At 50.0% G+C, this 72,089-nt stretch overlaps 2 protein-coding genes across 2 annotated transcripts in view; both read right to left on the bottom strand.

Annotated features, from left to right (window-relative positions):
- Positions 1-30,220: 30,220 nt before the first annotated feature.
- Positions 30,221-42,297, bottom strand: LOC120933848 (asialoglycoprotein receptor 1-like). The gene is made up of 10 exons (XM_040347260.1): positions 42,167-42,297; positions 42,001-42,091; positions 41,789-41,902; positions 40,084-40,179; positions 38,387-38,443; positions 38,116-38,187; positions 37,527-37,601; positions 32,293-32,444; positions 30,948-31,054; positions 30,221-30,743 (listed from the first exon to the last, which is right to left on the bottom strand). The coding sequence occupies exons 2-10, from the start codon at positions 42,086-42,088 to the stop codon at positions 30,596-30,598; spliced, it is 909 nt and encodes a 302-aa protein (XP_040203194.1). The 5' UTR covers positions 42,089-42,091; positions 42,167-42,297; the 3' UTR covers positions 30,221-30,595.
- A 28,421-nt stretch (positions 42,298-70,718) lies between these two features.
- The window catches only part of LOC120930828 (asialoglycoprotein receptor 1-like), a 2,363-nt gene continuing 992 nt past the window's right edge, over positions 70,719-72,089 (bottom strand). The window contains exon 4 of the mRNA XM_040342008.1: positions 70,719-71,018. Coding sequence (XP_040197942.1) covers positions 70,871-71,018 — 148 coding nt within the window. The 3' untranslated portion in view covers positions 70,719-70,870. The remainder of the gene's footprint in view (positions 71,019-72,089) is intronic.

Raw genomic sequence — 72,089 nt, 5'->3', positions numbered from 1 at the left:
CTGGATCTTCTCATCGCTGGAGCGGAGATCACCCATCGCTGGATCTTCTCATCGCTGGAGCGGAGATCACCCGTCGCTGGATCTTCTCATTGCTGGAGCGGAGATCACCCATCGCTGGATCTTCTCATCACTGGAGCGGAGATCACCCATCGCTGGATCTTCTCATTGCTGGAGCGGAGATCACCCATCGCTGGATCTTCTCATCGCTGGAGCGGAGATCACCCATCGCTGGATCTTCTCATTGCTGGAGCGGAGATCACCCATCGCTGGATCTTCTCATTGCTGGAGTGGAGATCACCCGTCGCTTGATCTTCTCATTGCTGGAGCGGAGATCACCCATCGCTGGATCTTCTCATTGCTGGAGCGGAGATCACCCGTCGGTGGATCTTCTCATTGCTGGAGCGGAGATCACCCATCGCTGGATCTTCTCATTGCTGGAGCGGAGATCACCCGTCGCTGGATCTTCTCATTGCTGGAGCGGAGATCACCCGTCGCTGGATCTTCTCATTGCTGGAGCGGAGATCACCCGTCGGTGGATCTTCTCATTGCTGGAGCGGAGATCACCCATCGCTGGATCTTCTCATCGCTGGAGCGGAGATCACCCATCGCTGGATCTTCTCATCGCTGGAGCGGAGATCACCCGTCGCTGGATCTTCTCATTGCTGGAGCGGAGATCACCCATCGCTGGATCTTCTCATCGCTGGAGCGGAGATCACCCATCGCTGGATCTTCTCATTGCTGGAGCGGAGATCACCCATCGCTGGATCTTCTCATCGCTGGAGCGGAGATCACCCATCGCTGGATCTTCTCATTGCTGGAGCGGAGATCACCCATCGCTGGATCTTCTCATTGCTGGAGTGGAGATCACCCGTCGCTTGATCTTCTCATTGCTGGAGCGGAGATCACCCATCGCTGGATCTTCTCATCGCTGGAGCGGAGATCACCCATCGCTGGATCTTCTCATTGCTGGAGCGGAGATCACCCATCGCTGGATCTTCTCATTGCTGGAGCGGAGATCACCCATCGCTGGATCTTCTCATCGCTGGAGCGGAGATCACTCATCGCTGGATCTTCTCATTGCTGGAGCGGAGATCACCCGTCGGTGGATCTTCTCATTGCTGGAGCGGAGATCACCCGTCGCTGGATCTTCTCATCGCTGGAGCGGAGATCACTCATCGCTGGATCTTCTCATTGCTGGAGCGGAGATCACCCGTCGGTGGATCTTCTCATCGCTGGAGCGGAGATCACCCGACGCTGGATCTTCTCATTGCTGGAGCGGAGATCACCCGTCGGTGGATCTTCTCATCGCTGGAGCGGAGATCACCCGTCGCTTGATCTTCTCATCGCTGGAGCGGAGATCACCCATCGCTGGATCTTCTCATTGCTGGAGCGGAGATCACCCGGCCGTCGCTGGATCTTCTCATCGCTGGAGCGGAGATCACCCATCGCTGGATCTTCTCATTGCTGGAGCGGAGATCACCCGTCGGTGGATCTTCTCATTGCTGGAGCGGAGATCACCCATCGCTGGATCTTCTCATTGCTGGAGCGGAGATCACCCGTCGGTGGATCTTCTCATCGCTGGAGCGGAGATCACCCATCGCTGGATCTTCTCATTGCTGGAGCGGAGATCACCCGTCGGTGGATCTTCTCATTGCTGGAGCGGAGATCACCCATCGCTGGATCTTCTCATCGCTGGAGCGGAGATCACCCATCGCTGGATCTTCTCATCGCTGGAGCGGAGATCACCCGTCGCTGGATCTTCTCATTGCTGGAGCGGAGATCACCCATCGCTGGATCTTCTCATTGCTGGAGCGGAGATCACCCATCGCTGGATCTTCTCATCGCTGGAGCGGAGATCACCCATCGCTGGATCTTCTCATCGCTGGAGCGGAGATCACCCGTCGCTGGATCTTCTCATTGCTGGAGCGGAGATCACCCATCGCTGCATCTTGTCATTGCCGGAGCGGAGATCACCCGTCGGTGGATCTTCTCATTGCTGGAGCGGAGATCACCCATCGCTGGATCTTCTCATCGCTGGAGCGGAGATCACCCGTCGCTGGATCTTCTCATCGCTGGAGCGGAGATCACCCATCGCTGGATCTTCTCATCGCTGGAGCGGAGATCACCCGTCGCTGGATCTTCTCATTGCTGGAGCGGAGATCACCCATCGGTGGATCTTCTCATTGCTGGAGCGGAGATCACCCGTCGGTGGATCTTCTCATTGCTGGAGCGGAGATCACCCATCGCTGGATCTTCTCATCGCTGGAGCGGAGATCACCCATCGCTGGATCTTCTCATTGCTGGAGCGGAGATCACCCATCGCTGGATCTTCTCATCGCTGGAGCGGAGATCACCCATCGCTGGATCTTCTCATTGCTGGAGCGGAGATCACCCATCGCTGGATCTTCTCATTGCTGGAGCGGAGATCACCCGTCGCTGGATCTTCTCATCGCTGGAGCGGAGATCACCCATCGCTGGATCTTCTCATTGCTGGAGCGGAGGTCACCCGCACCCGTCGGTGGATCTTCTCATCACTGGAGATCACCCATCGCTGGATCTTCTCATCGCTGGAGCGGAGATCACCCGTCGCTGGATCTTCTCATTGCTGGAGCGGAGATCACCCGTCGGTGGATCTTCTCATTGCTGGAGCGGAGATCACCCATCGCTGGATCTTCTCATTGCTGGAGCGGAGATCACCCATCGCTGGATCTTCTCATCGCTGGAGCGGAGATCACCCGTCGCTGGATCTTCTCATCGCTGGAGCGGAGATCACCCGTCGCTGGATCGGGACAACGTTGGATCAGGAAGCCGGGAATGAGTGGATTATCACCGCTGGAGTTTTTTCTTTTTTTTTTTTATTAATAAAGGACTTTATTCTGCGATGTGTGTGTGTGTTTTTTTTTTTACAAGAATTTACACTTCCTTCGTGAAATGGTAGAGGTACAGTGTACCCCATTACCAATTCACATAGGGGGGGCAGGATCTGGGGGTCCCCTTTGTTAAAGGGGTCTTCCAGATTCTGATAAGCCCCCCGCCCGCAGACCCCCACAACCACCGGGCAAGGGTTGTGGGGATGAGACCCTTGTCCCCATCAACATGGGGACATCCTCCCCATGTTGAGGGCATGTGGCCTGGTGCGGTTCAGGAGAGGGGGGGGCGCACTCTGTCCCCCCCTCTTTCTGCGGCCGGCCAGGTCAACGTGCTCGGATAACGGGTCTGGTTATGGATATTTAGGGGGAACCGCACGTCATTTTTTTTTAAATTGACGGCGGGGTTCCCCTTAACCACTTAAGGACCGCCTCCTGCACATATACGTCGGCAGAATGGCACGGCTGGGCACAAGCACGTATATATACGTCCTGTACTTGTACCCAGCTCCGGGACCGGGACCGCAGGTCCCGCGGACCCGATCGCCGCTCGAGTGCGGCAATCGGTCCCTGGAGCTGAAGAACGGGGAGAGCCGTGCTTCACTGTGGCGGCGTATCGATCGCGTCATCCCCTTTATAGGGGAGACACGATCGATGACGTCACACCTACAGCCACACCCCCCTACAGTTGTAAACACTCACACAGTGAACCCTAACTCCTACAGCGCCCCCTGTGGTTACTCCCAAACTGCAACTGTCATTTTCACAATAAAGAATGCAATTTAAATGCATTTTTTGCTGTAAAAATGACAATGGTCCCAAAAATGTGTCAAAATTGTCCGAAGTGTCCGCCATAATGTCGCAGTCACGAAAAAAATCGCCGCCATTAGATCTGATCTGATCTGATCGCCGCCATTAGTAGTAAAAAAAATAAAAATGCAATAAAACTATCCCCTATTTTGTAAACGCTATAAATTTTGCGCAAACCAACCGATAAACGATTATTGCGATTTTTTTTACCAAAAATAGGTAGAAAAATACGTATCGGCCTAAACTGAGGAAAAAAAAAATTACATATGTTTTTGGGGGATATTTATTACAGCAAAAAGTAAAAAATATTGCATTTTTTTCAAAATTGTCGCTCTATTTTTGTTTATAGCGCAAAAACTAAAAACCGCAGATGTGATCAAATACCATCAAAAGAAAGCTCTATTTGTGGGGAAAAAAGGACGCCAATTTTGTTTGGGAGCCACGTCGCACGACCGCGCAATTGTCTGTTAAAGCGACGCAGTGCCGAATTGTAAAAACACCTTGGGTCTTTAGCCAGCATATTGGTCCGGGGCTTAAGTGGTTAATATCCATACCAGACCTAAAGGGTCTGGTTATTGAATTTGCGGGGACCTCCGCGCATTTTTTTTCTAAAAGTCTGTGTCCCATTGACTACAATGGGGTTCAGAGTTCGGGTTCGGAGTTCCCGAACCCAAACTTTTTTTTTTAAGTTCGGGTTCGGACCCGAACCCGAACATCCAGGTGTCCGCTCAACTCTAGTCGAAACCTATGACGTCCTTGCGACGTCATTTAGTGCAATGCACGTCGGGTAATTGGACAGACGGAGCATGCGCAGTATGTTCGGCGCGGGAACGCGCCTAATTTAAATGGTGCCCGCCCCATTTGAATTAGGCGGGCTTGTGCCGAGCGGATTTACGTTACACTGCCGCAAGTTTACAGGTAAGTGCTTTGTGAATCAGGCACTTACGCTGTAAACCTGCGGCGGTGTAACGTAAATGGGATACGTTACGCCGCCGCTGCGCAACGTAATTCTTCCTGAATCTGGCCCAGAGTTGCTGCTGCTGATTTTATAGGGAAAGCGATAGCTAGGCCACTGTACTCCAGTCCTGAAAGACTCATCTGATCTCTTCTGTTAGAACAGCACCCCAAACAGCCCTTGTTAGGGCCAATCAATCAGTCTGCTTTTTATTTCTCTGTAATCTGTGCCGCGTGGTTTACAGAGAGAGAGAGAGACAGAGAGAAACAGAGAGAGAGACAGAGAGAGAGAGACAGAGAGAGAGAGAGAGAGAGAGAGAGACAGAGAGAGAGAGAGACAGAGAGAGAGAGAGAGAGAGACAGAGAGAGAGAGAGAGAGAGACAGAGAGAGAGAGACAGAGAGAGAGAGAGAGAGACAGACAGACAGAGAGAGAGAGAGACAGAGAGAGAGGGAGGGAGAGAGAGAGAGAGGGAGAGAGAGAGAGAGAGAGAGAGAGAGAGAGAGAGAGAGAGAGAAAGAGACAGAGAGAGAGAGAGAGAGAGAGAGAGAGAGAAAGAGAGAGGGAGGGAGAGAGAGAGAGAGAGGGGGAGAGAGAGAGAGAGATAGATAGATAGACAGAGAGAAAGAGACAGAGAGAGAGAGAGAGAGAAAGAGAGAGGGAGGGAGAGAGAGAGAGAGAGAGAGAGAGAGAGAGAGAGAAACAGAGAGAGAGACAGAGAGAGAAAGAGGGAGAGAGAGACAGAGAGAGAGAGAGACAGAGAGAGAGACAGAGAGAGAGAGAGAGAGTGTAATTGTTTGGAGTTAGATAGAGCAGGCAGGCTAGTCAGTTAATGTTACAGTGTGTAGAGCAGCCCTCAAAAATTCCACTCGCCTGCTCGCATTTTGCGAGTGCAATTTAGTGCAGGGCGAGTGAGGTACAGGGACGGAGCAGGCTGACCATTTCCTGGCTGAAACTGTCAGCGGGAGGAAACAGAGCGGCATGGCTAGAGACACACAGACACCGGGCATCCCCTGGTACGAGAAGAGAGGAGGGGCCGGCGGGAAGCTGTGTGCTGTGAGGTATTCAGCACATCTGGTGAGGCGCTGTGTTTGCTGGAGGTAGCATGAGGCACGGGCACACACTGCGGGGGGGCTGTCAGGTCGGCATGGGCATACACTACGGGGGGGGGGCTGTCGGGTCGGCACGGGCACACACTGCGGGGGGGCTGTCAGGTCGGCACGGGCATACACTACGGGGGGGGCTGTCGGGTTGGCACGGGCACACACTGCGGGGGGGGGGCTGTCAGGTCGGCACGGGCACACACTGCGGGGGGGCTGTCAGGTCGGCATGGGCACACACTGCGGGGGGGTGAGGTCAGGCCGGCACGGGCACACACTGCGGGGGGGGCTCTGGCCGGAATGGGCACGCACTGCGGGGGGTGTCAAGCCGGCATGGGGGCGGGGCCAGATGCAGGGGGGAGGTGACTGTGCAGCACGCAGGGGGGGAGAGGTGAATGTGTAGCATGCAGGGGGTCCAAAGCTGAGGGGTGAGGTGACTGTGCATTTAATGGTACACAGTGAAGCTGCATTTGATGGGGCGCGGTGACGCTGCATTTGATGGGCCACGGTGACGCTGCATTTGATGGGGCACGGTGACGCTGCATTTGATGGGGCACGGTGACGCTGCATTTGATGGGGCACGGTGACGCTGCATTTGATGGGGCACGGTGACGTTGCATTTGATGGGGCACAAGGAAGCTGCAATTGATGGGGCACGGTGACGCTGCATTTGAGGGGGCACGGTGAGTCCGCATTTGATGGGACACTGTGAGGCTGCATTTGATGGGGCACTGTGAGGCTGCATTTGATGGGACACTGTGAGGCTGCATTTGATGGGGCACGGTGACGCTGCATTTGATGGGGCACGGTGACGCTGCATTTGATGGGGCACGGTGACGCTGCATTTTATGGGGCACTGTGAAGCTGCATTTGATGGGGCACTGTGAAGCTGCATTTGATGGGGCACGGTGACGCTGCATTTGATGGGGCACGGTGACGCTGCATTTGATGGGGCACGGTGACGTTGCAATTGATGGGGCACAAGGACGCTGCAATTGATGGGGCACGGTGACGCTGCGTTTGATGGGGCACGGTGAGTCCGCATTTGATGGGACACTGTGAGGCTGCATTCATGGGCACCGTAAAGCTGCTTTTCATGGGCACAGTGAGGCTGCACTGATGGGTACTGTGTTTTATGTTAATATTGTTAACGTTGTTGTTAATATTTATTTTTGGAACTTAATTCTGCTTAAAACATTTAACAGTGTAATTTCATGAGGTAATTTACAAGAGTGTGTTTAGGGGCGGACCTAGGGGTGGGGCAGGGGAGGGGTTGGGTGGTGCAACTAGTGGCGAGTAACTTGAAAGGCCTTGCTAGTGGCTCAGGACATGAAATTTTGAGCCCTGGTGTAGAGGATATATATACATCCCAGGAGTTGTACATATATTTATACACTGTATAGTTTAGTTAGATTAGAGGTGCAGGGTGCTGTGTAATATAAAGGGGTCCAGTGATGCAAGGTGCTATGTAAAGGGGCCCAAAGCTGTGGGGTGCTGTGTAATGTAAGGGGCCCAGGCTCACAGGGTAAACTGTGCCCACCTGCCTGCCAGTGCCACATCTCATCTATATTGTGTTGGCACAGTTGATACGATATAAAAACAAAATTCACTGCAATACTAAATAGAAGTCTTCTGTCTGCCAGGGTGTCTTTGCCTCCCAGGGTAAACTGTGCCCACCTGCCTGCCAGTGCCACATCTCATCTATATTGTGTTGGCACAGTTGATACGATATAAAAACAAAATTCACTGCAATACTAAATAGAAGTCTTCTGTCTGCCAGGGTGTCTTTGCCTCCCAGGATAAACTGTGCCCACCTGCCTGCCAGTGCCACATCTCATATCTGGTGGCACAGTAGCTTGCACACATAGTACAACTAAGCTAATCTAAAAAAAAATGACTGGCAGAGGTAGGCCACCCCGCAGGGGCCGTCGTGGTCGTGGTGCTGTGATTCCCTTTGGCCCTAGAATAATGCCCAGTGTTCAGAGGCCACGTACCCTGAACTCGAAAAGTTCTGAGGACATAGTTGACTGGCTAACACAGGACACCCAATCTTCTACAGCTTCCGCTCGGAACCTTGACGCACCATCCTCCTCCAGCTCAGCTTCGGGCACCTCTCAAGTTACCACTCGCCCGCATGCCGCCACCACCAACACTAGCACCACAGCTGCTTCACTTGATCTGTCAGAGGAGTTATTTACACATCAGTTGGAAGAAATGAGTGATGCGCAACCATTATTGCCAGAGGTTGTAGATAAAAGGGATATGACTCAGTCAGGCAGCATTACACACATGGACGTATGATGTGATGATGATGTACCCGCTGCTGCTTCCTTTGCTGAGTTGTCAGATACAAGTGAAGCGGTTGATGATGACGATGTGTCCGGGGATGTCACGTGGGTGCCCGCTCGAAGAGAAGAAGAGGGGGAAAGTTCAGATGGGGAGACAGAGAGGAGGAGACGAGTTGGAAGCAGGGGGAGGTCGTTGCAAGGAGCTAGTGGCACAGTCAGACAGCATGTATCGGCACCCGGGGTCAGCCAGACAGCACGCCAATCAACGCATGCTGTTGCTACCACCAGAATGCCGGCATTGCAAAGCTCAGCAGTGTGGCATTTTTTTGTGTGTCTGCCTCTGATAACAGTGATGCCATTTGCAACCTGTGCCAACACAAACTAAGTGGTGGGAAATCCAACACCCACCTAGGTACAACTGCTTTGCGAAGGCACATGATCGCACATCACAAACGCCTATGGGATCAACACATGATGAAGAGTACAAGCAGCACACAAGCTCAAAGCCACCATCCTCCTCCTGGTGCAGCATCTTCAGTCACATCAACCACTGCTGTCCTCCTTGCCCCCTCTCAACCATCCGCCACTCCGTCTCTCACCTTGAGCAGTTCCTCCTCATCTGCCCACAGTTTGGTGTCTGTCAAGGAGATGTTTGAGCATAAGAAGCCAATGTCACAGAGTCACCCCCTTGCCCGGCGTCTGACAGCTGGCTTGTCGGAACTTTTAGCCTGCCAGCTTTTACCATACAAGCTGGTGGAGTCTGAGGCCTTCAAAAAAATGTTTAGCTATTGGGACACCGCAGTGGAAGGTACCCGGCCGAAATTTCTTTTCACAAAAGGCAATCCCCAACCTGTACTCTATTGTGCAAAAGGAAGTCATGGCATCCTTGCCACACAGTGTTGGGGCAAGGGTCCATCTGACCACTGATACCTGGTCTGCAAAGCACGGTCAGGGCAGGTATATCACCTACACTGCGCATTGGGTAAACCTGCTGATGGCTGACAAGCATGTAATGCGTGGCTCTACAGAGGAGTTGGTGACACCGCCACGACTTGCAGGCAGGTCTGCTGCCACCTCCTCTACTCCTCCTACTCCATCCTCTTCGATAACCTCCTCGGCTGAGTCCTCTTCTGCTGCTGCGTCTTGCTCCACATCAACTTCACCCCCCCAGCTCCCCAGGGGCTATTCCACATCACGGATACGACAGTGTCATGCCGTCTTGGGGTTGACTTGCCTGAAAGCAGAGAGTCACACCGGACCAGCACTCCTGTCCGCCCTGAACACACAGGTGGATCAGTGGCTGACTCCGCACCAACTGGAGATCGGCAAAGTGGTGTGTGAAAACGGAAGCAATTTGTTGGCGGCATTGAATTTGGGCAAGGTGACACATGTCCCGTGCATGGCACATGTGATGAATCTGATTGTACAACGCTTTGTGCATAAGTACCCAGACTTACAGGACGTCCTCAAGCAAGCCAGGAAGGTGTGTGGCCATTTCAGGCGTTCCTACTCGGCCATGGTGCACTTATCAGATATCCAGCGGCGAAACAACATGCCAGTGAGGCGCTTGATTTGCGACAGCCCGACACGTTGGAATTCAACACTCCTAATGTTCGACCGCCTGCTCCAACAAGAAAAAGCCGTCAACGAGTATTTGTATGACCGGGGTGCTAGGACAGCCTCTGCGCAGCTGGGAATTTTTTTGCCACGTTACTGGACGCTCATGCGCAATGCCTGTAGGCTCATGCGTCCTTTTGAGGAGGTGACAAACCTAGTCAGTCGCACTGAATGCAGCATCAGCGACATCATCCCATTTGTTTTCTTCCTGGAATGTGCCCTGCAAAGAGTGCTGGATCAGGCCGTAGATGAGCGAGAGGAAGAGGAAGAGTTGTGGTCACCGTCACCACCAGAAACAGCCTTATCAGCATCACTTGCTGGAAATGCTGGAAGAGGAGTGTGAGGAAGAGGAGTCAGAGGAGGAATGTGGCTTTGAGGAGGAGGAAGACCAACCACAGCAGGCATCCCAGGGTGCTCGTTGTCACCTATCTGGTACCCGTGGTGTTGTACGTGGCTGGGAGGAAGAACAGACCTTCAGTGAGATCAGTGAGGACGAGGAACGGGACATGAGTAGCTCGGCATCCAACCTTGTGCAAATGGGGTCTTTCATGCTGTCGTGCCTGTTGAGGGACCCTCGTATAAAAAGGCTGAAGGAGAACGACCTGTACTGGGTGGCTACGCTACTAGACTAGACAAGATAAGCAGAAAGTGCCTGAAATGTTACCCAATTACCGGAAGTCGGAAAGGATGCAGCAGTTCCAAAATAAATTAAAAAGTATGCTTTACACAGCATACAAGGGTGATGTCACAGCACAACGGGAATCTAACAGTGGAAGAGGTGAAAGTATGCTTTACACAGCATACAAGGGTGATGTCACAGCACAACGGGAATCTAACAGTGGAAGAGGTGAAAGTAATCCTCCTCCTACCATGACCACGCCGGCAAGGACAGGACGCTTTACAGACGTGTTGTTGATGGAGGACATGCAGAGCGTCACCACAGCCCTTCGGGGTCCACCCTCAGAGAACGACTCGACCGACAGGTAGCAGACTACCTCGCCTTTACTGCAGATATCGACACTCTGAGGAGCGATGAACCCCTTGACTACTGGGTGTGCAGGCTTGATCTGTGGCCTGAGCTATCCCAATTTGCGATAGAACTTCTGTCCTGCCCCGCTTCAAGTGTCCTTTCACAAAGGACCTTCAGTGCAGCAGGAGGTATTGTCACAGAGAAGTCGCCTAGGTCAAAAAAGTCTAGATTGCCTCACCTTTATTAAGATGAATGAGGCATGGATCCCGAAGGGACTGACAGTGGGCGATACATTTGACTAAAGGCCTGATGAGATGAGCTTCCTTGGGCTACAAATGGTCCACACGCTGCTGTATTTTATCTCTGCATGCCGGATGACTTGCGTGACTTATGCGCCACCAACTAGGGTTCAAGCCGCAATGTTTTAGTGCACTTTCTGCCTGGAAAACAAAATTTTCTGGCCGCTGCTACAGCAGCAGCTGCAACAATACCTAATTTTTCAGGCATGTGTACATGCCTAATTTTTCTGGCCTCTGGTGCTGCACTGTGGCTGCAGAAAAAAAAAAGGCACAAACATGTGTCAATTCCCCTTCGTGATCGTTACCTTGTTGTGGTGAAGGGGCTTGCGTATCACAATGAAGCGACCACCTCTATGAGTGTGTTGGCAATGGCAATGTTGGCACACCCCAGATGATAAGGTCGTTGCTTCATTGTGATCAGACCAAAAGCGATCGGCTGGATAATTTTGCATAGAAAAAACATAAATTTTCTTTGTGATCATCTAAGGTGATCATTAAAGCCTACTAGGCCAACAATGGGCCCACACTGCAGAATCATTGTTTTCTGGGTCACTTAACTGTCACTGAACTACCTCAGCACGACCATAGGCTTTGAAAAACCCCCATCGCCTGCAATCTCCAAAACGTGCGCATGAGCACAGTCATCACTACACCAAGATTGACGCATAGAGGAATAAAATTTATGTCATGAGTGTGTCAACTATTGACAACTCTTTGCGGTTGTCTAAATTCTATTCCATACACGTCTCCTGATAGGGGATGTAACAGGGATTAAACTGATAGGAATAGTACTACTTAACATACCACTCATATTGGGATTGAACAGTACATTACCCGGCGCACGCACAGATTTTTGTTAATTTAAAAAAAAAAAGAGCACAGCCTCTGCGGAGCTGGGTATTTTTTGGCCGCGTTACTGAACGCTCCTGCACAATGGCTATAAGCTCATGCGTCCTTTTGTGGAGGTGACAAACCTGGTCAGTCAAACCAAGGCAACATCATGGACCTCATCCCATATTCGATTTTTCTGGAGTGTGCCCTGCGAAGAGTGCTGGATCAGGCCGTAGATGAGCATGAAGAGGAAGAGTTGTGCTCACCATCACCACCAGAAGCAGCCTTGTCGTCGTCGATTGCTGGACCTGCGGCAACGCACAGTGAGTGAGAAACTTATATAGCGCAGCAACATGCGAACTGAATCGCCTCTGGGCACTCGTTGTCACTTTCTCCTTTGTCCTCAAAAGAGATGGGTTTTGATCTTTCTCCTAAAGGCCAAGTGATTCTCCTACAACCGAATGCTGGTTGGTAAAGCGTTCCATAGTCTAGGTCCTTGGACCACAAATCTTCTTTCTGAGAGAGAGGAGTCTGAAGAAGAGGAGTCAGAGGAGGAAGGTGGCTTTGAGAAAGTGGAAGACCAACCATAGCAGGCGTCCCAGGGGGCTTGTTGTCACCTTTCAGGGACCCTTGGTGTTGTACGTGGCTGGGTGGAGGAAAAGACATTCAATGACGTCAGTGAGGACAAGGAACGGGACATGGCTAGCTTGGTATCCAACCTTGTGTAAATGGGGATTTTGCGGTTGTGAAAATGGACAGTTTGTGGTTGTTTGCTGTGCTCTAAACGGGGAGTTTGGTCTGTCAGAGTTTGGTCTGTCACTGTGAACCCTAACCCTAACCCGGTTACAGACAGGGTTAGGGTTACAGATAGGGTTAGGGTTATAGATAGGGTTAGGGTTACAGATAGGGTTAGGGTTACAGACAGAGTTAGGGTTAGGGTTACAGACTGTAACCCTAACCCTATCTGTAACCCTAACCCTGTCTGTAACCCTAACCCTGTCTGTAACCCTAACCCTAACCCTATCTGTAACCCTAACCCTATCTGTAACCCTAACCCTAACCCTGTCTGTAACCCTAACCCTAACCCTGTCTGTAACCCTAACCCTGTCTGTAACCCTAACCCTATCTGTAACCCTAACCCTATCTGTAACCCTAACCCTGTCTGTAACCCTAACCCTAACACTACCTGATCGATACAACATCATACCTGATGTTTTAAAGCACGTTATTCCAAACAATTTAGGAATCTTAGGTGATTTATGCCCTTTATGGATTAAAAACGGACTCTGCGACAACTACGTAATTTTCCATGGGAGTTTTGCCATGGATCCCCCTCCGGCATGCCACAGTCCAGGTGTTAGTCCCCTTGAAACAACTTTTCCATCACTATTGTGGCCAGAAAGAGTCCCTGTGGGTTTTAAAAATCGCCTGCCCATTGAAGTCTATGGCGGTTCGCCCGTTCGCGAACATTTGCAAAAGTTCGCGTTCACCGCCATCACTACTCCTCAGCCTTGGAAGATTGGAATTATTTCATCAGCACTAGTAACCTGGTTCTTTATTCATCAGTCTTGGAAGATTGGAATTATTTCCTCACCGGTAGTATCCTGGTTCTTTATTCCTCAGCCTTGGAAGATTGGAATTATTTCCTCACCAGTAGTATCCTGGTTCTTTACTCCTCAGCCTTGGAAGAATGGAATTATTTCCTCACCAGTAGTATCCTGGTTCTTTATTCCTCAGCCTTGGAAGAATGGAATTATTTCCTCACCAGTAGTATCCTGGTTCTTTATTCCTCAGCCTTGAAAGATTGAAATTATTTCCTCACCGGTAGTATCCTGGTTCTTTATTCGTCAGCCTTGAAAGATTGAAATTATTTCCTCACCGGTAGTATCCTGGTTCTTTATTCCTCAGCCTTGGAAGATTGGAATTATTTCCTCACCAGTAGTATCCTGGTTCTTTATTCCTCAGCCTTGGAAGAATGGAATTATTTCATCACCAGTAGTATCCTGGTTCTTTACTCCTCAGCCTTGGAAGATTGGAATTATTTCCTCACCAGTAGTAACCTGGTTCTTTATTCCTCAGCCTTGGAAGATTGGAATTATTTCCTCACCAGTAGTAACCTGGTTCTTTATTCCTCAGCCTTGGAAGATTGGAATTATTTCCTCACCAGTAGTATCCTGGTTCTTTATTCCTCAGCCTTGGAAGATTGGAATTATTTCCTCACCAGTAGTATCCTGGTTCTTTATTCCTCAGCCTTGGAAGAATGGAATTATTTCATCACCAGTAGTATCCTGGTTCTTTATTCCTCAGCCTTGGAAGATTGGAATTATTTCCTCACCGGTAGTATCCTGGTTCTTTATTCCTCAGCATTGGAAGAATAGAATTATTTCCTCACCAGTAGTATCCTGGTTCTTTATTCCTCAGCCTTGAAAGATTGGAATTATTTTCTCACCAGTAGTATCCTGGTTCTTTATTCCTCAGCCTTGGAAGATTGGAATTATTTCCTCACCAGTAGTATCCTGGTTCTTTATTCCTCAGCCTTGGAAGATTGGAATTATTTCCTCACCAGTAGTATCCTGGTTCTTTATTCCTCAGCCTTGTGTGTATGAACTTTAATTTTGTTATCTTTAATAAAAGTGGGCTACCACGCCCTAAAACTGAAGTTTCTGTTGGCTGTGAACGCACTATAAACACACCTGAGCCAGACATTCCCCATATTATACACTTTTTTAAAATAAATAAATGAAATAAAACAAATAGAAATAGAAAACCTTTGTATACAGAATTCTATACCCACAGTTGATCCAGAGGAAAGTACAGTGAAACCTCGGATTACGAGTATAATCTGTTCCAGGAGAATGCTCGTAATCCAAAGTACTCACACATCAAAGCAAGTTTCCCCATTGAAGTCAATGGAAACGGAAATAATTTGTTCTGCATTGACTTCAATGGCATGCAATACTGCATGTGGGCAGAGGTGGGGGGAGTACTGGAGAGCCTTGGAAACAGCCGGAAAAGCCAGAGGACAGCTCGGCTGACCTCGGAAATGTTCTGGAACGGAGTATTTCGGCCTACGATCTGTGTCGTTCGGCTCCACTCAGCTCCGGCCCACCCTACCTCAGGCTAAACGCGGTACTGCGCACTGGTTTGGCCTGAATCCTATTCGTTTTGCGAGACAACACTCACAAACCGAGTTAGGATTTTTCAAAATACAGCGCTCGTATTGCGAAACGCTCGTTTACCACATTACTCGCAATCCGAGGTTCCACTGTACAAAAAATCCCTTTGAAGCATGGTCCAATTTGCTCCTGTGGGGGTGAAATAAATTCCTTCCTGATACAACATAAGGGATTGTATGTTCCCCGCATTAGAGGCGTTATTCAATATTTCTGAATAATTCAAAATCAAACTGGTTTAAACGTATATTGTGAACGGTGAATAAATCCTACACCCCGAAATCCTCATACATCCGAAAGTCCGTGCATAAATCAAGAAGTCCGAAAAGACGTGTCAGTCATAGACCAAGATGTCCGAAAAGACATGTCAGTCATAGACCAAGAAGTCCCAAAAGACGTGTCAGTCATAGACCAAGAAGTCACAAAATACATGTCAGTCATAGACCAAGAAGTCCCAAAAGACATGTCAGTCATAGACCAAGAAGTCCCAAAAGACATGTCAGTCATAGACCAAGAAGTCCCAAAAGACGTGTCAGTCATAGACCAAGAAGTCCCAAAAGACATGTGAGTCATAGACCAAGAAGTCCGAAAAGACGTGTCAGTCATAGACCAAGAAGTCCCAAATGACCTGTCAGTCATAGACCAAGAAGTCCCAAAAGACGTGTCAGTCATAGACCAAGAAGTCCCAAAAGGGAGCTGTGGTGGCTCAACGCGATTGGCACTGCGCTGACAAGACATTCACCTCTGCAGCTAGGGGTTCGGATCCCGGTCTCGGCTACATGTGAATTGAGTTTGGTGGTCTCAGCCCGGCTCCCGGTGGGTGTGCTATGCGAGGTAAGCCTGCGCTTAGTACGCCCACCCCCCTCCCACAAAAACCACCACACTTACACGCACTGGAAATTGGGTTAACATGTACGCACTTTGACCATGCGGCGCCGGTCTCTAAAAAAGAGAGGCGAAGGACTAACGGGGCTGGTTGAGCGGGCAAATCCTCTCACTCCCTATTAGGGAGTCCCTCTGCCCCGTTGGGCTTCAAAGCGGAGCAGGTAGGGCGGGCTGTGTGGGAGGACCCCCTCACACACCCGCCATTGCCACCCGGGGCATGGAGAAAGGTGGCAGATTGCCTCTGGGGGAGGCCTGCCTACTCCCAACTCCTGCAGTCCGGCTCCTCTCTCCAGTACACGCACAAAATACACTTAGAAAAAAAACAGTCCCAAAATACGTGTCAGTCATAGACCAAGAAGTCTCAAAAGACGTGTCAGTCATAGACCAAGAAGTCCCAAAAGAAGTGACGGTGTCAGTCATAGACCAAGAAGTCCCAAAAGACGTGTCAGTCATAGACCAAGAAGTCCCAAAAGACGTGTCAGTCATAGACCAAGAAGTCCCAAAAGACGTGTCAGTCATAGACCAAGAAATCCCAAAAGACGTGTCAGTCCTAGACCAAGAAGTCCCAAAAGACGTGTCAGTCATAGACCAAGAAGTCCGAAAAGACGTGTCAGTCCTAGACCAAGAAGTCCCAAAAGACGTGTCAGTCATAGACCAAGAAGTCCCAAAAGACGTGTCAGTCATAGACCAAGAAGTCCATGTAGTAATCCAAAGGTTCCAAAAACACGTCACTGTAACAATCAGAATCCAGTGATGGACCTCCTTTCCAATCCGCCTCACCACAGAGATTGAATTGGAGGCTTACCAGAGAGCCATGACCCATCCACTGCTCACATCCAGATTACTGATAACCGATCTCACCCAGACAAGTATCTATGAAAAGGACGAAGGGAAGAACCACAAGCCCCAATAGTGCCCTGAAGTTTTTATTGTAAAATGTTAAAAACACTCTTGTGTAAAAACTTGGGGCTGTACAATAACACTTCACTTCGGGCTTGCCTGGTGACATCACGATGTGCTGTTCCACCCTACGCATTTCATCGCAACTGACGTCATCAGGGGGCCGGGTTCCCAGTTCCCAGTGACAAAATGCGGTAGCGGTATGTTGTGACTGCGCAGTCTTGAGGTTTTATAGGTGTTATTACCTATACATGCCAAAATCCAGTTATTTTTTGTGCATTTAGTAATGCATCCACACCCTTTTTTAACTGGTTAGCGACCGGCTCCTGTACATATACGTTGGCAGAATGGCACGGCTGGGCAGAGTAACGTTTATATACGTCACTTTAAGAGTCCCGCCGTGCGCCCCTGCCGTGAGCTCCGTGAGTGTGCTTGCTGGATCCACGGACTCGAAGTCCGCCGGTGTCCCCCGATCAGGTCACTGAGCTGCAGAACGGGGAGAGGCCAGTGTAAACAAGCATCTCCCCGTTCTGCCTAGTGACCCTGACACTGATCGCATGCTCCCTCTCATCGGGAACAGCGATCAGTGACATGTCACGTGTAGCCACGCCCCCTAACAGTTAGAATCACTCCCTAGGGCACACTCAACCCCTTCAGCGCCCCCTACAGGTTAACCCCTTCACTGCCAGTGTAATTTTTACAGTAATCAGTGCATTTTATAGCTCTGATCGCTGTTAAAATGACAATGGTCCCAAAATGATGTCAAAAGTGTCCGATGTGTCCACCATAATGTCGCAGTTACGATAAAAATCGCTGATCGCTACTATTTCTAGTAAAAGATTTCTAAAAATTCTATAAAACTATCCCCTATTTTGTAGCCGCTATAATTTTTGCGCAAACCGATCAATAAACGATTATTGCAATTTTTTTTACCAATACTATGTAGAAGAATACGTATCGGCCTAAACTGAGGAAAAAACACGTTTTTTTATATATTTTCTGGGGATATTTATTTTGGCAAAAAGTTAAAAATATTGATTTTTTTTCAAAATTTACTCTCTAGTTTTGTGATCAAATACCATCAAAAGAAAGCTCTATTTGTGGAAAAAAAAGGATGCCAATTTTGTTTCGGAGCCACGTCGCACGACCGCGCAATTATCAGTTAAAGCGACGCAGCGCCGAACCGCAAAAAGTCTGGCCAGCCAAATGGTCCGGGGCTGAAGTGGTTAAAAACAATCTACTGAGTTGGCCAGAAGATCGCCAAACTGTCAGGCCGGGTTCACACCTATGAGAATTGAATGCGCGTTTCCCCGAATTCAATTCGCATAGCAGGAGAATGTGACTGGCTCTCTATGGAGCCGGTTCACATATCTCCGCAGCGGGTCCGGTGCGGTGTACCAGAAAAACGCGTGCCTTTTTTGGTGCGTTTCAGGTTCGATTTCAGCCCAAAATTCGGGCTGAAATCGGACCTGAACTGGTGAACCAGCACGCACCGGACCCCTGCTGTGAGCCGCATGCGGGGACGGGGTGAACCCGGCCTCAGGCACGAATCAGGACATCAGTAGACACTCTCAGGCCTCGTACACACGACCGGACATGTCTGCTGAAACTGAAACAGTGTCAGCGGACAGATCCGATCGTGTGTACAGGCTAGCGGACAGATTTCCAGCGGACAAATGTTTCTTAGCATGCTAAGAAACATGTCCGCTGGAAAGCTGTCCGGCGGACATGTCCGCTGGTTAGTACACCTAACCAGCGGACAGATATCTCCCGTATGCGTCGAATGTATTCGACGCATGCGTGGAAGTATTTTACTTCCAGGTTTGGTAACGTCAACGTCACCGCCACGTCACCGCGCTGTCTGTCCGCGGGGATTTCGGTTTGATGGTGTGTACAGCCATCAGACCGAAATCTCCGAGCGGACATGTCCGATGAAAACGGTCCGCGGACCGTTTTCATCGGACATGTCCGATGGTGTGTAGGAGGCCTTAGAATCAGTAAATAGCACAGTCAGTGAGTGCAGAGGGTTAATAAGAGTTTCCTAATATTAAAGATTCAAGAATGTAATATGCTAAGTATAGGAGATATAATGAGGTGAAGATAAAATAACGAGAATTACCACATGTCAATAGGCATGCAAGTTGGGCCCCCGGATCCTTTCATCCTTTCATTTATTAACCTCTTGGATCCTATTTTCTACCTTACAAGGGCAATCAGAGCCAGCTTCTCCGAGTGGCTAGCCCTTCACTTAGAAAGAAAAGCCCGGAGCAAAAATAAATAGAATGACATAGGCGGAGGGCGGGCATGACGGGGGTTAAACTGGGAAGGAAAGAGAGATGGCAGGGGATTGGCTGTGTAACAGAGGAGGGGTAGGGCAGGGCGATATAAAAAAGAAGAGCCCGCCCATAGCTGTAACACTGCCCCTAGTGATTTTCAGCATGTCCCGCATCCAAGAGCTGTTAGAAGAGCTCAGGGCCGAAGCCTCTTCCAGGGGGCGAGACTGGGTTCAGGAGAACCTGGGGCCTATCATGGATCCGCCTGCGGTGGGTCCGCAGACAAGGGGGAGAGAGTCAGCGCGAGCTAGGCGGTCCAAGCCGCCTGAGCGCTTTTCCCCTGACCTCTCCCCAAGAGCCACGCGCCCAGGGAATCCCGCTACTCGGGCCCCGTCGGGCCCCCCCGCCAAGCGCCGCAACGCTCCCGCTGGGGGGGTTACCGGACGGAATCCCCAGCAACCGCGCAGCTCTACGGGCGGCCGCTCCAGGAGCTCTGGGTCGGCCGATTCGCCCGTTCGCCGTCTGGAACCGGAGCGCGCGGGCCCCTCACACCATGCGGCCTGTCGTGGGGAGGGGCCTCGGCAGGATGAATCCAGGGCCGCGGACCGCGGGCCTAGCACCTCGGCGGCCGTGTCTCCTAGCCGGATGGAAGGGACATCGAGACGGTCGGCGTCCAGGAGTGAGGCCTGCAGGGCTGGAGGAAGCCCCCCCCGAGCGGGAAAGTCGGCGGCGAAATCGTTTGGCGGGTCTGCCGTGAGGAGGAGGGGGTCAGGATGCGGCAGGACCTTGCCCCTCCAGGGATCCTTCCCCTGGAGGGTTTTCATCTGTTGAGGTCGATCCGGGAGCTGACAGGTCGGAAGGGGAACTTTCCGGATCTGACGAGGAAGGGTTCAACGCGGCGAAAGCAACGGCGGTGGAGTCTGGACGTTCGGCTGGGGCGCCACCCCCCAGGCAACCCGGTAAGTCTTCTTTCATTACCAATGCTACTGCTGGGGACAGAGATGGGGGGGTCAGTGGTAGCCAGACAGTGACCAGGCAGGGGGGTCTTAGGGGGGAGGAGGCTGGTTTTAAAGGATTCTTAGAGGGGATCAAGGAGCTGGTGTCCCGTTTTGAGCAGGGGGGGGGGTGAAGTTAACCCCGCGGGTGCGTGGGGGGCCCCGCAGACTAGTGGTGGTTTAGCTGGCGCGGCTGCAGGGATGGCGGACACTGGGGGGGTTCAGCCCGCGGCGCCCGTAGTGTCACCCCCCGCCCCCGCTACGGCGGCGGTGGAAGGGGAAAAGAAGAAGGGGGAAGAGGCCGACAAGGCACCGGTTGAAAGGCAGGACGTGGTCAGGCTAGACGACGCGGCCAAGTGCGAAATGTACATATGTTTTGAGGGGCCGTTGGGGACACACTTGAAGGCTGAGGTACGCGAGAAAATAGGTAAGGGTGAGTATGTGGAGATTTTTTCACTATTGCCCCTGGAGAAGTTTAACCTGGACAGGGTGAAACCGGACGACTACAAGAAAGGGGACGAGGAAAAACGTAGGTATCGTCTCATTCCGCGTACTTTCTCAAATTGGCTGCAGGCTTTCGGCATTCTAGCTAGTGTGATTAGCACTAAGAAGCCGGAATGCGGGGCGGCGCTTTTTACCAGGACTCTATTGGGGAGGCCTACAGGGTTTATGGGGGCACAGCATGGCTGCGCTACGATGAACAATTTAGGCAGCGGATGGCGATGCGTCCGGATTTAAGGTGGGACCACAAGGACATAAACCTGTGGGTCCGCCTCATGACGGCTGCACGGGCGCCGAATCAGTTTTTTCGAGACGGGGCCGGCGGGTCGTCTTCCTCTGGACAGTCGGCCAGTAAAACGAAAGGGGTTTGTTGGCAATACAACGCCGGCAACTGCAAGTTTGGATCTTCATGCAGGTTCAAACACGAATGTTCGGGCTGCGGGGGATCCCACACCCAGGCGAGATGTTTTAAACAAGGAAAAGGGCGATCAGGTGAGTTTGGCAACAAGAGGGACGACGCCGGTGAGGGTGGAAAAGATGCGGCCGTTTCTAAGTAGGTATCCGGACAGACAGGCCGCCCGCTTGCTGGAGGAGGGTTTTGGGGAGGGATTTAGGATTCCATGCTCGTTGCGGGACATTCCGCCGGTTCCTCGGAACTTGAGGTCGGCTTTGCGCCATCCCGACGTGGTTTCGGAGAAACTACGGAAGGAAGTGGCGCTGGGGCGCATGGCGGGCCCGTTCGTGGAGGCTCCCTTGCCCGAGTTGGTGGTGTCGCCGTTGGGGGTAGTTCCAAAAAAGGAGCCTAACAAATTTCGGTTGATCCACCACCTCTCTTTTCCTAAAGGGGGGTCGGTGAATGACGCCATAGACCCTGATACCTGTGCGGTTAAGTACACTTCCTTTGATGCGGCGGTGGCTTGGGTGCGGCATTACGGTCAGGGGGCACTGTTGGCTAAGGCCGACGTGGAGGCCGCCTTTCGGCTTCTACCAGTGCACCCAGACAGCTTCCGCCTGTTGGGGTGCACTTGGAAAGATGAGTTCTTCATCGATCGTTGCCTGCCCATGGGATGTTCGATATCCTGCGCTTTGTTCGAGCAGTTTAGTTCATTTCTGGAATGGGTGGTCAGGGAAGTTTCAGGGGTGTGTTCCATCATCCACTACCTAGATGACTTCCTGTGCGTGGGACCGACCGGAACCAGGACGTGTGCGGTACTGTTGGGGACATTGGAGCACATGGCGGACTGCTTTGGGGTCCCGTTGGCCCCGGACAAGACAGAGGGGCCGAGGACGGTGATTACCTTTCTGGGGATCACGATAGACTCGGTTGCCATGGAGTGCCGGCTGCCGGATGGCAAAGTGGAAGCGCTGCAGGACGAAGTCAGGGGTATGTTGGCGTCTCAGAAAGTGACATTGCGAGCTCTCCAATCCTTGCTGGGCAAGCTCAATTTTGCCTGTCGCATTATACCCATGGGTAGGGCCTTTTGTCGACGGCTGTCGGCCAGCACGGCAGGGGTGCGTTCACCGCACCATTTTATCCGTTTGGGCAGAACGCACAGGCAGGATTTACGGGTGTGGCTCAGCTTTCTGGAGTCCTTTAACGGTAGGGCCATGTGGATGGCGGGGCCGGTTAGCAATTATGACATGGAGTTATTTACTGATGCAGCGGGTTCTACGGGATTTGGAGCCTTTTTCCAAGGACAATGGTGTGCGGGCGCTTGGCCGCCGAGTTGGGTACAGGCGGGTTTCACGAAAAACCTGGTGCTACTGGAATTGTTTCCAGTGGTGCTGGCGGTGGAACTGTGGGGTGAGTCCTTTCGGGATCGAAAGGTTCGTTTCCACGTAGACAACATGGGAGTTGTTCAGGTGCTTAACAAAATGTCTGCGTCATCCCCGCCGGTGGTGAGTATGCTCCAGAGGCTAACTTTACGTTGCATGCAATTGAATATATTTATTTATGCAGTGCACATCCCCGGGGTTGAAAACGTCATCGCTGACGCGTTGTCTCGTTTTCAGTGGGACAGGTTTCGGGAGTTGGTGCCGGAGGCGGAGAAAGAAGGACTCACCTGTCCCGACGGTCTGTGGAAAATTGCCTTGGAGTGGCGCAGGGGTGGATTCGCAGGTCGGTGAGTGAGACGACGTGGGCTGCCTACAGCAAGGTTTGGCAGGAGTGGGAGGATGTTGTCCGCGACACTGGGGTCGAAGTCAAGGGTCCGGATGGAAGGTTACTGGTGTTGTACTTTGTGGCAAGGTTAATGGAGGGAGGGGTCTCAGTTTCGGGCCTGAATAAGAAAGTGGCGGCATTGGCATTTCTATTAAAATGGCAAGGCCTACCGGATTTCACAAAAGAATTTTGGGTGAGACAGGCATTGAAAGGCTATAGACGGGGAAAACCCAACAGGGATGCCAGACGGCCAGTGTCGTTTGGGGTGCTGAAGGGTTTATTCGAGTGTTTGCCGGAGGTCTGCGCCTCGGCTTATGAAGTCGCATTATTTCGTGCGGCATTTGCGTTAGCCTTCTTTGGGGCTTTTGGATAGGGGAATTGGTTAGCCCTTCCAAGAAGATACAGGGAGGGATCTGGAGGACCGAGGTAAGTTGCGAGAAGGATAGGGTGACACTTTGGCTGAGAAAATCCAAGACGGATCAAATGGGGAAAGGGAAGAGGGTCGTGGTCTTTGGGGTGCCTGGGTCGCCGGTTTGTCCGGTGGGGGCGATACGTAGTTTTCTGGAAAATCGCCCAGAGGTTGGGCAGTCCTTCCTGATACACTCAGATGGGTCCCCTTTATCCAAGTTTCAATTCATGGCTGTATTTCGCTCTGGTTTGAGGGTCTTGGGCCTGGCGGACAAAGAATATTCAGCCCACTCGTTTAGGATCGGAGCAGCTACAGAGGCAGCTAGGAATGGTTTAGATGACGAGTCAGTGAAAAAAATAGGGAGATGGGAGTCTAATAGGTTTCGTATCTATGTTCGCCCTCATTTGTTAGTCTAGTCGTGAGAGGAAGGTTAACTTTGGGGGAGGGGGGGATTGATAACTGTGTGGTTGCGAAGCCTATTAGTGGGGCGGCTAGGTTACGCTGGAGAATTTCTTTTGTTTTACAGGTTCGGAGCCGGCATTGATATGGATCATGGGTCACTCATACGTATATTGGGGGGCGAAGAGGGCTGAGGCCAGGCCTGGAGGTAGACAGCTGGGGTTTCCTAGGGAGGAGGCTAGGATTCGCTGGATAGGGGTTCGTGGGATGCTTTGGAGCAGGCTCGTGCCCGAGGTGCATAAATATGCGCGGTTAGACAGACCGCCCGACGTCTTGGTTTTGCACGTGGGCGGGAACGACCTCGGCCTGAAGTCCATGTTAGACCTGACTAAGGACATAAAGTTTGATGTCCTCAGGCTGCGCATGGCTTTTCCGGAGATGGTAGTTGTATGGTCTGACATGGTGTCTCGCACGTCGTGGCGCCTTGCCAGATCATGGGGGGGCATCAACAGGGCCAGGAGAAAGGTGAACAGGGACATTGGGAGGTTCATGGAGAGGAATGGGGGGTTGGTCGTTCGGCACATGGAGCTAGAGGAGGGGACGTGGCGGTATCTGCGCAGGGATGGGGTGCATTTGACAGACGTAGGAATAGACATGTGGGTGCTAGGGCTGCAGGACGGGATTCAGAGGGCCCTTAGGGTGTGGAGGGTCACCCAACTGTAAAGGTGTTTACAGTGGTGCGCTGTGGCGGGTGTGGGTCGTGTTGAGGAGGAGGAAATACCAGGAAAACATGGTCAGGACTTGTCGTTGGTATGGGTCCTGAGGTTTGGGATTACAGCAAGCGGAGGCTTAGCTGAAAGTAATGGAAATGGGGCACTGCGGTCAAGTTTGTCTTTGAGTCAGGAAGTCTGTTATCGGAAGAAGAAGGCCGCAGTGCAGGAATGGTACAAAAGTTCTAATAAAGTTTTCCTCCATTATTGATCACACCCTGGGTTAGGAAATCTGTTTTTTTAAGTTATGTTAAACGTTTATATTTTAAATAAAGGAGGCTGCTACGGCCATGTTTACTCCACACCCTCGGTCTGGTCTAAGTTACTTGTTAAGGTATAGCAATGCGGGTAAGGGGTACAAATCTGAGATGACATAGATTATACAACAGTCATGTGGCCAAGATGGCCTTGGCCACATTCTAAGTGAAGGATTGACCTTCAGAAGGATTGACATTCCAGAAGGATTGACCTTCAGATCCCCCTCCTCCCCAGGTCTTTCCTACCTTTCCTCCGATGTCTCTTCCCCTCCTACCACCTCATTCCTCCCTCTCCACTTCCCCACTTTCTCCCCTCGTTTCCACCAGTGCCCCCCGCCCCCTCTTTTCAGATCTTTCCCCCCACTCCTCCCAGCTGTCGTCTCCCCCTTCTCCCAGTTCCCGCTTCTCCTCTTCCCCCTCCCATCCCTGTTTACCCCTACCTTTCAGCTCTTCCCAGCTCTTTCCTACCTTTCATCTGTTTCCAGAATGTTTTACCCACTCCTACCAGCTTTCTCCTCTCAGCTCCCGCCTCTCCTCTTCCCCCTTTAAGCTCCCTCTTTTACCCTTCCTTTCAGCCCCCCCCCCCCGCCCAGCTCGTTCCTACCTTTCCTCCGAGGTCTCTCCCCCTCCTACCGCCACGTTACTGCCTCTCCTTTTCCCAGCTTTCTCCCCTCCTTCCCCCCTGTGTCCTTCACCCCCTGTTTCCAGATCTTTCCACCCACTCCTCCGAGTTCCCGCTTCTCCTCTTCCCCTCCCAGCTCCCTCTTCCCTCCTTCCTTTGAGTGATCCTCCCCCCAGCTCTTTCCTACATTTCCTCCGAGGTCTCTCCCCCTCCTATCGCCACGTTACTGCCTCTCCTTTTCCCAGCTTTATCCCCTCCTTCCCCCTGTGTCCTTCACCCCCTGTTTCCAGATCTTTCCACCCACTCCTCCGAGCTCCCGCTTCTCCTCTTCCCCCTCCCATCCCTGTTTACCCCTACCTTTCAGCTCTTCCCAACCTTTCATCTGTTTCCAGAATGTTTTACCCACTCCTACCAGCTTTCTCCTCTCAGCTCCCGCCTCTCCTCTTCCCCCTTTAAGCTCCCTCTTTTACCCTTCCTTTCAGACCCCCCCTGCCCAGCTCATTCCTACCTTTCCTCCGAGGTCTCTCCCCCTCCTACTGCCACGTTACTGCCTCTCCTTTTCCCAGCTGTCTACCCTCCTTCCCCCCTGTGTCCTTCACCCCCTGTTTCCAGATCTTTCCACCCACTCCTCCGAGCTCCCGCTTCTCCTCTTCCCCCTCCCAGCTCCCTCTTCACTGCTTCCTTTGAGTGATCCTCCCCCCAGCTCTTTCCTACATTTCCTCTGAGGTCTCGGCCCCTCTGACCACCTCCTTTTCCCAGCTTTCTCCCCTTCTTCCTTCCAGTGCCCTCCACCCCCTCTGACCACCTCCTTTTCCCAGCTTTCTCCCCCTCCTTCCTCCCAGTGTCCTTCATCCCCTTGTTTCCAGATCTTTCCACCCACTCCTCCCAGCTCTCGTCTCCCGCTTCTCCTCCCCCCATCCCTCTTTTCCCCTTCCTTTCAGCTCTCCCCCCAGCTCTTTTAAACCTTTACTCTGAGGTCTCTCCCCATCCTGCCACCTCATTCTTACCAATCCATTTTCCAGCTTTCTCCCTTTTTTCCTCCCAGTGCCCCCCGCCCCGTTTCCAGATCTTTTTACCCACTCTTCCCACTTTCTCCTCTCAGCTCCCGCCTCTCCTCTTCCCCCTCTAAGCTCCCTCTTTTCCCCTTGCTTTCAGCCCCCCCTCCCTAGCTCTTTCCTATCTTTCCTTCCTCTCCTTTCCCCAGCTTTCTCCCCTCCTTCCCCCCAGTGTCCTTCACCCCCCTGTTTCCAGATCTTTCCACCCACTCCTCCGAGCTCCCGCTTCTCCTTTTCCCCCTACCAGCTCCCTCTTCACTCCTTCCTTTGAGTGATCCTCCCCCCAGCTCTTTCCTACATTTCCTCTGAGGTCTCAGCCCCTCCTACCACCTCCTTTTCCCAGCTTTCTTCCCTCCTTCCTTCCAGTGCCCTCCACCCCCTCTTTTCAGATCTTTTCACCCACTCCTTCCAGCTTTCTACTCCCCCTTCTCTCAGCTCCCACTTCTCCTCTTCTCCCTCTAAGCTCCCTCTTTTCCCCTTCCTTTCAGCTCCCCTCTCCCCATCTCTTTCCTACCTTTCCTTCGAGGTATCTCCCCCTCCTACCGCCTCGTTCCTCCCTCTTCTTTTCCCAGCTTTCTTCCCTCCTTCCTCCCAGTGCCCTCCACCCCCTCTTTTCAGATCTTTTCACCCACTCCTTCCAGCTTTCTACTCCACCTTCTCTCAGCTCCCACCTCTCCTCTTCTTCCTTTAAGCTCCCTCTTTTCCCCTTCCTTTCAGCTCCCCCCTCCCCAGCCCTTTCCTACCTTTCCTCTGAGGTCTCTCCCCCTCCTACCGCCTCGTTCCTTCCTCTTCTTTTCCCAGCTTTCTCTCTCCTTCTTCCCAGTGCCCTCCACCCCCTCTTTTCAGATCTTTTCACCCACTCCTTCCAGCTTTCTACTCCCCCTCCTTTCAGCTCCCGCCTCTCCTCTTCTTCCTTTAAGCTCCCTCTTTTCCCCTTCCTTTCAGCTCCCCCCCTCCCCAGCTCTTTCCTACCTTTCCTCTGAGGTCTCTCCCCCTCCTACCGCCTCGTTCCTCCCTCTTCTTTTCCCAGCTTTCTACCCTCCTTCCTCCCAGTGTCCTTCATCCCCTGTTTCCAGATCTTTCCACCCACTCCTCCGAGCTCCCGCTTCTCCTCTTCCCCCTCCCAGCTCCCTCTTCACTCCTTTTTTTCAGTTATCCTCCCCCTGCTCTTTCCTACCTTTCCTCTGAGGTCTCTGCCCCTCCTATCACCTTCTTTTCCCAGCTTTCTCCCCTCCTTCCTTCCAGTGCCCTCTACCCCCTCTTTTCAGATCTTTTCACCCACTCCGTTCAGCTTTCTACTTCCCCTCCTCTCAGCTCCCGCCTGTCCTCTTCTCCCTCTAAGCTCCCCCTTTTCCCCTTCCTTTCAGCTCCCCCCTCCCAGGTCTTTCCAACGTTTCCTCTGAGGTCTCTCCCCCTCCTACCACCTTGTTCCTCCCTCTCCCTTTCCCAGCTTTCTCCCTCCTTCCTCCCAGTGCCCTCCACCCCCTCTTTTCAGATCTTTTCACCCACTCCTTCCATCTTTCTACTCCCCCTCCTCTCAGCTCCCGCCTCTCCACTTCTTCCTCTAAGCTCCCTATTTTCCCCTTCATTTCAGCTCCCCCTGCACTGCTTTTTTCTACCTTTCCTCCGAGGTCTCTCCCCCTCCTACCGCCACGTTCCTCCCTCTGCTTTTTCCAGCTTTCTTCCCTCCTTCCCCCCAGTGTCCTTCACCCCCCTGTTTCCAGATCTTTCCACCCACTCCTCCCAGCTCCCGCTTCTCCTCTTCCCCCTCCCAGCTCCCTCTTCACTCCTTCCTTTCAGTTATCCTCCCCCCAGCTCTTTCCTACCTTTCCTCTGAGGTCTCTGCCCCTCCTACCACCTTCTTTTCCCAGCTTTCTCCCCTTCTTCCTTCCAGTGCCCTCCACCCCTGCTTTTCAGATCTTTTCACCCACTCCTTCCAGCTTTCTACTCCCCCTCCTCTCAGCTCCCCCTCCTCTCAGCTCCCGCTTTTCCCTCTAAGCTCCCTCTTTTCCCCTTCCTTTCAGCTCCCCCCTCTCAGCTCTTTCCTACGTTTCCTCTAAAATCTCTCCCCCTCCTACCACCTTGTTCCTCCCTCTCCCAGCTTTCTCCCCTCCTTCCTCCCAGTGCCCTCCACCCCCTCTTTTCAGATCATTTCACCCACTCCTTCCAGCTTTCTCCTCCCCCTCCTCTCAGCTCCCGCCTCTCCTCTTCTCCCTCTTTTCCCCTTCCTTTCAGCTCCCCCCTCCCCAGCTCTTTCCTACCTCTCCTCCGAGGTCTCTTCCCCTCCTACCGCCTCGTTCCTCCCTCTCCTTTTCCCAGCTTTCTACCCTCCTTCCTCCCAGTGCTCTCCACCCCCCTGTTTCCAGATTTTTCCACCCACACCTCTGAACTCCCGCTTCTCCTCTTCCCCCTCCCAGCTCCCCTTTCACTCCTTCATTTCAGTTATTCTCCCCCAGCTATTTCATATCTTTCCTCTGAGGTCTCTGCCCCTCCTACCACCTCACCCCCCAATTTTCCCAGCTTTCTCCCCTCCTTCCTCCTGCAAGTCTGAAAAGAAGGGTCACACACTGTAATGGCTACCCAAGTAGTGAGAGGGTATCAGCCGTTGGAGACGTCCTTTTCCCTGGCAAGTTGCGATATGCAAGTACAGCTGGTATAACCCCATCCACGAGATCCAGAGAGAGAGAGTCAGGTTCAGCTGTAAAATGAGCAGAATAATAATCCCATCGAATGCCCTTTCAAGAACGAGACGGGGCTATGTTTTGAAGGGTCAAGTAGACTGTTTTTAATGCTACATTCTCCTGGTTTATATCTAGTTACAAGCTGTTACAGGAACAATGAAACTCCTCGCCCCCTCCTCACACAGAGGGGGGCTTCAATACAGATACTTTGAGATACTGACATCCCCTTGAGCTAATCAGTATCCAGACATTTCGGCTCCGAGCTATATTTAACATGACCTGACCAGACACATTCCTTTATCAATAGAATTCAATTAACCTTTAGAATAATACACACTCACAGATAATCTTGTCAGTACAATACACAAAAGAGAGTCAATTAGCTGGAGAAGAGGGTGTGAAGGACTTTTATGCAATTGCCTATATGCTTCGGTTTAATTCTCTCCCTTCTATTCTAATGTCTGTGTGTTATGTGTAGAAGGTGATTTCATGTGGACCCGAATGAGTCATTCCTCTGCATAACAGACTGTTGAAATGTTAATGTCCCATCACCAGCCAGCTCTCTATTCTAAAGGGTAATTGATCTATTGTGTGTGTGAAGAAGACCTGTGTTTACCCTTAAGAGATGTGTATTGTATCGTCAGGCTAAATGATTAGATAATTGGCTCATGTTAATTATTCTGATTGCTTCGTTGTAGTAATTAACTTCACTGATGTCATTATCCAAAGAAATGTGCCTTGTCAGGGTCGGCTCCAAAGTGTCTACCTGTAATCTGTATGGGAGCCCCAGTGTGTGAAAAGGGGGTGGAGATTTCATTGTTCTTTGATTGATGATTAGCTTGTAAACTGTATATAACTAGCAGCATGCTGCCATTAAAGTGTGTCTTGTTCCAGCATTAAGCTTTGGCTCATGTGTGGGTTATTCGGCGATCCCAGGAATATTCCTCCTCATGGAATATTGGGTGATTTTATTTTATGGGAATGCTTGACGTGGATGTTTTCTACTACCGTCACAGAGGGCATTAGAATTTAGCAGTGAAAGAGTCACTCTACAATTAACACTTTGAGCTCAGAATATAATGTGGTAAATCCAATTGGAACAAGTCATTCGGTCCTTTGTATGTCCCACTGCATGATTATTTTAGATGTACAGGCAGAATACATAGTTCTGTTACACACACCACTGGTATCACCCACAAGAAAGTTTACTGAAGAAGTCAGGAGTCCCACACTCTCCTTCACATCACAGTGCACCATCTTACCTTGTGCTTCTGCAAGGAAGAGGAGAATTGTGAGGGCTACTTGAAATGGCCTGGTGGGCCTCGGCCCTTGTGTTTTATGATATACAGGATGTGCAGATCTTCACAGACATCACCAGATAAATACATTTATGTACACAGAGAATCATTGTGTGCATGATTTTATTAATACTGATCATCCACATAGAACACAATCCCCGCCCCTGAGGAGTTCATCCCCTGATCATCCACATAAAACACAATCCCCGCCCCTGAGGAGTTCATCCCCACTTGTTTATTCTCTGATATGTACAAAGTACAGCTAAGAAACTTCTGCTGAACATCGCGCATGGCAAGAACCCCTCTACTCATTACTGTATTGTGATTGGACACCCCAGAGATGCTCTTCAGGAACTATAGAGCCCAGCATGCCCTGCTGGTGCATTTTAGTATTTCATTAGTAGACTCATCACTGTGGTGTAGCAGAGGAGGAGGAGGAGTCATTGGGAGTGAAGATGTCAGGTGCTTTCCTGTTTGCTGGTCAAGAACTTTTCTTCTCACAGATATACGGATAGCTCCTGGAACAATGACCATCATTCCAACCACCTGAGCTTTTCAACTCAGCACAATCTTCTCCTCCTTCGAGACCGTGACCGAACCATTCATCAGGCTGACCAGGCTCCCAGAACCTGCAGGAGGAACCAAGGAAAATAGTGACTGGGCCAAACCTTTCACTGAGCAGAACTGATGGCAGGACCTATATAGAAAAGATGACCCAAAGAGAACCACCAAGAATACATCCAAAAAGGTAGACAAATCACATCTGACAAACAAGGAGAGCATTCAGATTATGGAACAAAGTCAGAGGGATGGGGGGGGGGTCAGTGTCTTACTTTGGAGTAGCATCAAAAGAAGTTCCGTCCACCCATTTCCAGGATCCATCCACATCTGTGAGACCGATCCACGCGGTCTCAGATTGAGAAAGTTCTTGTAGAAAAGTCTTTAAAAAGATAAAAAATAGATAACGTTACAGTGTTTATGTCAATGTCTATAGTATAGCTCTGACCAGGGGCATTGCTATGTGGCAAAAAGACCAGGGGCTTTAGCCTGAAGTCCAAGGCCGGGGGAGGGGGGTGGTGTGGTGTATGTGGCATGGGCTTTTTTTAGGCTGAGGGTGCGGCTTACCAATGCCCATCATCATAGAGATGCAGCCAGAGGAAGAGCCGAGGAGAGCTGCGGAACCGAGCGCCGAGCGAGGATGTGGCGTGGCATGGCGCGGCAGTGGCATTGTAACTCCTGCCTTCTGGAGCTTGCAGCGCCTATGATGGACGTTACACGTCCCGCGGTCCCGGCAATTGGACCAGTGGGATGTCCAACATAGGTGTTGCAGGCTTCAGAAGGCGGGGCCTGCTATGTCACTTGGCCACACTCGGCGGCGCTCGGCAGCTCTCGGGATCAGAATAGTCCCTGATCAACACTGAAGAAATGGCAGCACTTCAAGATCAATCAAAATTCTTATTTAATAGACGAACATCCCAAGTGTTACAGACAGTTCAAATGGTAGACGCGTTTCACACACTAACAGGTGCGCTTACTCATTATCATTATTCATCTACCATCTGAACTGTCTGTAACACTTGGGATGTTCGCCTATTAAATAAGAATTTCGATGGATCTTGAAGTGCTGCCGTTTCTCCAGTGTTGATCGTATGCGGAGGCGAAACGAGGCAGGCACCTGTGATATCATTAGGCTTCTTGTCTCAACTGGAGCAGCGAGTTCTTTGTTTGAATGGTCCCTACTCAGCGGCGCTCGGGGCTAACAACTAAATACTGCATGCCTGAGACTCTGGGCTTTTCGGGGACCCATTCGGGGCTCCAGCCCCCCCTAACGACGCCCCTGGCTCTGACATATACTGCAGTGCTGTAGAGAGAACACTGGGCCAGCCACACCAGTGTCTGTACCAGAGGAGCTTACAATCTAATGTCCCCTCCCCCACAGTCACACACTATTATTATATATTTATATACTCTAGATACAACATTCTGTAGACACACACGCAGAGAACATCTAAGTATATCCATTCTGCCCCCCTTGTAGTGGCCGTGGTACATGTGTTTGGGGATCAGCCCCCATTCCTTTCTCCAGATCTGTAGGAAGCCTTCCCATCACGGCACACCCAATGACCAGTCATAGGAAGGAAATACAGGCAGATCATATGACGCTCCCAGAATTCTCACATTTTCTTCCTCGCCATTAATGACCACCAAATGAGCCTTCTTCCTCTCGCAGTCTTTTTTCGCACTCTCCCAAGATCGCACACGCTGGGAAAAGTAGTAGCAGTTGAGGCCATAGTGCTTCCAGCCCACCTCACACAATGGATCAGTAGAGCCTGAGGGAAGGAGATCGACAAATATCAAATTATTCAACAGCAACACATACATCAACAAAGACGTTTATCATCCCAGAGACTCTGAAAGACGAGACAAACTTCACAAGACTTGTGTGCCATCAGGAGACAGCTCTGCTACCTCACATCTTCTAATCCCGGACAGTGTCACCACCATAATACTCATTTATAGTAATAAATTAAAGGGGCCCTGTCACCTATAATACCTAGACTGATCAAAAATGAACCGCAACCCAACAATCCATCAACACTGTCCATCCAATACTCCCAAAAACGATCATCTTCCTTTTCACCTAACATTCCAAGCAACCAATCAGCACCCCTTCCACACATTCCCAGCAACCAATCAGCACCCCTTCCACACATTCCCAGCAACCAATCAGCACCCCTTCCACACATTCCCAGCAACCAATCAGCACCCCTTCCACACATTCCCAGCATCCAATCAGCATCCCTTCCACACATTCCCAGCATCCAATCAGCATCCCTTCCACACATTCCCAGCATCCAATCAGCACCCCTTCCACACATTCCCAGCATCCAATCAGCATCCCTTCCACACATTCCCAGCATCCAATCAGCACCCCTTCCACACATTCCCAGCAACCAATCAGCACCCCTTCCAAACATTCCCAGCAACCAATTAGCACCCCATCCTTCTAATATTACCAACATCCTATCTATCTAAAACTCTGGACAATTCATTAGCACCTATCACATTAAAAACCCCATCAACCCCCTATCCACCCAGCACTCCCAACAACCGGCTAATGCCCTATCCATTCAATTCTCCGAACAACTCAACAACACCCCACCCATCCAACAGTTCCAACAGCCCATCGGCCCACCACCAATTCAACATTCCCAACAACCCATCAGCACCTCATTCACCCAACACCCCCAACAATCCATCAACACCCCATCCATCCAACACTCCAAACAACCCAAAAGAACCCCATCCATCCAACTCTCCAAAGAAAACATCAGCACCCCATCTATCCAGTTCTCCCAACAACCCATCAACTCCCCATCCTTGCAACAGTTCCACCATCCCATCCATCCAATATTCCCAACAACACATTAGCATAACACTGTCCACTCAACACAATAAACAACCAATCAACACCTCAACAACCCATCAACACCCATCCATCCAAAACTCCCAACTCCCCAAGGATCCCCCCTGTCACCGGTGCTTTTCAACATCTATCTTCGCCCTCTCTTTGATATTATCAGTAGCCAAGAACTACTCTATCACTCTTATGCAGACGATACGCAACTGTATTTTCGCATCTGCAACAAAAAGGATCATCATCCCAGTTTAGAGAAATGTCTCTCTTTGATAGAAAACTGGATGACAAAGAGTTATCTTAAACTCAACAGTTCCAAAACAGAACTTCTTATGTTTCACGCCACCTTAAAGAGTCAACCAGCAACAACCTGGACACCCCCGCCCATTCTGGGCCAAATCATCACCCCTAGCTCCAAAGTGAAAAGTCTCGGGGTCATCTTCGACACCTTCATGACAATCAGTCAGCGGAGCGCACCATCTGTTGCGCCTACTACGCAGACTTATTCCATTTATCCCCAAAGAAGACGTAGCAGTCGTGGTGGGAACAATCGTGAATTCCAGACTGGACTATGCTAACGCCCTTTACCTCGGACTCCCAAAGTACCAAATCTCCCGTCTGCAAGTCGTTCAGAATACGGCCGCCAGACTGGTGACTGGGAAAAAAAAATGGGAATCAATCTCACCTTCACTGAGAACCCTTCACTGGCTGCCAGTAAAAGACAGAATTGTATTTAAAGCACTCTGCCTGACACATAAGTGCATCCATGGGAAGGCTCCGCAATATCTTTGCGACAAGATAGAACCTCACAATTCCAATCGCGTTCTGCGATCCACCGACCAAAATCTGGTCAGGGTACCAAAAACCAAATACAAGTCCAAAGGAGAAAGAAGGTTTGCTTTTCAAGGTCCGAGACTATGGAACGCTTTACCAACCAGCATTCGGTTGGAGGAAAACCACCTGACTTTCAGAAGACAGATTAAAACTCTGCTCTTTTGATGTCATGAGACACGAACAACTAGCGCCCAGAAGCGATTCAGTTCGCATGCGCCGCGCTTTATAAGTTTTTCATTCATTCAACCTATCAACATCCCATCCATCCAACACTCTCAACAAACCATCAACACCCCATCCATCCAACACTCCTAACAACCCTTCATCACCCCATCCATCCATCACTTCCAACATCCCATCATCACCCCATCCATCCATCACTTCCAACACCCCATCAACACCCCATACATCCATCACTTCCAACATCCCATCAACACCCCATCCATCCAACACTCCCAACATCCCATCATCACCTTATCCATCCATCACTCCCAACAACCCATCATCACCCCATCCATCCATCACTTCCAACATCCCATCATCACCCCATCCACCCAACACTCCCAAAATCCCATCATCACCTCATCCATCCATCACTTCCAACATCCCATCATCACCCCATCCATCCAACACTCCCAACATCCAATCAACACCCCATCCATCCAACACTCCCAACATCCCATCATCACCCCATCCATCCATCACTCCCAACAACCCATCATCACCCCATCCATCCATCATCACCCCATCCATCCATCACTCCCAACAACCCATCATCACCCCATCCATCCATCACTTCCAACATCCCATCAACACCCCCATCCATCCATCACTTCCAACATCCCATCAACACCCCATCCATCCAAAAAAACCCAACAACTCATCAACACCCCATCCATCCATCACTCCCAACATCCCATCAACACCCCCATCCATCCAATAACCCCAACTCATCATCACCCCATCCACACAACACTCCCAACATCCCATCAACACCCCATCCATCCAACACTCCAAACAACTCATTAACACCACATCTATCCCACACTCCCAAAAACCCATAAGCACCCTATCCATCCAATACTCTCAACAGCTCATTAACATAACTCTCATCCAACACTCCCAACAACCCATAAATACCACATCCACCCAATCCCAACAACCCATCAGCACTACATCCTCCCAACAAACCATCAACTATCCATCCAACTGTCCCAAAAACCCATCATCATCCCATCCATCACTTCCAACATTCCATCAACAGCACATACATCCAAAATTCCCAACAACTCATCAACACCCCAAACATTCAACAATTCAAACATCCCATCAACACTCCATCCATCCAAAACTTCCAACATCCCAACACCCCATCCATCCAACACTCCACACAACCCATTAACACCCCCATCCATCCAACACTCCCAACAAACCAAAACCATCAACACCCCATCCATCCAACACTCTTAACAACCCATCAGCACCCTATCTATCCATTGCTCTCAACAACCTCTCATCACCCTGTCCATCCAACACTCCCAACAACCTATCAGCACCCTGTTCATCCAACACTCCCAACAATATATCAGCACTCTGTCCATCTAAAACCCCCAACAACCTAACAGCACTCTGTCTACCCTACACTTTCAACAACCTCTAAGTACTTTGTCTCACCCAGCACTCCCAACAACCTATCAGCACTCTGTCCATCCAAAACTTCCAACAATCTACCAGCACCCTGTCCATCCAACACTCCCAACAACCCGTCAACACCCCGTCCATCCAACACTCCCAACAACCCATCAACACCCCATCCATCCAACACTCCCAACAACCCATCAACACCTCATCCATCCAACACTCCTAACAACCCATCAGCACCCCATCCATCCAACCCTTCCAACAACTCATCAACATCCCATCCATCCATCACTCCCAACAACCCATCAACACCCCATCCATCCAACACTCCCAACAACCCATCAACACCCCATCCATCCAACACTCCCAACATCCCATCAGAACCCCATCCATCCAACACTCCCAACAACCCATCAGCACCCTATCTATCCATTGCTCTCAACAACCTATCAGCACCCTGTCCATCCAACACTCCCAACAATCTACCAACATGATGTCCATCCAACACTCCCAGGAATATATCAGCACTCTGTCCATCCAAAACCCTCAACAACCTATCAGCACTCTGTCCACCCAACACTTCCAACAACCTCTAAGTACTTTATCTCATCCAGCACTCCCAACAACCGATCAGCACTCTGTCCATCCAAAACTTCCAAAAATCTACCAGCACTCTGTCCATCCAACACTCCCAAAAACCTATGAGCACTCTGTCCACTCAACACTTTCAGCAATCTATTAGCACCCTGTCAACCCAACACTCCCAACTACCCATCAGCACTCTATCCACCAACACTCCCAACAGCATATCAGCACTTTACCCACCCAAAAATTTCCAAAAACCTATCAGCACCCTGTCCAAAAAACATTCCTAACAATGTATCAGCACCCTGTCAACCCAACACTCCCAACAACCTATCAGCACCCTGTCCACCCAACACTCCCATCAACCCATCAGCACCCTGTCCACCCAACATTCCCAACAATCTATCAGCACCCTGTCCACCCAACACTCCCAACAACCCATCAGCACCCTGTCCACCCAACACTCCCAACAACCCATCAGCACCATGTCCACCCAACATTCCTAACAATCTATCAGCACCCTGTCCACCCAACACTCCCAACAACCCATCAGCACCCTGTTCACCCAACACTCCCAACAACCCATCAGCACCCTGTCCACCCAACATTCCTAACAATCTATCAGCACCCTGTCCACCCAACACTTCCAACAACCCATCAGCACTGCACTTTGCGCAAATGTTTTTTATAAGGCTGCCAAGCTCATTTTTTTGCCCTTTTTCCGACAAACTGATCGGGATCTGGGAATGGAGATGCACTTAGGGTTTTGTTTAAAGTTCATAGGTCAAAGGTCAGTTAGGGTTAGGGTTGGAACTTAGGGTTAGGGTTAGAGGGTTAGGGTCAGAGTTTGGGTTTTCCCTTGAACAATAAGGTGTTCTGGGAAATGACAGTTTGGTGACTACATTTTCTGGTTCCTGGAATTAAATAAACTTACTGTTCCCTTTCCGGATCTCGTCTCTCAGTCCTGCGATGGCTTCCAGAATCCTCTGGATGTCATTTCCAAGAGAACCTGTAATATAAAGAACACCTCAGTGTGCTGTGTACATGTCCTTCAGACCTCTCTATAGTATACACATACAAATACATAGAGAAGTTCATTTTCCGATAGCCCTAAGTGAGGCAGTTATACCACCACAAAATTTCAACTCAGGTCTGCTTAAAGCCCAAGGAGAAAGAATACCAGATGGAGTTTTTTCTTTCAGTACAATCGTAAATCATCAACATTGGTTGAGGCACGTTTGGTCTACAATATGGAGCCAGAAGCCCAAAAAGGAGTAAGCCAAGGTTTGGCCAAATATCAAGTATTGCTATCTCCAGTATGAAAAGTTTAACCCTCTGAGAATTCCAAGCACAGCCTCAAAAGTGTCCAAAAACACCCATATTCAGGAAAGCCACCCCATTTCCATATAATCCCTGCCTCTTTACAGTCCATGGTTAGATCAATGCTTTGAAGATTTTCATAATAATGATCTCCTGACCCCCAAAATACATATTTCATGTCTAATATTGGAGCGAACGATTACCTGTTACATCATCAGATAAAATTCGGTTCACAGATGCCTCCATCCTATTTATTTTAGTAATTACACTGGAAGCTATGAAGAGAGGAAACCAATTATAAACGTATTCTGTACATCTATATGATGATAGACCCCCGTACTACACATATATGCCTTTTACCCCGATCACCTTGATAGATCACGTTCTACAGTTTATCAGTGAATTATGTTTTTAAAATGTTTGTTCACCTTTTGTAATTTGTACCCTCCACACTTCCAACCTGACCCAGCTCACCTCTCATGTCCTTTATGTAGGTTTCGATGTTGGTCAGTTTCTCCATCATCCTGGAATCTAGAGGAGAAGAACATTCATAAGATGAGGAGCCCAGACCCCCGTCACATAGTGTCTCCCCTCAGAGGTCCATCTTACCATCCTAGACCAGACCCCCGTCACATAGTGTCTCCCCTCAGAGGTCCATCTTACCATCCTAGACCAGACCCCCGTCACATAGTGTCTCCCCTCAGAGGTCCATCTTACCATCCTAGACCAGACCCCCCTCACATAGTGTCTCCCCTCAGAGGTCCATCTTACCATCCTAGACCAGACCCCCGTCACATAGTGTCTCCCCTCAGAGGTCCATCTTACCATCCTAGACCAGACCCCCATCACATAGTGTCACTCCTCAGAGGTCCATCTTACCATCCTAGACCAGACCCCCATCACATAGTGTCACCCCTCAGAGGTCCATCTTACCATCCTAGACCAGACCCCCATCACATAGTGTCACCCCTCAGAGGTCCATCTTACCATCCTAGACCAGACCCCCGTCACATAGTGTCACCCCTCAGAGGTCCATCTTACCATCCTAGACCAGACCCCCATCACATAGTGTCACCCCTCATAGGGGCATCTTACCATCCTAGACCAGACCCCATAACATAGTGTCTACCCTCATAGGGGCATCTTACCATCCTAGACCAGACCCCCATCACATAGTGTCTACCCTCAGAGGTCCATCTTACCATCCTAGACCAGACCCCCATCACATAGTGTCTACCCTCAGAAGTCCATCTTACCATCCTAGACCAGACCCCCATCACATAGGTTCACCCCTCAGAGGTCCATCTTACCATCCTAGACCAGACCCCGTCACATAGTGTCTCCCCTCAGAGGTCCATCTTACCATCCTAGACCAGACCCCCGTCACATAGTGTCTCCCCTCAGAGGTCCATCTTACCATCCTAGACCAGACCCCCGTCACATAGTGTCACCCCTCAGAGGTCCATCTTACCATCCTAGACCAGACCCCATCACATAGTGTCTCCCCTCAGAGGTCCATCTTACCATCCTAGACCAGACCCCCGTCACATAGTGTCACCCCTCAGAGGTCCATCTTACCATCCTAGACCAGACCCCTGCCACACAGTGTCTCCCCTCAGAGGTCCATCTTACCATCCTAGACTAGACCCCCGTCACATAGTGTCTCCCCTCAGAGGTCCATCTTACCATCCTAGACCAGACCCCGATCACATAGTGTCTCCCTCAGAGGTCCATATTACCATCCTAGACCAGACCCCCGTCACACAGTGTCTCCCCTCAGAGGTCCATCTAACCATCCTAGACCAGACCCCCGTCACATAATGTCACCCCTCAGAGGTCCATCTTACAATCCTAGACCAGACCCCCATCACATAGTGTCACCCCTCATAGGTCCATCTTACCATCCTAGACCAGACCCCCGTCACATAGTGTCTCCCCTCAGAGGTCCATCTTACCATCCTAGACCAGACCCCCGTCACATAGTGTCTCCCCTCAGAGGTCCATCTTACCATCCTACCCCAGACCCCCGTCACATAGTGTCACCCCTCAGAGGTCCATCTTACCATCCTAGACCAGACCCCCGTCACATAGTGTCACCCCTGAGAGGTCCATCTTACCATCCTAGACCAGACCCCCATCACATAGTGTCACCCCTCAGAGGTCCATCTTACCATCCTGGGACAGTTTCTCCACTCTGGAGTCCACTCCTAGACTCAGGTTCCTCAGCTTCACATCCAGGATCTGCTCTGTGTGATCCACCCCCTGACCTGCCGGAGACAAATAACCAGAATTTATCCCAGAAGATAAGGAATACAGAGGAGGACCCTGAAACTGCCTCCACCCTGGATCCTCAATTATTACTCATGGGAGATCTTCCAGAGAATGTGGTGTGGACAGTGGGGGGGGGGGGCGATCTTCCAGAGAATGTAGTGTGGATGGTGAGGGGAGATCTTCCAGAGAATGTAGTGTGGACAGTGGGGGGAGATCTTCCAGAGAATGTAGTGTGGACAGTGGGGGGAGATCTTCCAGAGAATGTAGTGTGGATGGTTTGGGGGAGATCTTACAGAGAATGTAGTATGGACAGTGGGGGGAGATCTTCCAGAGAATGTAGAGTGGACAGTGGGGAGAGATCTTCCAGAGAATGTAGTGTGGACAGTGGGGGGAGATATTCCAGAGAATGTAGTGTGGACAGTGGGGGGAGATCTTCCAGAGAATGTAGTGTGGACAGTGGGGGGAGATCGTCCAGAGAATGTAGTGTGGACAGTGGGGGGAGATCTTCCAGAGAATGTAGTGTGGACACTGGGGGGGGGGGGGATCTCCAGAGAATGTAGTGTGGACAGTGGGGGGGGATCTCCAGAGAATGTAGTGTGGACAGCAGGGGAGATCTTCCAGAGAATGTAGTGTGGACAGTGGGGGGAGATCTTCCAGAGAATGTAGTGTGGACAGTGGGGGGAGATCTTCCAGAGAATGTAGTGTGGACAGTGGGGGGAGATCATCCAGAGAATGTAGTGTGGACAGTGGGGGGAGATCTTCCAGAGAATGTAGTGTGGACAGTGGGGGGAGATCGTCCAGAGAATGTAGTGTGGACAGTGTGGGGAGATCTTTCAGAGAATGTAGTGTGGACAGTGGGGGGGATCTTCCAGAGAATGTAGTGTGGACAGTGGGGGGATCTTCCAGAGAATGTAGTGTGGACAGTGGGGGGGATCTTCCAGAGAATGTAGTGTGGACAGTGGGGGAGATCTTCCAGAGAATGTAGTGTGGACAGTGGGGGAGATCTTCCAGAGAATGTAGTGTGGACAGTGGGGGGAGATCTTCCAGAGAATGTAGTGTGGATAGTGGGGGGGAGCTCTTCCAGAGAATGTAGTGTGGACAGTGGGGGAGATCTTCCAGAGAATGTAGTGTGGACAGTGGGGGGAGATCTTCCAGAGAATGTAGTGTGGACAGTGGGGGAGATCTTCCAGAGAATGTAGTGTGGACAGTGGGGGGGATCTTCCAGAGAATGTAGTGTGGACAGTGGGGGAGATCTTCCAGAGAATGTAGTGTGGATGGTGGGGGGAGATCTTCCAGAGAATGTAGTGTGGATGGTGGGGGGAGATCTTCCAGAGAATGTAGTGTGGACAGTGGGGGGGGGGATCTTCCAGAGAATGTAGTGTGGACAGTGGGGGGGATCTTCCAGAGAATGTAGTGTGGACAGTGGGGGAGATCTTCCAGAGAATGTAGTGTGGATGGTGGGGGGAGATCTTCCAGAGAATGTAGTGTGGACAGTGGGGGGAGATCTTCCAGAGAATGTAGTGTGGACAGTCAGGTAAGTTACCTGTGATAAGTGTGGATGGAATGTGAGGTATTTGTTCAGAGACACAGTGAGAGTGAACTCACGTGTGATGGTGACGATGAGGATGATGATGATGAAGAGGAGTCCAGTACAAAGTGCTGACATAAAGCACATCAGGCCGGAGGAGAGTTGGGGGATCCACCTGTTCATGATAATTCCTGAAAGAGAGAATTGCATTGAATCAGTACCACTTCTCTTGTCCTGTATATCGGGTGTAATTCTCGGTATCTGTGGTGTTATGTACGGTGATTCATACCTTGGTAAGTTGAATGATTTTCTATGGGACTCTGGTTGAATGTTGGGTCTTCCTCAAGACGTTCTATGTCCTTATACCGCACTGACATGTCCTGTAGAAGACACCATTATAGACAGACAGATCCATATGTAACAGGATATATATAATTCCTCTCTCTTGGTCTCACCTAGTAGTATCACTGGTCTCGGTCTTGTGGTCTCACTGTTGTGGTCTCGATCTTGTGGTCTCGGTCTTGTGGTCTCGGTCTTGTGGTCTCAGTGTTGTGGTCTCGGTGTTGTAGTCTCACTGTTGTGGTCTCGATCTTGTGGTCTTGGTGTTGTAGTCTCGGTGTTGTAGTCTCGGTGTTGTAGTCTCAGTGTTGTGGTCTCGGTCTTGTGGTCTCGGTGTTGTAGTCTCACTGTTGTGGTCTCGATCTTGTGGTCTTGGTGTTGTAGTCTCGGTGTTGTAGTCTCGGTGTTGTAGTCTCAGTGTTGTGGTCTCAGTCTTGTAGTCTTGGTGTTGTAGTCTCGGAGTTGTAGTCTCAGTGTTGTAGGCTCGGTGTTGTCCTCTCAGTCTCTCTCTGTGGTTTGGAGCTCTCGATTCAAAAGTTCCTTCTTTTATACAATTTGACTCCCTGACTTCACTACATCCCTACCAGCTCATCACTTCGTAGGAAATAGGGGAAGTTCTACAATAATTCCTCAGAACTTTCCACAAGTCTAAACATACATCACAACAGTCATACTAAAATGAAAAAATGTGCGCTCAGTGTACACAATGATCAATTTTTGTGAATAGTTTAAAAATTTAAATTACTTAAAGCGGGGGTTCAACCAAAAAAAATGTTTTTAACATTACATCTAGCAGAGCCAGCATACTAAGGACATTTACTTTCGGCAGGTCATTTTTTTTTTTCCGTACATACCTTTATATTCTGATTTTGTCCAGGGCTTCCGCGTTCCTATCCCAGCCTGATTCTGTGGATCAGTTCCAAAGATAGGCACAGGGATACGCAGGCTGAACAGCAGTTCCGCCTGCGTATCCCTTTTGAGGATTTGGCCCATAGATATAAATAAAAACTAAAATATCCAGAAACACCAAAAAGTCCATAAAGTGATGAAAACATTTCGTAATGTCCTCCAATTCTTATCCAGTGCGACACCCAACCCAGTGCTCAGGAGAATAAAGGTAAGATATCTGCTGACCAGATCAATGGACCTTTCCAGGTCAATATTCACGTCTGTGAGGTTTATTACGCCTCGCACTTGGTGCAGATTACACCAGCCAATCCAGACATCCAATGGAACCCAATAATGGAAACCGCCAGAGATATGAGCCTTCAAGGTATCCACAGGAACCACTCATGCAGAGTAATAATGAGAGAAGGAAAACTCATTGCGCAGCGCCCAGTAAAATTTGAAGAGTTTAATATAAAATCTACTTACAGCAGCAAAAATTACAAAGGCATTGGAAACAAAACATCCGTCCTGCACATTCCATGGGCATCTCAACATCACCGTTATTTCCGGCCCTACCTGACGTACGTTTTGTCCGATTGGACGTCTTCTGTAAAGCAGTAGGGGCCTCACAGAAGACGTCCAATCGGACGAATTGTACATCAGGCAAGGCAGGAAATAGCGATGATTTTGAGTCGCTGCGGGAATGTGTGTGACGGATGTTTTGATTCCAATGCCTTTGTACTTTTTGCTGCTGTAAGTAGATTTTATATTACACTCTTCAAATTTTACGGGGTGCTGCGCAATGAGTTTTCAGAGCGACAATTGAATAAAATATTGAGAGCTGTATACAGTTACTCGGTAGACTCAAACAGCATAGAAATTACCTATAAATGTCTGGTCAGATGGTATATGTGACAAACCCTCATCCTCAACAGGACTATGTCTGCCGTCAATGCTTCCTCTGTCCAGAACCAGCACCGTCCAAGACTCTTTAGCCCCCCAGTCACCAGACAGACTTCAGTGTAGGGGGTGAACAACATCAAAACTGCCTTTATTCCAGCACATGTTACAGCATAAAAATGACTCAGAGACACTCCCCCCACCCTTGGATTCAGGGCGGGTTTATTCCATAGTACCAATAAAACAGTATTGCTGCGTACACACACTCGGAATTTCCGACAACAAATGTTCGATGGGAGCTTGTTGTCGGAAATTCCGACCGTGTGTAGGCCCCATCGGACATTTGCTGTCGGAATTTCCGGAAAACAAAAATTTGAGAGCTGGTTCTCAAATTTTCCGACAACAAAATCCATTCTCTTGAATTCCGAGCGTGTGTAGACGATTCCCGATGCACGAAATTCCATGCATGCTCTGAATCAAGGAGGAGATGGAAGCGCTTGGTCTGATAAAACTAGCGCTGGTAATGGAGATAGCACATTCGTCACGCTGCAAATCTTTTAATGCCGCGCATTCTCTTCTAACGGAGCTGTAACGGACTGAAAAGCACGAGGCTGAAAAGCACCAAACTTCTACTAACACGAGATTAGCAGAAGGAGCCCAAAGGGTGGCAAACTTGGTATTGAACTTCCCTTTTATAGTGCCGTTGTAGTGTTGAACGTGACCGCGTTCCCGGCGATCGGAATTTCCGACAACATTTGTGCGACCGTGTGTGTGCAAGACAAGTTTGAGCCAACATCCGTCGGATAAAAAATCTGTGGTTTTGTTGTCCGAATGTCCGATCGTGTGTACGCGGCATATAAGAACCCAAAAGTAAAATTTTTATTAAATGCAGCCAATGGGGTACTATCAAAAAATGGCTTGACCCAAAAAGACCAATGGTAATGCCTCTGTTGTAGGAATGTTATGAAGATGTATTTCATATGTATTGTCATAGTGTCACCCAGGGTTAGTACTTCCGCAACCCGCTCTAAAGAGCTGACTGGGGCAGTCTGAGACTGGTTGAATCCCGGCTGGTAGTAGAAAATGTCTTGAGGTTGTAGTGTAAAGTTTGCGTCGTGGGCATATGTCCGCCAGCGAGGGGCCCTCTGTGCATTTTCGCGGACAATTGTTGAGGAGGGGATATGCTCACTCCGCAAGGACATTAGTGGTTATAGGCAGGTGTGCGCTCTTGTCTCTGCTGTGTCTGAACAGCATGGTCGGGATTCATAGCGCACGCCTGCAGATAGCCTCCCTTCCACAAGATAATCTGAATATGCGTTATCCTATGGAATGGCGCAAAATAAGGATTCCTATCAGCGGTAATATGAGAGCTTGTGAGCGTTTTCAGAGTCAGGGAAGGCATCCATGTTTTAAAGCAATACGGCTTTGTTTGCTACAAGGCATACATGCGTTCCCTGCCTGGACACGCCCTTAAGACTTTAGCCATCATTGTATTCATGTTGTATTATGCTGCTGTTTTGTATTGGTATTTGTAACGGACCTATGAACTATTCTGCCTACAAAGGATTGCATGACTTGTTACAATTGGATTTACCACATTATATTCTGAGCTCAAAGGGTTAATTGTAGAAGGAACTCTTTCACTGCTAAATGCTAATTGACGCTCTGTTGTGTATTACCAGTTAACAGCCTCCTGCCAGGTGTATGCTAACGTGATCATCTGTGAGTGTATATTGTTCTAAAGGTTAATTGAATTCTATTGAGAAAGGAATGTGCCTGGCCAGGTCATGTTAAGTGGATCTCGGTGCCGGAACGTCTAGAGACTGATTGATTCAAGGAGATGTCATTATTTCAAAGTATCTGTATTGAAGCCCCCCCACTGTGTGAAGGGGGGCGGAGATTGTCATTGTTCCTGTAACAGTTTGTAAGCACATATAAGCTAGGTGTCTGTACCATTAAAAGTTCAGTCTTGTTTGACCCTTCAACGTAGCCTTGTCTCGTTCTTGAAGGGGGACTCTCTCTCTCTCTCTGGATCTCGTGGATGGGGATACCGGCGGTACTTGCATATCGCAGCTTGCCAGGGAAAAGGACTTCTCCAACGCCTGATACCCTCACACTACCAGTGGGTAGCCGTTACAATATTGTATTGTATGTATTTAAATATCCCTGTTGGAAGGGTTATCATGTATTATCACATCCTGTGTTGTCAAATCCATATATGGTCATTTGCTGTGTGTGACGAGATCCTTTCTCGCCCAGGTCCTGCTCTCCCGACACTCCTCTGCTACCAGTGAGTCAGCTTGCAGATTGCAACGTCTGATGGTCCAGTCATCCAAGGTTCCGGGATCCGAATTACAGCTATGTGCCATTCGGACCCATTGAGAACAAACACCAGGCAGGCTGTATGTAAGTTCCAACAGGACTCTTTATTTTCAATTACACAGCACACTTTTATACAGAATTTGGAACATCCCACTCCCAACAACCGCTTTCCTATTGGTCAATTGTAAAGTATATGCAGTCTTCACTCAGGTCCCCCTTGACCATGCAAATGAGGACTTGAAATTGTCAACAGGGATTGGTCCAATAGCTTGGATAGAAAGACTTGTGTATTGAGACAGAAGCCCCAGGGGGTAATCAATATACACAATAACCCGGTCTACTTAATTACTACCTCTGAGAGGTTACATTGCTTTAGACAATAGAATGCTAATTCAATACAGCTGACAGGAGGCTTCTGACCTTTAGAACAATAAACACATACATCTAGATTCAATTAACCTTCAATCCATGTTTTTAGCCAGACGGAGCGTCTCCGACACCCGCTCTTAACCTGCAGAACACAATAAAAGGTATTTCTCTAGCTGGTTCCACTTAGCATTTCAATAACCGATGTCCTTGCATTGAATGTCCCTCTCCTGTGTAACAGATGTCAAGTAGAAACATTTTAATATCTCAAGGTCCATGACAGAAGGGTTATCATGTATTATCACATCCTGTGTTGTCAAATCCATATATGGTCATTTGCTGTGTGGAGCACCCACCCTGTGACCTCACTTCCCATGGAGGAGGTCACATGCTGTGTCCTGACTTCCCATGGAGGAGGTCACATGCTGTGTTCTGACTTCCCATGGAGGAGGTCACATGCTGTGTTCTGACTTCCCATGGAGGAGGTCACATGCGGTGTCCTGACTTCCCATGGAGGAGGTCACATGCTGTGTCCTGACTTCCCATGGAGGAGGTCACATGCTGTGTCCTGACTTCCCATGGAGGAGGTCACATATGCTGTGTCCTGACTTCCCATGGAGGAGGTCACATATGCTGTGTCCTGACTTCCCATGGAGGAGGTCACATATGCTGTGTCCTGACTTCCCATGGAGGAGGTCACATTCTGTGTCCTGACTTCCCATGGAGGAGGTCACATATGCTGTGTCCTCACTTCCCATGGAGGAGGTCACATATGCTGTGTCCTGACTTCCCATGGAGGAGGTCACATATGCTGTGTCCTGACTTCCCATGAAGGAGGTCACATATGCTGTGTCCTGACTTCCCATGGAGGAGGTCACATATGCTGTGTCCTGACTTCCCATGGAGGAGGTCACATTCTGTGTTCTGACTTCCCATGGAGGAGGTCACATTCTGTGTTCTGACTTCCAATGGAGGAGGTCACATTCTGTGTTCTGACTTCCCATGGAGGAGGTGACATTCTGTGTTCTGACTTCCAATGGAGGAGGTCACATGCTGTGTTCTGACTTCCCATGGAGGAGGTCACATGCTGTGTTCTGACTTCCAATGGAGGAGGTCACATGCTGTGTCTTGACTTCCCATGGAGGAGGTCACATGCTGTGTCTTGACTTCCCATGGAGGAGGTCACATGCTGTGTCCTGACTTCCCATGGAGGAGGTCACATGCTGTGTCCTGACTTCCCATGGAGGAGGTCACATTCTGTGTTCTGACTTCCCATGGAGGAGGTCACATGCTGTGTTCTGACTTCCCATGGAGGAGGTCACATGCTGTGTCCTGATGTCCCATGGAGGAGGTCACATGCTGTGTCCTGACTTCCCATTAAGGAGGTCACATGCTGTGTCCTGACTTCCCATGGAGGAGGTCACATGCTGTGTCCTGACGTCCCATGGAGGAGGTCACATGCTGTGTTCTGACTTCCCATGGAGGAGGTCACATGCTGTGTCCTGACTTCAAATGGAGGAGGTCACATTCTGTGTTCTGACTTCCCATGGAGGAGGTCACATTCTGTGTTCTGACTTCCCATGGAGGAGGTCACATTCTGTGTTCTGACTTCACATGGAGGAGGTCACATGCTGTGTTCTGACTTCCCATGGAGGAGGTCACATGCTGTGTTCTGACTTCCCATGGAGGAGGTCACATGCTGTGTCCTGACTTCCCATGGAGGAGGTCACATTCTGTGTTCTGACTTCCCATGGAGGAGGTCACATTCTGTGTCCTGACTTCCCATGGAGGAGGTCACATGCTGTGTCCTGACTTCCCATGGAGGAGGTCACATGCTGTGTCCTGACTTTACATGGAGGAGGTCACATGCGGTGTCCTGACTTCCCATGGAGGAGGTCACATGCTGTGACATCACTTCCTGCTGGTAATTAAATAAAAAGATCGAAGCCGACTGGGCCCTGGTCAGTCTTGCTGTGATGCTGAGATGAGAACAGTGTGGTGATTAGGGTTGAGCCGAACACATCCCACGGTTCGGTTCGCATCAGAACCTTCAAACGGACCGAACGTTTGCGCGAACATTTAGAACCCCATTGAAGTCTATGGGACTCGAACGTTCGAAATCAAAAGTGATAATTTTAAAGGCTAATATGCAAGTTATTGTCCTAAAAAAGGGGTTGGGGACCCGGGTCTTGCCCCAGGGAACATGTATTAATGCAAAAAAGTTTTAAAAACCAAATTTTTTTCTGGAGCAGTGAATTTAATGATGCTTAAAGTTAAAAATAAAAATGAAAAATTCCTTTAAATATGGTACCTGCTGGGTGTCTATAGTAGTGGAACGTGTTTAGAACTGTCCCTGCACAACATGAGATTACTATAAGAAAAAAGTAATTTAATACTGCTTGCGGCTTTAATGTAATGTTTGGTCCCTGCAATATGGATGAAAATCACTGAGAAACATAGCATGGGTTCCCCCCCTCCCCCCAGGTCATTACAAGCCCCTTCGGCCCTATATACTTTGAACAGCAGTATACAGGCGGTGCAAACAAGACAGGGACTGTAGGTTTGTTGTTAAGTAGAATCTGTTTGTAATTGTGAACTGGTACATTTTTAACCACTTCAATACCGGCCCATTGTCATTTGACGTCCACAGATGGGATCTCCCATACTGGATGGACATCAAATAACGTCCTGGGCTTTGTGGGGGGATATCTGAATGATGCCTGCAGCCAGAGACATCATCCAGATATTCTCTTGTTCAGCCGGCGATTCTGCACGACATAAGAATGATCATAGCGGCGGTTCTGCCGCTTGATCGTTCTTACAGGCGGCGGGAGGGGACATCCCCCCCTCCCGCCGCCATCCGGTGCTTCTCCGGGCTCTCCCGTGCCTTCGGGGGCCCGGAGAACGAATCGTCCGGCGCTCGCAGGAAGCATAGAGATGACTGGTGACCAGATGATCACCAGTCATCTCTATGACCGTCGGAGGACCCGGGGCGCGATGTGATGACGTCACGCCCGGGTCCCCGTAAGTAAACAAAGCTGCGATTGCGGCTGTAAGCAACTATTCATGAGATTGGTGAATTTTTTTTCACCGATCTCATGGTTTCCAGCCTGGAGGAGAGATGTGGGGGGAGGGGGAGGTCTTATTGACACACACACATTTCCTATTACAAGGGATGTTTACATTCCTTGTAATAGGAATAAAAGTGAAAAAAAAAATTGAAAAAAAGTGTAAAAAATAAATAAAAAATAAGTCAAAAAATAAATAAAAGATTAAAAAATAAAATTAAAATGCCCCTGTCCCCGGTAGCTCGCGTGCAGATGCGAACGCACACGTAAGTCCCGCCGACATATGTAAACGCCGTTTAAACTACATATGTGAGGTATCGCCGCGTGCGTTAGAGTGCCAGCAACAAATCTAGCACTAGATCTCCCCTGTAAATCTAAACTGGTAACCTGTAAAAATAAATTAAAGCGTTGCCTTTGGAGATTTTTATGTACCAAAGTTTGGCGCCATTCCATGAGTGTGCGCATAATTAAAGCGTGACATGTTGGGTATCCATTTACTCGGTGTAACATAATCTTTCACAAAATACAAAAAAATTGGGCTAACTTTACTGTTTTGTTATTTTTTTAATTCATGAAACAATTTTTTTTCCAAAAAAAAGGGTGTTTGAAAAATTATTGCGCAAATACCGTGCAAGATAAAACGTTGCAATGACCGCCGTTTTATTCCCTAGGGTGTCTGCTAAATAAAAAGTGTAGCTCCAGCCATAAAATAAATTTTTAAGCTTTTCTGAAAACATAGAGAAGGGTTATCACCCCTGTAACATTTGTTTTGCTGTCTGTACGCCTCTGTTCAGAAGATTGCAATTCACTTTCTGTCCCAATGACAAATGATTTTTTGAAAATGTGGGTTTTGTTTGTGAAACAAGGATTGGTGATAAAGCATCAGTGGACAGGAGACACCTCTTAGGCCCCGTACACACGACCGAGTTTCTTGGCAGAATTCAGCCAGAAACTCGATCGGAGCCGAGAAACCCGGCCGTGTGTACACTTTCGGCCGAGGAAGCCGACGAGGAACTCGTCGGGCCAAATAGAGAACATGTTCTCTATTTCCTCGTTGTTCCAAGGAGAAAAGTTGGCTCGCCGAGAACCTCGGCGGCTTCACAAGAAACTCGGCGAGCAAAACTATGAGTTTTGCCCCGTCGAGTTCCTCGGACGTGTGTACGGGGCCTGACAGAAGAGAATTTCCCTTCCTAGGGGGAGATTCCCTCTCACTTCCTGTTGTCTCCTTCCGTTTGCAAGTAGGAGTCGTTAGTAAGTTGGATGTATGAAAGTAGGGGCCTGCCGTATATACTCTGCAGAAATTTGGGCCCTAGGTGTTGGTGTTGCCACAACACTGTAAGTCCTCACAGGTAGTCTTGATGGGTGCTGCAACGCCCTGCTGTCAAATATTAGATCAAGAACTCTAATTACATGCCATTGTTGAACAGGGGCAGAAAAATTGGGCTTTAGGCACTGGTGCCACAATACTGCAACCCCTCACAGATACTGTAGTTGGAGCGCACTAATGAGCCCTGCTGCAAAGTATTGCATCAAAAATTGTAATTACACGCCCCTGTTTAAACAGGGGCAGAAAAATTGGGTCTTAGGCCCTGGTGGCGGTGCCACAACACTGCAACCCCTGACAGATACTCTAGTTGAAGCGCAGGAATGAGCCCCGCTGCAAAGTATTGCATCAAAAATTGTAATTACACGCCCCTGTTAACCAGTTCCCGACCCCCGCATGTATATGTACGTCCACAATATGGCACGTACAGGCACATGGGCGTACACGTACGTCCTCGCCTATTAGCGGGTGGGGGGTCCGATCGGGACCCCCCCCGCTACATGCGGAGGTCGGGTCCGCTCGGGGAGCGATCCGGGACCACGGCGCGGCTATTTGTTTATAGCCGCTCCGTTGCGATCGCTCCCCGGAGCTGAAGAACGGGGAGAGCCGTGTGTAAACACGGCTTCCCCGTCCTTCACTATGGCGGCACATCGATCGCGTCATTCCCTTTATAGGGAAGACACGATCGATGACGCCATTCCTACAGCCACACCCCCAAACAGTTGTAAACACACACTAGGTGCACCCTAACTCCTACAGCGCCACCTGTGGTTAACTCCCAAACTGCAACTGTCATTTTCACAATAAAGAATGCAATTTAAATGCATTTTTTGCTGTGAAAATGACAATGGTCCCAAAAATGTGTCAAAATTGTCCGAAGTGTCCGCCATAATGTCGCAGTCACGAAAAAAATTGCTGATCGCCGCCATTAGTAGTAAAAAAAAAAAAATTTATAAAAATGCAATAAAACTATCCCCTATTTTGTAAACACTATAAATTTTGCGCAAACCAATCGATAAACGCTTATTGCGATTTTTTTTACTAAAAATAGGTAGAAGAATACGTATCGGCCTAAACTGAGGAAAAAAAATGTTTTTATATATGTTTTTGGGGGATATTTATTACAGCAAAAAGTAAAAAATATTGCATTTTTTTCAAAATTGTCGCTCTATTTTTGTTTATAGCGCAAAAACTAAAAACCGCAGAGGTGATCAAATACCACCAAAAGAAAGCTCTATTTGTGGGGGAAAAAGGACGCCAATTTTGTTTGGGAGCCACGTCGCACGACCGCGCAATTGTCTGTTAAAGCGACGCAGTCCCGAACTGTAAAAACACCTTGGGTCTTTAGGCTGCATATTGGTCCGGGGCTTAAGTGGTTAAACAGGGGCAGAAAAATTGGATCTTAGGCACTGGTGGCGGTGCCACAACACTCCAACCCCTCACAGATACTGTAATTGGAGCGCAGGAATGAGCCCGCTGCAAAGTATTGCATCAAAAATTGTAATTACACGCCCCTGTTAAACAGGCCCATAACGCTCGTAATTCGACGAACGGTTCGAACATACGGTGTTCGACTTGAACACGAAGCTCATCCCTAGTAGAGATGTCTCTTGCCTCGAATGAATGACAAATCGAATTAATGGTGAGTGAACTTTTAGCTTAACCACTTGCTTACTGGGCACATAATCCCCCTTCGCGCCCAGGCGAAAATTTCAGCTTCCGGCACTGCGTCGCTTTAACTGACATTTACGCGGTCGTGCGACGTGGTTTTCCAAACAAAACCGACGTTCTTTTTTCCCCACAAATAGAGCTTTCTTTTGGTGGTATTTGATCACCTCTGCGGTTTTTATTTTTTTGCGCTATAAACAAAAAAAGAGCGACAATTTAAAAAATATATATATATTTTTTTTACTTGTTGCTATAATAAATATCCCAATTTTTTTTTAAAAAAAAAATATTTTTTTTCTCAGTTAAGGCCGATACGTATTTTTCGACGTATTTTTGTAAAAAAAAAAAAAAAATCGCAATAAGCGACTGGTTTGCGCAAAAGTTATAGCGCCTACAAAATGGGGATTAGAATTATGATTTTTTTTTTTACTAGTAATGGCGGCGATCTGCGATTTTTATTGGGACTGCGATATTGCGGGGCGGACGTATCGGACACTTTTGACACAAATTTGGGACCATTCACATTTATACAGCGATCAGTGCTATAAAAATGCACTAATTACTGTATAAATGTGACTGGCAGGGAAGGGGTTAACACTAGGGGGTGAGGAAGGGGTTAAATGTGTAGCCTGGGTGTGTTCTAACTGTGTGGGGGGAGGGGACTGACTGGGGGAGGTGACCGATGCTGTGTCTCTATGTACAAGGGACACAGATCGGTCTCCTCTCCTCTGACAGGACGTGGAGCTCTGTGTTTACACCCCATCATTACACACAGAGCTCCACGGTCTTGCTGTGTTACCGACGATCGCGTGTACCCCGGCGGACATCGCGCCCGCCAGGCACACGCATCGGCTCCCGCCGGGACAGTGTTTACCCGCTGCGCGCCCTCCAGTGGCGCGCGCGGGTAATGCACATAAAAGGACGTCTAAAGACGTCCACTTGGCACTTGAGAGCCGCGCTGTGGACGTCTTTTGTCTATAGCGCGGGTCTCAAGTGGTTAAGAAGCATCGTTGCATTAAGATGAAGTGTGCGCTTATTTAGCAAAATGTGCTCTGCATACAACCTATTTTGCCACGTCACCCCGTACACACAAGCGGTTTTCCCATCGGGAAATAAAAACGGATGGTTTTTCCAAGGGAATTCCGCTCAAGCCTGCCTTGCATACACACGGTCACACAAAGGTTCGGAAAGAAATTTTGACGGCCAAGAAGGCGGTGACGTAAAAGACTACGACAAGCCGAGAAAATGAAGCTCTATGCTTCTGAGCATGCGTCGGAATTTTACACGTTGGGATTTGTACACACGATCAGTTTTTTTTCCTGACGGGAAAAAAGAGAACCTGCTCTCTATCTTTTTTTCGACAGTTTTTCTGTCGGACAAAGTCTGATGGAGCATACACGCATGGTCGGGATTCACGACCAAAGGCTCTCATCAGACTTTTTCCAACAGGAAAACCGATCGCGTGTACGGGGCATAAGGGGACGGTCCGAAAGAATCGACTTTGTGGGATAACGGGAATCATAAAATGATTTTCTTTTTCTGATGAAGCAACTTTGATGTTTTAACAATGTTGTATGTTGAAATTAAATAAATTGAAATAATAATATAAAAAAAATGATGATGAATTTGAGTTCAGTATGAAGCCTCGTACGCACGACCGAGGAACTCGACGGGCGAAACACATCGTTTTCCTCGTCGAGTTCCTTGTTAGTCTGTCGAGGAACTCGACAAGGCAAGTTTCTCTATTCCCGTCGAGGAAAAAGAAGACATGCTCTCTTTTTGGTAGATATGTGCATTCCCGTTCGTACGAATGTTATTTTCGTACGAAAATGTTCATTTTCGTACCCGCAGAATAATGTGTACATACGAAAAAATTAAAGCACCAAAATACATAAACTACGGGATTACGAATGAGCCGCATAACGAACAACCGCAAATACGAACGAACGATCTGACGAAAATACGACAAAACGAAAACGACAAAAGAACGAAAATTATATCTATAACAAAAGATTTGCATTCTGTATCCTGTTTGAATCCCCTCTCTGCTCGTATCCTCAGCCGCATGTCCACATGACACCTACAACAAAAGATTTGCACTCTGTATCTTGTTTGAATCCCTTCTCTGTTCGTATCCTCAGCCGCATGTCCACATGACACCTACAACAAAAGATTTGCACTCTGTATCTTGTTTGAATCCCCTCTCTGTTCGTATCCTCAGCCGCATGTCCACATGACACCTACAACAAAAGATTTGCACTCTGTATCTTGTTTGAATCCCCTCTCTGCTCGTATCCTCAGCCGCATGTCCACATGACACCTACAACAAAAGATTTGCACTCTGTATCTTGTTTGAATCCCCTCTCTGCTCGTATCCTCAGCCGCATGTCCACATGACACCTACAACAAAAGATTTGCACTCTGTATCTTGTTTGAATCCCTTCTCTGTTCGTATCCTCAGCCGCATGTCCACATGACACCTACAACAAAAGATTTGCACTCTGTATCTTGTTTGAATCCCCTCTCTGCTCGTATCCTCAGCCGCATGTCCACACGACACCTACAACAAAAGATTTGCACTCTGTATCTTGTTTGAATCCCCTCTCTGTTCGCACCCTCAGTCGTATGCTCACACGACATCCACAACAAATTGTCATAGATGTCACACGAACACACAACCAAAAACACGAACAGAAAAAGGAATCCAAAACACAGAATGCAAATCATTGAGGAAAATTCACGAAAATTATTGTCTAACAAGTAACGAACATGAATTAAACAGAATAACGAACCATCCCGCATGTACGAAAATAAAACGGTAACGAAAATACGAAACGATCGAAATACGAAAAAATCTCGTCGTACGAAAAACGAACGGGAACGAACAGGAAAACGGGCGTCTTACGAAAAACAAACGGAAACGAACCTACGGAACGATACGAAACAGAACAAAAAAAAACGAACATTTTTTCTGTGCACATGTCTACTTTTTGGCTCGACGAGATCTTCGACAGTTTCCTCATGGAAAAATGTACACACAACCAGTTTCCTTGGCAAAAAAAAATCCGAGCAAGTTTCTTGCTGGTTTTTGACGAGAAACTCGGTCGTGTGTACGAGGCCTAAGAGGAAGTCACAGGTAATGAGATACATCCCAAAGGGGACAGAGATCTACTGTATGAAGGGGGACTGAGATCTACTGTATGAAGGGGGACGGAGATCTACTGTATGAAGGGGGACGGAGATCTACTGTATGAAGGGGGATGGAGATCTACTGTATGAAGGGGGACGGAGATCTACTGTATGAAGGGGGACGGAGATCTACTGTATGAAGGGGGACGGAGATCTACTGTATGAAGGGGGACGGAGATCTACTGTATGAAGGGGGACGGAGATCTACTGTATGAAGGGGGACGGAGATCTACTGTATGAAGGGGGGCGGAGATCTACTGTATGAAGGGGGACGGAGATCTACTGTATGAAGGGGGACGGAGATCTACTGTATGAAGGGGGATGGAGATCTACTGTATGAAGGGGGACGGAGATCTACTGTATGAAGGGATCAACAGGAGATTTATTTTCAGTCCGGAAGCGAAACGAAAGAATTTCGGCACGAGTTGACTCAATTTTGTGGCTTTCGCTAATTTCCAAAGAATGAGGAAGGGCAGAGAGTACAGAAAGTCCGAGGAGGAAGGTTTCACTTCTGACTACCTATGTCTCTGGATAGATATTAGAAGACATTTGGGGTATGTACTGTCAGATTTGGGGGTTCAGATCACTATCCAAACATTTTTAAAGCAAAAGTTTTTTATTTTCTCCAAAAGGCAAAGCCTATTTTCAGCATAAACAGAAACAGTTGATGAACTCGGGTTACAAAACAAAGCCTTGGCTCACCGCCGGCATTGCCTTGCCCCACAAAAGGACCGGACAGCTTAGCAATGTCTCAGCAAGCAAGTCGCCCCCCCGGCACACTGCGTTCACCCCCTCATTGGCCTACTACCTGCCCTTTATAGCGCTCTCCCAAAGTGTTCCTATTTTTTGTTTGTTTTTTAGGTATTTTTTCGTTCCCCTTTTGTGAAAATAGCAATATTCTTGACGTCTTTACTTAACCACTTAAGCCCCTGACCAATATGCTGCCTAAAGACCCAAGGTGTTTTTACAGTTCGGGACTGCGTCGCTTTAACAGACAATTGCGCGGTCGTGCGACGTGGCTCCCAAACAAAATTGGCGTCCTTTTTCTCCCACAAATAGAGCTTTCTTTTGGTGGTATTTGATCACCTCTGCGGTTTTTATTTTTTGCGCTATAAACAAAAATAGAGCGACAATTTTGAAAAAAATGCAATATTTTTTACTTTTTGCTATAATAAATATTCCCCAAAAACATATATAAAAAATGTATTTTTTCCTCAGTTTAGGCCGATACGTATTCTTCTACCTATTTTTGGTAAAAAAAAATCGCAATAAGCGTTTATCGATTGGTTTGCGCAAAATTTATAGCGTTTACAAAATAGGGGATAGTTTTATTGCATTTTTATTATTTATTTATTTTTTACTACTAATGGCGGCGATCAGCCATTTTTTTTGTGACTGCGACATTATGGCGGACACTTCGGACAATTTTGACACATTTTTGGGACCATTGTCATTTTCACAGCAAAAAATGCATTTAAATTGCATTGTTTATTGTGAAAATGACAGCTGCAGTTTGGGAGTTAACCACAGGGGGCGCTGTAGGAGTTAGGGTTCACCTAGTGTGTGTTTACAACTGTAGGGGGGTGTGGCTGTAGGACTGACGTCATCGATCGAGTCTCCCTATAAAGGGGATCACTCGATCGATGCGCCGCCACAGTGAAGCACGGGGAAGCCGTGTTTACATACGGCTCTCCCCGTTCTTCAGCTCCGGGGAGCGATCGCGACGGAGCGGCTATAAACAAATAGCCGCGCCGTTGTCCCGGATCTCTCCCCGAGGGAACCCGACCGCCGCGTGTAGCGGGGGGGGTCCCAATCGGACACCCGACCCACGTCTAGGCAGGCACGTACAGGTACGTTGATGTGCCTGTCCGTGCCATTCTGCCGACGTACATATACATGAGGCGGTCGGGAAGTGGTTAAAGTGGAGTTCCTCCCAAAAATGGAACTTCCGCTTTTCGGGAAACCCTCCCCCCCTCCTCCTGTGTCACATTTGGCACCTTTCAGGGGGGTGCAGATACCTGTCTAAGACAGGTATTCGCACCCACTTCCGGGCATAGACTCCCGTGTAGACATGTGCAATTTGTTTAGTTATTAATTCGTTTTTTTAACAAATTTTGTCAAATTTGTTAATTCTGCAATTTCCGAATTTTCTGATTTTCAGATTTCAGATTTCAGATTTCAGATTTTCAGATTTCCAAATTTGCTAAAACGAAAATGGAAAAAAAAAGAATTTTGGAAATTCGGAAATTCAAAAAATTTGGAATTTGGAAATTCGGAAATTCAGAAATTCAACTTTCCAATTTGGAAAGTTGAATTTCTGAATTTCTTTTTTTTTCCATTTTCGTTTCATTTGTTTTTTTTACTTTTTTCAGAAGTTTGCAAATTTGGAAATCTGAAAATCAGAAAATTCGGAAATTGCAGAATTAACAAATTTGACAAAATTTGTTAAAAAACGAATAACTAAACAAATTGCACATGTCTACACGGGGAGTCTATGCCCGGAAGTGGGTGCAAATGCCTGTCTTAGAATTTCCATTTTCGAATTTTAGATTTTGTAATTTAAGGTTTTGTCATTTTAGATTTTCGAATTTCTGAATTTTTGAAATTGGAAAATCGGAAATTTTTAAAAATTCGAGATTCGAAATCTTAAATTAGAAAATCTAAAATTCCAAAATGGGAAATTTGGAAAGTTGAATTGAAATTGAAACCGAATTTTTAGAATTTCTGAAATACGTTTTTTTAATTTTCGTTTCATTCGTTTTTTGCTTTTTTCAGAAATTCGGAATTCGGAAATTCCGAATTTTCGAATTTCCCGAATTTTCAAATTTCCAGAATTTCCAGAAAACGAAAAAAACTAATTTTTCAGCAGTGCACATGTTTACTCCCGTGGGAGTCTATGTCACTTCCCGTGCCCCCCGCTTTCTCCTGGGAAACACACAGGTCCCAGGCGAGAGCGGGGACCAGTGACGGTGCGCCGCGCTACTCGCGCATGTGCAGTAGGGAACCAGGCAGTGAAGCCGCAAGGCTTCACTTCCTGATTCCCTCACCGAGCATGGCGGTGGCAGCATCCGAGGACCGTTCAAACCTCTTAACGACCGTCGCACGACGATATACGTCTGCAGAATGGCACGACTGGGCACAAGGGCGTACAGGTATGTCCCCTTTTAGATCCCAGCTGTGGGTCGCGCGTGCGCCTCCGGCAGCACGCTCGTGACCCGGTCCTGAACTCCGTGACCCGCGATCGGGTCACAGGAGCTGAAGAACGGGGAGAGGTGAGTGTAAACAAACCTCTCCCCGTGCTTCCTAGTGTGTCTGTCACTGATCGTCTGTTCCCTGTCATAGGGAACGACTATCAGTGATGTCACAAGCATCCCCACAGTAAGAAACACACATGAGGTCACACTTAACCCCTTCAGCGCCCCCTACAGGTTAACCCCTTCACTGCCAGTGTCATTTTTATAGCACTGATCGCTGTATAAATGACAACGGTCCCAAAAATGTGTCAAAAGTGTCCGATGTGTCCGCCGCAATGTCGCAGTCACGATAAAAATCGCTCATCGCCGTCATTACTAAAAAATATTAATAAAAATGCCATAAAACTACCCCCTGTTTTGTAGACGCTATAACTTTTGCGCAAACCGATCGATAAACGCTTATTGCGATTTTTTTACCAAAAATAAGTAGAAGAATACGTATCGGCCTAAACTGAGGAAAAAAATAGTTTTTATATATTTTTGGGGGATATTTATTATAGAAAAAAAGTTAAAATATCGAATTTTTTCAAAATTGTCGCTCTATTTTTGTTTATAGCACAAAAAATAAAAACCGCAGAGGTGATCAAATACCACCAAAAGAAAGCTCTATTTGTGGGGGAAAAAAAGACGCCGGTTTTGTTTGGGAGCCACGTCGCACGACCGCGCAATTGTCAGTTAAAGCGACGCAGCGCCGAATCGCAAAAAGTGCTCTGGTCTTTGGCCAACCAAATGGTCCGTGGCTGAAACGGTTAAAGCGCCGCCGCTGGAGATTTTTTAGCACCGTAGTTTGGTATGTGCGCAATTTTAAAGCATGATATGCTAGGTATCGATTTACTTGGCGTAACATCATCTTTCATAATATACAAAATAATTGGGGTATATATATTATGTTTTTGTTTTGTTTTTTTATTCATTAAAGTGTATTTTCCCCCAAAAATGCAAAAAAACATTTGACATAAAAAATTGCAATGATCGCCATTTTATTCTCTAGATCAGTGATGGAGAACCTCGGCACCCCAGATGTTATGGAACTACATTTCCCATGATGCTCAACTACACTGCAGAGTGCATAAGCATCATGGGAAATGTAGTTCCAAAACATCTGGGGTGCCGAGGTTCTCCATCACTGCTCTAGGGTCTCTGCTAAAAAATATACCGTGTATACTCGAGTATAAGCCGAGTTTTTCAGCAATTTTTTTTTGTGCTGAGAATGGCTTATACGCGAGTCACCTTTTTGCGCCTGATGTCCCGGATTTTGGGGACCCGGTACCGGCCGGTCGTAGGTCCCCTGGACCCGGACTTTGGCACACATGTGGCCCCGTTTCTCCTCTACAAGTGTACAAAGTTTGTTGTCTGGGGGACCTACGAACGGGGAGCAGCGATTTTTCAAAGCCGGGCACCCCTTCCATGGACTCCCATGTTAAACGTCAGTCTAGTCATGGACACAGTGAGGCATGGACACAGTGAGGCATGGACACAGTGAGACATGGACACAGTGAGGCATGGACACAGTGAGGCATGGACACAGTGAGGCATGGGCACAGTGAGACATGGACACAGTGAGACATGGACACAGTGAGGCATGGACACAGTGAGGCATGGACACAGTGAGGCATGGACACAGTGAGGCATGGACACAGTGAGACATGGACACAGTGAGGCATGGACACAGTGAGGCATGGACACAGTGAGGCATGGACACAGTGAGGCATGGACACAGTGAGGCATGGACACAGTGAGGCATGGACACAGTGACGCATGGACACAGTGAGGCATGGACACAGTGAGGCATGGACACAGTGAGGCATGGACACAGTGAGACATGGGCACAGTGAGGCATGGGCACAGTGAGGCATGGGCACAGTGAGGCATGGGCACAGTGAGACATGGACACAGTGAGGCATGGGCACAGTGAGGCATGGGCACAGTGAGGCATGGGCACAGTGAGGCATGGGCACAGTGAGACATGGACACAGTGAGGCATGGGCACAGTGAGACATGGACACAGTGAGACAGGGACACAGTGAGGCATGGACACAGTGAGGCATGGACACAGTGAGGCATGGACACAGTGAGACATGGACACAGTGAGGCATGGACACAGTGAGGCATGGGCACAGTGAGGCATGGACACAGTGAGGCATGGACACAGTGAGACATGGACACAGTGAGGCATGGACACAGTGAGGCATGAACACAGTGAGGCATGGACACAGTGAGACATGGACACAGTGAGGCATGGACACAGTGAGGCATGGACACAGTGAGACATGGATACAGTGAGGCATGGACACAGTGAGACATGGATACAGTGAGGCATGGGCACAGTGAGGCATGGACACAGTGAGACATGGATACAGTGAGGCATGGGCACAGTGAGGCATGGACACAGTGAGGCATGGACACAGTGAGACATGGACACAGTGAGACATGGACACAGTGAGGCATGGGCACAGTGAGACATGGACACAGTGAGGCATGGACACAGTGAGGCATGGACACAGTGAGACATGGATACAGTGAGGCATGGGCACAGTGAGACATGGACACAGTGAGGCATGGACACAGTGAGGCATGGACACAGTGAGGCATGGACACAGTGAGGCATGGGCACAGTGAGGCATGGACACAGTGAGGCGTGGACACAGTGAGACATGGACACAGTGAGGCATGGACACAGTGAGGCATGGACACAGTGAGGCATGGACACAGTGAGACATGGACACAGTGAGGCATGGACACAGTGAGGCATTGACACAGTGAGGCATGGACACAGTGAGACATGGACACAGTGAGGCATGGACACAGTGAGGCATTGGCACAGTGAGGCATGGACACAGTGAGGCATGGACACAGTGAGACATGGACACAGTGAGGCATGGACACAGTGAGGCATGGACACAGTGAGGCATGGACACAGTGAGGCATGGGCACAGTGAGGCATGGACACAGTGAGACATGGACACAGTGAGGCATGGGCACAGTGAGACATGGACACAGTGAGACAGGGACACAGTGAGGCATGGACACAGTGAGGCATGGACACAGTGAGACATGGACACAGTGAGGCATGGACACAGTGAGGCATGGGCACAGTGAGGCATGGGCACAGTGAGGCATGGGCACAGTGAGGCATGGACACAGTGAGACATGGACACAGTGAGGCATGGGCACAGTGAGGCATGGACACAGTGAGACAGGGACACAGTGAGGCATGGACACAGTGAGGCATGGACACAGTGAGGCATGGACACAGTGAGACATGGATACAGTGAGGCATGGGCACAGTGAGGCATGGACACAGTGAGACAGGGACACAGTGAGGCATGGACACAGTGAGGCATGGACACAGTGAGACATGGACACAGTGAGGCATGGGCACAGTGAGGCATGGACACAGTGAGGCATGGGCACAGTGAGGCATGGACACAGTGAGACATGGACACAGTGAGGCATGGACACAGTGAGACATGGACACAGTGAGGCATGGACACAGTGAGGCATGGGCACAGTGAGGCATGGACACAGTGAGGCATGGACACAGTGAGGCATGGACACAGTGAGACATGGATACAGTGAGGCATGGGCACAGTGAGACATGGACACAGTGAGGCATGGGCACAGTGAGGCATGGACACAGTGAGGCATGGGCACAGTGAGGCATGGACACAGTGAGGCATGGACACAGTGAGGCATGGACACAGTGAGACATGGACACAGTGAGGCATGGACACAGTGAGACATGGACACAGTGAGGCATGGACACAGTGAGGCATGGGCACAGTGAGGCATGGACACAGTGAGGCATGGACACAGTGAGACATGGACACAGTGAGGCATGGACACAGTGAGGCATGGACACAGTGAGGCATGGACACAGTGAGACATGGACACAGTGAGGCATGGACACAGTGAGGCATGGGCACAGTGAGGCATGGGCACAGTGAGACATGGACACAGTGAGGCATGGGCACAGTGAGACATGGACACAGTGAGACAGGGACACAGTGAGGCATGGACACAGTGAGACATGGACACAGTGAGGCATGGACACAGTGAGGCATTGGCACAGTGAGGCATGGACACAGTGAGGCATGGACACAGTGAGGCATGGACACAGTGAGGCATGGACACAGTGAGGCATTGGCACAGTGAGGCATGGACACAGTGAGGCATGGACACAGTGAGGCATGGACATAGTGAGGCATGGACATAGTGAGGCATGGACACAGTGAGGCATGGGCACAGTGAGGCATGGGCACAGTGAGACATGGGCACAGTGAGGCATGGACACAGTGAGGCATTGGCACAGTGAGGCATGGACACAGTGAGGCATGGACACAGTGAGGCATGGACATAGTGAGGCATGGACATAGTGAGGCATGGACACAGTGAGGCATGGGCACAGTGAGACATGGGCACAGTGAGGCATTGACACAGTGAGACATGGACACAGTGAGGCATGGGTACAGTGAGGCATGGGCACAGTGAGACATGGGCACAGTGAGGCATGGGCACAGTGAGGCATGGGCATAGTGAGGCATGGACACAGTGAGGCATGAACACAGTGAGGCATGGACACAGTGAGACATGGACACAGTGAGGCATGGACACAGTGAGGCATGGGCACAGTGAGGCATGGACACAGTGAGGCATGGACACAGTGAGGCATGGACACAGTGAGGCATGGGCATAGTGAGGCATGGACACAGTGAGGCATGGGCACAGTGAGGCATGGGCACAGTGAGGCATGGACACAGTGAGGCATGGGCACAGTGAGACATGGGCACAGTGAGGCATGGACACAGTGAGGCATGGACACAGTGAGGCATGGACACAGTGAGACATGAACACAGTGAGGCATGGACACAGTGAGGCATGGGCACAGTGAGGTGTGGGCACAGTGAGGCATGGACACAGTGAGGCATGGACACAGTGAGACATGGACACAGTGAGGCATGGGCACAGTGAGGTGTGGGCACAGTGAGGCATGGACACAGTGAGGTGTGGACACAGTGAGGCATGGGCACAGTGAGGCATGGGCACAGTGAGACATGGACACAGTGAGGCATGGACACAGTGAGGTGTGGACACAGTGAGGCATGGGCACAGTGAGGCATGGGCACAGTGAGACATGGACACAGTGAGGCGTGGACACAGTGAGGTGTGGGCACAGTGAGGCATGGACACAGTGAGGCATGGACACAGTGAGGCATGGACACAGTGAGGCATGGACACAGTGAGGCGTGGGCACAGTGAGGTGTGGGCACAGTGAGGCATGGACACAGTGAGGCATGGACACAGTGAGGCATGGACACAGTGAGGCATGGGCACAGTGAGGCATGGGCACAGTGAGGCATGGACACAGTGAGGCATGGACACAGTGAGACATGGACACAGTGAGGCATGGACACAGTGAGGCATGGACACAGTGAGGCATGGACACAGTGAGACATGGACACAGTGAGGCATGGACACAGTGAGGCATGGGCACAGTGAGGCATGGGCACAGTGAGACATGGACACAGTGAGGCATGGGCACAGTGAGGCATGGGCACAGTGAGGCATGGACACAGTGAGGCATGGACACAGTGAGGCATGGACACAGTGAGACATGGACACAGTGAGACATGGACACAGTGAGACATGGACACAGTGAGGCATGGGCACAGTGAGGCATGGACACAGTGAGACATGGACACAGTGAGACATGGACACAGTGAGGCATTGGCACAGTGAGGCATGGACACAGTGAGGCATGGACACAGTGAGGCATGGACATAGTGAGGCATGGACATAGTGAGGCATGGACACAGTGAGGCATGGGCACAGTGAGACATGGGCACAGTGAGGCATGGACACAGTGAGGCATTGGCACAGTGAGGCATGGACACAGTGAGGCATGGACACAGTGAGGCATGGACATAGTGAGGCATGGACATAGTGAGGCATGGACACAGTGAGGCATGGGCACAGTGAGACATGGGCACAGTGAGGCATTGACACAGTGAGACATGGACACAGTGAGGCATGGGCACAGTGAGGCATGGGCACAGTGAGACATGGGCACAGTGAGGCATGGGCACAGTGAGGCATGGGCATAGTGAGGCATGGACACAGTGAGGCATGAACACAGTGAGGCATGGACACAGTGAGACATGGACACAGTGAGGCATGGACACAGTGAGGCATGGGCACAGTGAGGCATGGACACAGTGAGGCATGGACACAGTGAGGCATGGACACAGTGAGGCATGGGCATAGTGAGGCATGGACACAGTGAGGCATGGGCACAGTGAGGCATGGGCACAGTGAGGCATGGACACAGTGAGGCATGGGCACAGTGAGACATGGGCACAGTGAGGCATGGACACAGTGAGGCATGGACACAGTGAGGCATGGACACAGTGAGACATGAACACAGTGAGGCATGGACACAGTGAGGCATGGGCACAGTGAGGTGTGGGCACAGTGAGGCATGGACACAGTGAGGCATGGACACAGTGAGACATGGACACAGTGAGGCATGGACACAGTGAGGTGTGGACACAGTGAGGCATGGGCACAGTGAGGCATGGGCACAGTGAGACATGGACACAGTGAGGCGTGGACACAGTGAGGTGTGGGCACAGTGAGGCATGGACACAGTGAGGCATGGACACAGTGAGGCATGGACACAGTGAGGCATGGACACAGTGAGGCGTGGGCACAGTGAGGTGTGGGCACAGTGAGGCATGGACACAGTGAGGCATGGACACAGTGAGGCATGGACACAGTGAGGCATGGGCACAGTGAGGCATGGGCACAGTGAGGCATGGACACAGTGAGGCATGGACACAGTGAGACATGGACACAGTGAGGCATGGACACAGTGAGGCATGGACACAGTGAGGCATGGACACAGTGAGACATGGACACAGTGAGGCATGGACACAGTGAGGCATGGGCACAGTGAGGCATGGGCACAGTGAGACATGGACACAGTGAGGCATGGACACAGTGAGACATGGACACAGTGAGACATGGGCACAGTGAGGCATGGGCACAGTGAGGCATGGGCACAGTGAGACATGGACACAGTGAGGCATGGACACAGTGAGGCATGGGCACAGTGAGGCATGGGCACAGTGAGACATGGACACAGTGAGGCATGGACACAGTGAGACATGGACACAGTGAGACATGGACACAGTGAGGCATGGACACAGTGAGGCATGGACACAGTGAGACAGGGACACAGTGAGGCATGGACACAGTGAGGCATGGACACAGTGAGACATGGACACAGTGAGACAGGGACACAGTGAGGCATGGACACAGTGAGGCATGGACACAGTGAGACATGGACACAGTGAGGCATGGACACAGTGAGGCATTGGCACAGTGAGGCATGGACACAGTGAGGCATGGACACAGTGAGGCATGGACATAGTGAGGCATGGACATAGTGAGGCATGGACACAGTGAGGCATGGGCACAGTGAGACATGGGCACAGTGAGGCATGGACACAGTGAGGCATTGGCACAGTGAGGCATGGACACAGTGAGGCATGGACACAGTGAGGCATGGACATAGTGAGGCATGGACATAGTGAGGCATGGGCACAGTGAGACATGGGCACAGTGAGGCATTGACACAGTGAGACATGGACACAGTGAGGCATGGGTACAGTGAGGCATGGGCACAGTGAGACATGGGCACAGTGAGGCATGGGCACAGTGAGGCATGGGCATAGTGAGGCATGGACACAGTGAGGCATGAACACAGTGAGGCATGGACACAGTGAGACATGGACACAGTGAGGCATGGACACAGTGAGGCATGGGCACAGTGAGGCATGGACACAGTGAGGCATGGACACAGTGAGGCATGGACACAGTGAGGCATGGGCATAGTGAGGCATGGACACAGTGAGGCATGGGCACAGTGAGGCATGGGCACAGTGAGGCATGGACACAGTGAGGCATGGGCACAGTGAGACATGGGCACAGTGAGGCATGGACACAGTGAGGCATGGACACAGTGAGGCATGGACACAGTGAGACATGAACACAGTGAGGCATGGACACAGTGAGGCATGGGCACAGTGAGGTGTGGGCACAGTGAGGCATGGACACAGTGAGGCATGGACACAGTGAGACATGGACACAGTGAGGCATGGGCACAGTGAGGTGTGGGCACAGTGAGGCATGGACACAGTGAGGTGTGGACACAGTGAGGCATGGGCACAGTGAGGCATGGGCACAGTGAGACATGGACACAGTGAGGCATGGACACAGTGAGGTGTGGACACAGTGAGGCATGGGCACAGTGAGGCATGGGCACAGTGAGACATGGACACAGTGAGGCGTGGACACAGTGAGGTGTGGGCACAGTGAGGCATGGACACAGTGAGGCATGGACACAGTGAGGCATGGACACAGTGAGGCATGGACACAGTGAGGCGTGGGCACAGTGAGGTGTGGGCACAGTGAGGCATGGACACAGTGAGGCATGGACACAGTGAGGCATGGACACAGTGAGGCATGGGCACAGTGAGGCATGGGCACAGTGAGGCATGGACACAGTGAGGCATGGACACAGTGAGACATGGGCACAGTGAGGCATGGACACAGTGAGACATGGACACAGTGAGACATGGGCACAGTGAGGCATGGACACAGTGAGGCATGGACACAGTGAGGCATGGGCACAGTGAGGTGTGGGCACAGTGAGGCATGGACACAGTGAGGCATGGACACAGTGAGGTGTGGACACAGTGAGGCATGGGCACAGTGAGACATGGACACAGTGAGGCATGGACACAGTGAGGTATGGGCACAGTGAGGCATGGGCACAGTGAGACATGGACACAGTGAGGCATGGGCACAGTGAGGCATGGACACAGTGAGGCATGGACACAGTGAGGTGTGGACACAGTGAGGCATGGACACAGTGAGACATGGACACAGTGAGGCATGGACACAGTGAGGCATGGGCACAGTGAGGCATGGACACAGTGAGGCATGGACACAGTGAGGCATGGGCACAGTGAGGCATGGGCACAGTGAGGCATGGACACAGTGAGGTATGGGCACAGTGAGGCATGGGCACAGTGAGGCATGGACACAGTGAGACATGGACACAGTGAGACATGGGCACAGTGAGGCATGGGCACAGTGAGGCATGGACACAGTGAGACATGGACACAGTGAGACATGGACACAGTGAGGCATGGGCACAGTGAGGCATGGACACAGTGAGACATGGACACAGTGAGGCATGGACACAGTGAGGCGTGGACACAGTGAGGTGTGGGCACAGTGAGGCATGGACACAGTGAGGCATGGACACAGTGAGGCATGGACACAGTGAGGCATGGACACAGTGAGGCGTGGGCACAGTGAGGTGTGGGCACAGTGAGGCATGGACACAGTGAGGCATGGACACAGTGAGGCATGGACACAGTGAGGCATGGGCACAGTGAGGCATGGGCACAGTGAGGCATGGACACAGTGAGGTGTGGACACAGTGAGGCATGGGCACAGTGAGGCATGGGCACAGTGAGACATGGGCACAGTGAGGCATGGACACAGTGAGGCATGGACACAGTGAGGCATGGACACAGTGAGACATGGACACAGTGAGACATGGACACAGTGAGACATGGGCACAGTGAGGCATGGACACAGTGAGGCATGGACACAGTGAGGCATGGACACAGTGAGGCGTGGGCACAGTGAGGTGTGGGCACAGTGAGGCATGGACACAGTGAGGCATGGACACAGTGAGGTGTGGACACAGTGAGGCATGGGCACAGTGAGACATGGACACAGTGAGGCATGGACACAGTGAGGTGTGGACACAGTGAGGCATGGGCACAGTGAGGCATGGACACAGTGAGACATGGACACAGTGAGACATGGGCACAGTGAGGCATGGACACAGTGAGGCATGGACACAGTGAGGCATGGGCACAGTGAGGCATGGACACAGTGAGGTATGGACACAGTGAGGCATGGGCACAGTGAGGCATGGGCACAGTGAGACATGGGCACAGTGAGACATGGGCACAGTGAGGCATGGACACAGTGAGGCATGGGCATAGTGAGGCATGGACACAGTGAGGCATGGGCACAGTGAGGCATGGGCACAGTGAGGCATGGACACAGTGAGGCATGGACACAGTGAGGCATGGGCACAGTGAGACATGGACACAGTGAGGCATGGGCACAGTGAGGCATGGACACAGTGAGGCATGGACACAGTGAGGCATGGACACAGTGAGGCATGGACACAGTGAGACATGGGCACAGTGAGGCATGGACACAGTGAGGCATGGACACAGTGAGGCATGGACACAGTGAGGCATGGACACAGTGAGGCATGGACACAGTGAGGCATGGACACAGTGAGGCATGGACACAGTGAGGCATGGACACAGTGAGGCATGGACACAGTGAGGCATGGACACAGTGAGACATGGACACAGTGAGGCATGGACACAGTGAGGCATGGACACAGTGAGGCATGGACACAGTGAGGCATGGACACAGTGAGGCATGGACACAGTGAGGCATGGACACAGTGAGGCATGGGCACAGTGAGGCATGGACACAGTGAGGCATGGACACAGTGAGACATGGACACAGTGAGACATGGGCACAGTGAGGCATGGACACAGTGAGACATGGACACAGTGAGACATGGGCACAGTGAGACATGGACATAGTGAGGCATGGACACAGTGAGGCATGGACACAGTGAGGTATGGACACAGTGAGGCATGGACACAGTGAGGCATGGACACAGTGAGGCATGGACACAGTGAGGCATGGACACAGTGAGACATGGACACAGTGAGACATGGGCACAGTGAGACATGGACATAGTGAGGCATGGACACAGTGAGGCATGGACACAGTGAGGTATGGACACAGTGAGGCATGGACACAGTGAGGTATGGACACAGTGAGACATGGACACAGTGAGACATGGGCACAGTGAGGCATGGACACAGTGAGACATGGACACAGTGAGACATGGGCACAGTGAGACATGGACATAGTGAGGCATGGACACAGTGAGGCATGGACACAGTGAGGTATGGACACAGTGAGGCATGGACACAGTGAGGTATGGACACAGTGAGACATGGACACAGTGAGACATGGGCACAGTGAGGCATGGACACAGTGAGGCATGGACACAGTGAGGCATGGACACAGTGAGACATGGACACAGTGAGGCATGGACACAGTGAGGCATGGGCACAGTGAGGCATGGACACAGTGAGGCATGGACACAGTGAGACATGGACACAGTGAGACATGGACACAGTGAGGTATGGACACAGTGAGACATGGACACAGTGAGACATGGGCACAGTGAGGCATGGACACAGTGAGGCATGGACACAGTGAGGCATGGACACAGTGAGACATGGACACAGTGAGGCATGGACACAGTGAGGCATGGGCACAGTGAGGCATGGACACAGTGAGGCATGGACACAGTGAGACATGGACACAGTGAGACATGGACACAGTGAGGCATGGACACAGTGAGGCATGGACACAGTGAGGCATGGACACAGTGAGGCATGGACACAGTGAGGCATGGGCACAGTGAGACATGGACACAGTGAGACATGGACACAGTGAGGCATGGACACAGTGAGGCATGGACACAGTGATATTGATTGTGATATTTTATTGGTAGACTCATCACTGTAGTGCAGCAGAGGATTTAGGGAATTGTAATGGCTACCCAGGTAGTGAGAGGGTATCAGCCGTTGGAGACGTCCTTTTCCCTGGCAAGTTGCGATAGGAATGAAGATATCAGATGTTCTCCTCAGCTGGTCAAGGCATTTTCTTCTCACAAATGTATGGTAAGCCCTGGGAACAAGGACCATCGTTCCAGCCATTTGGGCCCTTCAGGTGAGCACAGTCTTCCCCGCCTCCGAAACCGTGACCAAACCAATTATCGGGCTGACCGGGCCGCCAGAACCTGCCGGAACCAAAGGGAAATAGTGATCAGGCCAAGCCTTTTACTCATCAGAACCTATGGCAGGACCAACATAGAAAAGAAGTCTTAGAGGGTGAACTAACCTAAGGAGTAGGGTGACCAGACGTCCCTGGTTTCCGGGGACAGCCCCCCGGATTGAGGACATTGTCCCCGGAGCCTGTCTGTCCCCGCATTTGTCCCCAGATTCAGGGCCTATCCTGTGTGGGTGCTCCGCAAGCTGGGGCCGGCTCTACCATGGGTCCCAGATGGGTGGGGGCGAGCGCCGCTAGATTATAGAGTGGGGATCTCCTGCTTACTCGGCTGTCAGACCTCTATTATAAGAGGCGGGACTTTGTCTGAGGACAGCGGCTGTGCGAGGGAAACATGAGATCCCCGCTCGGTATAATCCATCTCCTCTCCTCGCTCGCTATGCATTGATGGGCACTGAACAGGCTGCATTGATGGGCACTGAACAGGCTGCATTGATGGGCACTACATATATGTCCCCGGATTTCATGAAAAAATCTGGTCACCTTACTAAGGAGAACATCTAAGAATAATCGAGACACAGCTGACAACAAACAATGGGGTAGATTCAGGTAGGGGCGCGCACTACTACGGAGGCGCAGCGTACCGTTTTGTACGCTGCGCCTCCATAAATTACCTGCGCTACGCTTCATTCACGAAGCAGTAGCTCCGTAATTTGCGTGGGCGCTCCGTAAAAATGGCCGGCGTAAGGACGTGTAATTTAAATGATCCCGTAGGGGGCGTGGATCATTTAAATTAGGCGCGTTCCCGCGCCGAACGTAGTGCGCATGCTCCGTCGGGAAACTTTCCCGACGTGCATTGCGGCAAATGACGTCGCAAGGATGTCATTTGCTTTAACGTGAACGTAAATGGCGTCCAGCGCCATTCACGATTCACTTACGCAAACGACGTAATTTTTAAACATCGCGACGCGGGAACGACGGGTATACTTAGCATTGGCTGCCCCTGCTAATAGCAGGAGCAGCCTTACGCGGAACCCGAGGAACGCAAACGACGTAAAATGCGTACGCAGGGCGCGCGTACGGT

This window comes from Rana temporaria, chromosome 3 (assembly GCF_905171775.1).
Source record: "Rana temporaria chromosome 3, aRanTem1.1, whole genome shotgun sequence".
Taxonomy (NCBI): Eukaryota; Metazoa; Chordata; class Amphibia; order Anura; family Ranidae; genus Rana; species Rana temporaria.
This window is presented reverse-complemented; position numbering and strand designations above follow the sequence as displayed.

Coding starts and splice junctions, on each gene's coding strand:
- LOC120933848 (XM_040347260.1), bottom strand. CDS start 42,088: ATGTCAGTGCGGTATAAGGACATAGAACGTCTTGAGGAAGACCCAACA. Junction 41,903..42,000: donor AAATCATTCAACTTACCAAG/GTATGAATCACC, acceptor TCTCTCTTTCAG/GAATTATCATGAACAGGTGG. Junction 38,188..38,386: donor CTACATAAAGGACATGAGAG/GTGAGCTGGGTC, acceptor CTCTCTTCATAG/CTTCCAGTGTAATTACTAAA.